Here is a 72089-nt window from a genome sequence, read left to right on the forward strand (position 1 = left end):
ACAACACGGCAACCACGACAACAACCTGCAACACACAACAACAACACCATAAATGACCACCACCGTGGGCCACCACCACCACGGTGGTCGACTCCCTCACCACCCCCAGATCCGACCACCCCCACGGTAGCCAGCAGCAACACCGTCAATAACAACAACAACAACAATAACAAGCAACAACAATGGCGAAAAACAACATCAACAAACCGTCCATACCACCCCTATTTGGCCCTTGATTCCGCCACCTTCAGCCACCCTACCCACCACCCAAGACCACCAATAAACTCTCCTCACTACCCTCGACACAACCAACCCAAAACCAACCCAAGACAACCATGAAAGATGGGTCAAAAATCCGTCTTAAGACGGTTGTACAAAACAGCAATAAGCCTATAAAAGGCTCGGTCAAACCACCATTTGGGCGGTCAACGGTGGTCCCATGGTGGTCGCGGTGGGTCCAAGTTGCGGGTGAGTCAACGGTATAAAAATAATAACATAAAGGCTAGTATAATACGGTTTACCTTACGATCTCAAGGCAAAGGGACAAAATACAATCTCGCTTTTCTTCTCTTTTTCTCTCTTTTTTCCTCTCTCTAATTGATGGTGGATTTTTGGTGGATTACAAATGGATAGGGTAAGGGATAAGGGTGGATAAGGGTAGTATGTATATGTATGGTAGGAGTATATAATACATGTATAATGTATTATTATTATTTTTATTTATTATAATCATTATTATTCCGTCTCAACATAACTCGTATAAATAAAATATTATTATTATATAATTATTAAATGCGGAGTATTACACCTATGACAGCTTTGATGAGGAAAGAGAACAGGTTTTGTTGGGATAAAAGTTGAGAGATGGCGTTCCAAACATTAAAGGAGCGTTTGACCACAACTCCAGTCTTAGCTTTACCTGAAGGGAGTGAGAATTTCAAGGTGTATATAGATGCTTCGATAAACGGGTTAAGTTGTGTGTTGATGAAGAACGGGAAAGTCATTGCCTATGCTTCTAGGTAATTGAAGTCTTATGAGGAGAACTATCTGACACATGATCTAGAGTTGAGTGCAGTTGTGTTTGCTCTCAAGATTTAGAGACACTATCTATATGGGGCGACCTTTAAGGTGTTTTCTGATCACAAGAGTTTAAAGTACATCTTTAATCAGAAGGAGTTGAACATGAGGCAGAGGGGGTGGATGGACCTCATATGAGACTATTACATGGATATTATATACCATGAAGAGAAGGCTAATGTGATGGCCGATGCGTTGAGCAGAAAAAGTGTGCATTCTCTATGCACAGCTATGTCACTGATGAGGTTAAAAGATGAAGTGACCATGATGGGGATACATGTGATCCAGAAGGGGGAAGCTAGGGGATATTTGACAGTGCAACCGGATCTTTATGATAATATTCGCATGAAACAGACTCCTGATTCTAAGATTCAGGAGTGGAGAGCTGGAGTAGAGAAGGGGACAGTGTCTCGATTTTCTATTCATTCTGATGGGAGTGTTCGGTTTGATGGGAGATGGTGTGTACCTAAGTATGAGGAGTTGAAAAAGATAATCATGATAGAGGCTCATTGCACACCATATTCAGTGCATCCAGGTGGTGACAAGCTTTATAGGGAGGATGAAAAGGAAAACAGCTTAGTTTGTAGCTCGATGTTTGACTTGCCAGAGAGTCAAAGGGGAACAGCGAAGACTGCAAGGTAAGATTAAGTCTCTTGAGGTACCGAGTGGAAATGAGAATCTATCTCCATGGATTTCATTATGGGATTACCGAGGGGTCAGCAAGGTAATAACATGATATGGGTGATCGTTGATCGTTTGACCAAGTCAGCTCATTTTATTCCCATGAAAGATACGTGGAGTAAGGTGCAGTTGGCAAATGGCTACAAGAAGAATGTAGTGAGGTTACATGAAGTGTCAAAGGACATTGTGTCAGATCAGGATCCGAGGTTCATTTCTTGGTTTTGGCAAGAGTTGCAAGAATTAATGGGAACTACCTTGAAGATAAGTACTGCATTTTATCCCGCGACGGATGGGCAGACAGTGAGAACAATCAAGACATTTGAAGACATGTTAAGGGCTTGTGTGATGGAGTTTGGTGATATCTAGGAAGATAGGTTAGATTTGATTGAGTTTTCTTACAACAACAGCTACCATACGAGTATTGGGATGGCTCCGTTTGAGGCTTTGAATGGGAGGAGATGCAAGAGTCCAATTTATTAGGATGATAGCGCAGAGGCAGTGGTTTTAGCTCCATAAATGGTACAGGATATGGTTGAACATGTGAAGTTGATTCGCCAAAAGATGAAAGCGGCACTGTAGGATTGACAAAAGAGCTATGCAGATTTACATCGTCGGGACATCGAGTTCCAAGTTGGGGACAAGGTTCTTTTTAAAGTGTCACCTATGTGTGAGGTGATGCGATTTCGTAAGAAAGGGAAGCTAAGCCAAAAGTTCATTGGCCCTTCTGAGATTTTGGATCGTGTGGGAGAGGTTGCTTATCGGTTAGCCTTGCCACCAGTTTTGGATCGTGTACATAATGTGTTTCATGTGTCTCAACTACGGAAGTATGTGAGTGACCCTTCTCATGTGCTAGAGGTTTAGCACATTGAGTTGGATGAATCTTTGTCTTATCTTGAAGTGCCAAAAGAGATCCTAGATCGCAAGGTTCGCAAGCCTAGAACTGGGGAGACAGTGTTGCTAAAGGTTTTATGGTCTAATCACAATATTGAGGAAGCAATTTGGGAGGCGGAGGAAGCTATGAAGGAACGCTATCCGTCCCTTTTTCATCAGGTATGTGTGGTTACGGGGACGTAACCATGTTTCTTTTAGGGAGTAGGAGATGATCGCATAAGGTTTTGGTACAGTTTTTGGTCAGTTTTGGTAAAGTTTAGTGTTGTTTTGAGTTATAGTAAGTTGTGTTTAAGTTTTGTATTTGAGTTTTAGTTGTGTCGTTACGTTATAGTTGAGTTAGTGAGTTTGTTTTTAAGTATGGGTTTGAACTTCGGGGACGAAGTTCGTTTTTAAGGAGGGAAGACTGTAATACCTCAGATTTATGAGCTGTTGAGTACTCTATCGAGTAGGACTTACTCTGTCGAGTAAGTTAGTTTTGCATTCTGGAGTACGTTTTGCCTGATGGTACTCGATCGAGTGAGGGCAACTCGATCGAGTAGGCGGTACTCGATCGACTACCTTAGTTACTCGATCGAGTATGTCGGATTTTACGAGTTTTCGACCGGGTTTGATAGTAACGGGTGAAGAGTTATATAAAGAGTTTTCGTTAGTTCCTTTTTACTTTTACCTTATTTCTAAACCTTTTTACAAAAGAAAAACAAAGAGACGTTCTTCTCTTCACTCATTGCTATCAAATCAAGGGCTAGGGTTGTTGGATTTCGGAGTTCATCATACCTTTGTGATCGTCGTATTGTGGTAAGATCTTTGTACTATTTTTATGTCAATTAGTTAATATTGTTTAAAACCCTAACTGGGTGATTTGGGGGTTATGGGGATTGTTTATGCGATAGATTGTAATTATGTGATTAATTGATATAGGAGGTGATTTCGTAGAAGAAGGTTTTTGATCCGCTGCTTGTGGTTGATTATTGGTGATTTCATCTCAGGTAGGGTTTCCATACTCAGTTGACTGTGTAAATATTATAAGTTGGTTTGATTGATTGATTGGCATATTGGTTGTATCGTTATTTGGTATTGGCATTGTTACATTGGTATTTTGGTTGCTTGTTGTTTGTCTGTGGTTCGCGAAGTGCGTCCTCGGCTAAGTGGAGTCACTTGTGGGAGTGGCTTCATGCCCTTGATTCGCCTCTTGTGGTTCCCGTCACAAGGGGGATGTGCATATTAATGGACATTGGTTATTCGCTCGATGGAGATGAGCGGGGCTTAGGTGGGAAAGGCTGCGGTCCTCCACTCGCGGTGTGGAATATCTGTTGCGATGGATATTCTGGCAGGGCTACATACTTTAGTGTGTAGTCATATATTTGGTGATGTGACAGAGTTGGAGGATTGGATTGTGTAATTGTTTGTTGTATTGGCTTATTTTTTTTATGCAGTTACTGACCCCGTTTAAATGTTTTGAAAATTGTGGTGATCCATTCTGGGATGGTGAGCAATTGTTTAGCAGGTATGTCTTGGATACGAGCGGGATCTAGCTGGGGATGGAGTCACCACGTGTCAGAGTCGTAGTCTTCCATTATTTTGTCATAACACTTTTTACTTTAGTTGGCTTTTGGTTTTGAGACATTGTATTTTACATTTCAGTTGGTTTTGGATGTACGCACATTTAAACTTAATTACTTAAATATATTTCTTGATGGTCACTTTTGATTACTATGCCTCGGGTAACCGAGATGGTAGCATCTCCATGTGCTAGGGTGGTCTTGGTAAAGCACTTTGGTGTATGCGGGTGTTACAATATGAATGAGGTACGATTACACAATCACTATGTTGGTACCGGGACACGCCCAGACTTATTCATAGCCACCGGTGCCAGGGACACGCCCACGACACCACTCCTCACACAAAGATACCGGGACACGCCCAGACGTACCGGATCCGAAAGCCAATCGGATCCCCTGCCAGATGTCGTGTCTCAACCACACGAGTCCCTCCGTACTCAAGTCATTAATGTGCACATCCCTCTTGGAGTGGGAAGCTCCAAGAGGCGACTCAAGCGTAAGACGGTCTCCCAATCGTCTTACGTCTCCTCAACAACAACCATATCCTCAACATATACAACAACAACGATATAATATGCAACACCATACATCAAAGTAGACCAATTATGAATTACACTCTTCAACATGCCATGGACATCTATTACTCAATTATCCCGATTCCTTGAGTCCTCATGAACCAATATCATGTTATAATACATTTCAAACAACATAAGAGACTCACCAAGATCCTCAAACATTACCATGTGATGCAATACAACTCTTAATATGCAAATGATGTAAAAGACACACAAATATATACACACATTATTGAAACTGAGTAGGATTAACCTACCTTTTAACAATCTTCATAAGCTACTCGAATCCGACCCGATTTCGTCTTATGAAACCGTCTCATCCTATACAAAGAAAACAAGACTATCACAAATACATCATAAACTATCATACACTATAAAACCCTTTATTCTTACACATTAATTACCCATAATACATACCCTAATTACTAATTAATTATCCAGAACAAAATTCCCAAAAGTTAGGGTTTAAACTAATTAAAGAAGGGTAAATCTTAACTTACAAAGTAAGAGGAATGAAGGAAGAGGCAAGAGGATGAACAATCCACCAAATCAAGCTTGAATCCCACGAGAGTGTGTTTGTGAGGTTTTTAGAGAGAAGCGAGAGAGTTTAGAGTAAGAAGAAAGAAGGAGGAAATGATTTGGATAAGATAAGGTGATTCCAAAATTGGTGTTTATCGGGTGTTGCACAGTGGCACTCGGTCGAGTGCCGAGTCTACTTGGTCGAGTGCCGAGTCGACTCAGTCAAGTGCTCGCCCACTTGGCCAAGTGTCAGCCACTCGATCAAGTAAACACCCTACTCGGTCTACTGCAGCCAAACTAGGTCTATTCTAGGTCACACTAGGTCTAGTGTACGGTCATCCCTTGCTTCCGAGTAGTTCCCCACCAACTCTGAGGTCTCCTTACGCATCCTAAGGTACTTTTGCGAGTGCCAAAGAATACGGGCATTACTGAAAGTACTAAAAGCCCTAAGCATAGTCATAATAGACATCTTGTGTAACAAGTAACAACCCTGTTTAGATAGGAGCCTTTAACAAGACATTCCCAACTAAATGAGGCTGTTACCATCTCAGTTCTCTGAGGCAATGAATATCAAATGAAACAAACCAAGTACTTTAAATAAAATTTGCTTCTTAAAATATAAACTAACTTAACCATCTTTACAAAATCTACATCAACTTACAACAAAATAAATACGGCCAAGCCACTAAACAGTACTAATGTGAAAATGAATTATAGTGAAGACTAATTATGGTGATTCTAGACTCGAACTTTGTCTCGTCATGCGTACAACTCCCCAGCACAACAATCGTAATAACTACTAACTGGGACCTGTTTTTCAAACTTCTCCCCATTCAATCGGAAAGTATTGAATGGATCAACACAGGCCACCCCGCAAATAGGTGACAATTGACACAAAACATAAAACATTCAACTACATGCTAAATATGAAACTTAAGAAATAGTAGTACATAATAATATAAATATCCCTGTATTAAACACAATACAACATAACACGGATGATTGCACCACTTTCGAGGCTCGCGGCTTTCACCCATACTCACGGCCAACATACGGCCACAGTTTTCGTCACCGTTCACAACTCAACGTCACAAATCTTCAAGTCCACGACCCACTCTATACATTGTCGTGCTTGACCTACTTTCACATACATCAAGTCCACGACGCTTCCACATCCCCGTGCCTAGCCTACCAATTCTTCAGATCCACAACCGCAGCTATGCATGGCCTAATAAAATCTCATCACAATCTTGCCCCGCAGGCAACAACACAATTTCACAATAATTAACAATAGCTCGATTCCAGCAGTATTACTATTAATTCCAATGATAACAATCACAAGATAAATCAATATACACGGCGTTGTATCACAATATATTAATAGGCTCGGCATAAGACCGTCGCAATATGATATGATAATCAAAAGCTCAGTATAAAATCATCCCAATATAACATAAAGCTCAGTATAAGATCGTCATAAACTCAATAACCACCACATGTCTCAGTATAACAACTGTCTCAGCATTCTACACATATTATCACAAGACAAATAAATATTTAACATGATTTGAGTAGGGAAAACGTACCTCATTAGTAGTCCATCGCAACAACTAAATCACAGTATAGCAAGAAGGCTCTTCTACCAATTTCGTGGCTAAGTAACATACAACGTATACAAATAAATATCGCCGCATAAACTAACAATCATGACTAAATACTCCCATGAACTACCCTTACCCGACACTAGGCCGAGCACCGACATCCACGGTCAGACCCGTGGCCACGTTCTCCTTTGGTGCCACTACACGGCCTCGGCCAGCCACGATCATGCCTCACCCACGCGTCCCTCGTGACCTATAATCCCCAATATATCATAATATATTATTATAACGTCAGTATAAACCCGTCTCACAAATACAAGGTAATCTACCCCCCCCCCCCCCAAGTTCTCATCCTAGGGTTCGGTCACTTTGAGTAAAAACGTAAACTCTCATCTAATTAAGTGATAAATAAGACTAAATTAGCATAGGATTATACCTACGAATCAACAAGAAGAAATAGCAAGAAAATCCGTCTCAGAAACACGCATACCTCGTGCACGCTGCCTCTTCTCTTTCTCGGCTCCCTCTCTCGGCCTCTCTCTCTTTTCCGTACTTTAGGTTTTGTGATTATGGTTGTAAAGTGATTAAAGAATTAGGAAGGATAGTATATATATTTCTTGTGGAAAACCGGTTTAGCACATTAATAATTAAACTCGAAGGTCGAGCCTTCTCCTGGTTGTGGACCTACTCGGCCCGTGCTTCCCAATCGTCTAAAACAAATTCCCGACTCACTATAAATCAATCTTATAAAATATTGTGTATAAAATATTACGTATTGTGCACATAAGCTAGCTATATATATAAAATATAAAATAGTAAATATATAAATTATAAAATAGTAAATGTCAAATGTCACATGTAAATATAAATAGAAAATATTCTTTAAACTCAGTGTATAAAATTACGGGATATTACATCTTGTCCCCTTTGCAAAATAAAAGTAAGTCGTCTGTAAACATAAGGTGACATAGCTTGAGCTAAGTGCACTCAGGATAGAACTTGAATGTGTAATTTTCAGCAGCAAACTTGAGAATTCTAGACATATATTCCATGCATATAGTGAATAGGAAGGGAGATAAGGGGTTCCCTTGCCTCAACCTCTTTTTACCTTTAAAAGATCCAAAAGATTCCCCATTCAAATTTAAAGTGAAAGTTGGGGTAGTAATACAACACATAATCCAAGCTCTGAACCTATGAGGGAAATTAAACTTGAGCATCATTTGATCTAAAAACTTCCATTCCACTGTATCATAAGCCTTCCGTAGAGCAATTTTAAACATACATCTGGGGGAAACATTAGGTTTCTTATACAGTCTTATGAGATCTTAACAAGTAAGGATATTCTCCATTATACTTCTACCCTTGATAAAGTCTCCTTGGTTTTGGCAAATAAGCTCTGGTAGTATTCTTGATAATCTATTGCACATGATCTTTGAAATACTTAACACAAATTGTTGAGTAAGGCGATCTTATAGCATAAGACCAGCCCGTTAACCAAAAAAAGCCCAATTATAAGAATAGCTAACTTCAGCATCAGTTAATTCATTTCTTGCCCACAATTGTACTCTACTCTTCCCTTCTCGACCTTACTGGTTTCTTTCTACTATGCCATTCCCGTCAATCAGCCATCGATACCACCTTGAATGGCAACCTCGAAATCTAGCTTCTAAAGCGACTACCTCCTTTGCATCACTTTTCAACACAAGTATTCATGTCAAAGTCATTAGTTTATTCTTTAAAACAATCGGTTTTCAAGCTAAAATTCGTTGTTATCATCTAAAAAGAAGTACAATAAAAACTTATAGTTTTCTTCATAATTATATTATGAAGCTTTCAAGCTAAAATTAGGGGTTCCGAAGATAAAAGTTTTAGATGTTTTATGGGCCATTCAAAATTCTGAATTAACTTAAAAATTGGAAATCCAAATATTCAACTTAAAATTCCAAGTTTTCAATATAAAAATATGGGTATTCAAGTTAAAACAAATTGGGTTTACAATTATTGAATTTTAATTTTAAAATCAGAAACTTTTAAAATCAAATTCAAACAAAATCAAACCTAAGTAGTTGGCGACTTGACCTTGGTTGTGACGGTGACTACCGACGTCCATCATCTCTAGATTTAGTTGTTTGGTGGAACTCATGGACGTAGAGAACGACAACAATCGCGAAGGTGGTGAGGTCGTGGTTTGTATTGGCGGCAGAGCAGATGGCAATGGTGAGTCGGTGGGCCACAGTCGACCGTGGCGGTAGATGAGTTGCCGTTGACGAGAGCATGAATTGGAGTTTTGGTGCTTTAATTTGGTTTTTATACAATCTTCTTTTAATGGGCCAGTCTCTCCTATTGGGCTCGTCCTATGCTATAGGGCGGTCTTATAGAAGAGTTACTAACTACTTTTATACAACACATTACAGCATGCAATGGGCCTGAATTATAGCATAGTAGCAAGCATGTCCACTTTAGGAATTAGGGTGATATTAGTAGTATTTAATTGTTTGAGCATCTTCCTTGTCAGAAAAAATTCCTTAATCGCTGCACAAATATCCTTACCAATGATTAACCAGGAGTCTTTAGCCCAGGTGACTTGTCATTGGGAATGCTGAAAACCGTGTCTTTGATTTCTGAATCTGTGAATGGTTCCATAAGAATATCCCAATGCCCCTCATCACATACTTTTTCTGTGTTGATCACCTTACTCCTCACTCTCATTGTATCTTGTTTCATACCCAACAGAGTATTGTAATATTGCAAAAAAGCATTTTGGATTGAGTTCTTGTCTTTACACATGACCCCTTGCATGTCCTTAATTTGGATGACTGAATTCCTGATTCTTCTAACTTTTATGACCTTATGGAAAAGTGCAGGGTTTGTATCTCCTTCACTAATCCATTCTTCTTTGACCTGTTGCTAGGGGTGAGCAAAACCGGATATCCGATACGGTTTTGAAAACCGTATCGGATATCCGGTTTTTAAATCTCCATTTTTAGTACCCTTATCCGATACCGTTTTTCCGTATATACGGAAACCGCATATCCGGTATCCGGTTTTCAGACTCACTTATGTAATTTAATATATTTTTTTTTCTTTTTATGTGTGATTGTTGATTTTTTTAGTAACTTAAAAGTGTTTTAAAAAGTTATAAGTGTAAATAATTCATAAAGTTTAATACTAATAAGGTTTAATCACCAACATATTATATATTTTGTCATTTATGTATATATTTTAATATTTTATTCTAGAAAAAGGCAACCGTATCGGATACCGTATATCCGGTTTCATATTTTGCCGATCCTTATCCGATACGGTTTTTAAAGAACCGTATCAGATGGCCGTAAATTCGTATTATCGGATATCCAAAAATCTGTATAATTAAATTTGTATAGCGTATCGGATACGTATAATAAAACCATATCGTATAATTTTGCTCGGCCCTACCTATTGCTGCAGGAAACTATATTTGGCCTTTTGGAGAAATTTGAGCTGCTGGTTTACCGAGCTGCATATCTCCTACCTTATTTACCAGCTCCTGTTGCAGGTGTTCAAGTCTCTCTTCTGCTTCATGGCATTGTCTTTTAATATTGGAAAAGGATTTAATATTAAGTTGCTTCAGAATAGGTTTTAACAATTTGAGCTTCCTAAAGACTGCAAACATTTTAATACCATGTATGTCAACCTGCCAACTTGTCTGAATACATTGCAAAAAAATCCTGAGCCTCTCCCCACATGTTCATATATTTAAAGCCCCTTCCCTTACACACCTCCGATTGGAAATCTGTCACTACACAAGAATATAAAAAAATGTTTATATATTCAAGATTATGTTTTATATTAATTAATCATCATCTTTTAAATCCCCCTTAGGTTTTTTTTACAATAAAACAAATTCTAAAACAGCATACGCATGCAATTTTACACGAGTTTAAGACTAGTGGTCAGACTGCACCCTATTTCAGTAAAGACAATAAAAATAGTTACATGAGTGTATTATTAAGACAAAAGTTGATACACATTTCTTTGTATAGGGTGCGGTAAATGAGGTGTCTTGATAATTAATGAATGACAATTATCTTACTTGGTTGTGGTGGTCAATCTGGTTATGCGGATGGAACAACAGGGTATGCGAGGGTTACTGTATACCATTTCTCATGCCTAAGTCAACATGTGTCTGAAAGTTATTGCTCATAAATCATAACTACTTTTGAAATGGAAAGAGTTGGGGGAAAAGGTGTGAGAGAGTAGTGAATACCTTATTAAATGAATTTATGAGGGATATTTCTAGTTTATTGATTATATTTGTGACTTCGTGGTAGTCATGATGTCATTGTGTATATTATGTCATGTGGCTAAGGCTTAATATCGTTGGTTGATAGGCTCGCGTGATTGAGACAATTGGTTGGACGTAAAGGGTAGATGCATATGGTCTCTTTATGCGAGCACGACTTTGAGACACAAAGTGGTTGATGTTCGTATGGTCTAATCCACTTAGAAGGCGTTGACTAAACTTTTAGGCTTTAGACTGGGCATGAGCTTCTCATCTTACTGGATGGCTAACGCGTAATAGGTTAGTGATTGTTGAACATCAGTAACTTGGTCGATCCCCCATGCATGCACAACTCTTCCAACTTACATTTGGATTGGCATTCCGTGCGTGTTATTCGTTTTTGTGTGCTTAGACCAGGAGTTGTTTCATGTGTTACAACAATATATTTCTAAATGACCAAATTCAGACAACCGATATCAAAATTATCTTGACAACAAAATTCTTATAGTATAACTTAAAACACAAATTCTCATTTGTGATGGGTCAAATAAACTCCACATTGGAGGATAAAGACAAGTTATTTGTGATTCCCTACATTCTAATTTTTGTCTTATCTTTCCATGTGAGTGATATTTGACCCATTACAAGCTTATGACGGATATATCTGTCACAAGTAAGACCTATTGAACTTAAAAACGATCCGATTCAAAATAACTCGGATCTAGTACATTATTAAAGTCTTATAGCTCACGCATGTGTGTGTTTCATTTGGCGTGGAGTGGTGGGATGAACCGCGTATAGTCATCATCATTTTGATTAAAACAAATCGCATTGTAAGCAAACTTTACACCATCCTTCCTGAAATAATAATAATAATCCCCAATTATTATTCAATTAACAACTATTTTTCCTCTCAATTTTGACTACTAAATTCAACAATGTCACTCTTTATTTATCACGCTTAATTCCAGGTTTGTTTCTTTAATCCTCAAACATTTTTTCACCTACCAATCGATCGTAATTTTACACTGTTTCCCGCGTTTAATCGGAAACCCTAATTCCTGATCGAAACCCTAATTTCTCGTTAATTTCAACATTTAGGCTTGCTGATTTCCAATTCGTTAATAAATACACCGTTTCTGATTTTGGGGTTTTAGTTAACGTTTACAATTTGATTATATGATGGTGAATTTCTAATTTCAGGGTTTAGTTAATGCTTATAATTTGGTGGTATTATCGTTTTGTTACAGACGATTAAGAGCTGAGTTGATTGAAGAAGTTGGTGAGGACCGAGGAGGGAGTAGATGATGGATATGGAGGTGGATTTGTTCAGTAATGTGGTGTCGGAGGAAGATACAGTTGAAGTCGAACTCGATGTCGATAATGTATGCATTTTGTTTTAAATCATTGCTTTTGGATTGGATTGGTTTCATGTTATTTCTATCAATTCCTGTAGTATGTGTTGTTTGGTTTGATGACAATTAATCGAAAATGTGGTTCGAGTTTTGTGTAGCTCTTAATCTCTTTTTCGTAATTTCAAGCAAGGACTAACCTGTTTCAAAAAGAAAAACTCAATTAAGACTTTTCTATGACGTACAACAGCCTTATCCCGTGTAATATACCTCAGTGCCTGGTGGCAATAATAACTATGTTGTTCTAGTATGATAACTAGTGCAGCCTTTGAGGCTTTGAGCTATAGGCCTATAGCTTTTCCTGTTGGGTGCTTTTGATGTTTCCAACTTAAGATTTGATGATTAGGATTAAATTTTCGTGGAATTGTGATTGAGGCAATGGCTATGAATGCTTTAGCTCACAAAGAAATGGTTAATGCAAAATCTTAGGTTTTGATATCCCATCATACACAGGTGTTGCGCTGTGATAATTGATCGTGCATTGTTTTGCTTTGTAACGTAGTTGAAGGCTTCAATTATGTGCTTACAAGAGTTTGATCAGTGTATATCAGGATTTAGCTAAAACAGCCACAAAGGCGAACGCTATATCTCACTATTTGCGGGAACTCTTGACTCACACTGGAATGTATTGTTGCTCTACTAATTAGTTTATGAGAAAACATTACATTGTTTGATTCTTGTTAGCTGGAATGATTTAGATAAAGCCTGCTCACAGTGAGTGTTGTCATTCTGTATGGTGCATTATAAAATGTTGATAATTTCCATGTAAAATCTTTTGTTCAGGAAAACTTTGGTGACGAGGGTGAAAGATGTGGGATATGTATGGACATCGTAGTTGATCGGGGAGTTTTGGATTGCTGCCAGCATTGGTATGGAGATTCCAATATTTCTGTAGGCCCTGTCTACCCTTATATGAACATCGATAGATTAATTTTAATTTGTTTGGTTATTCAGGTTTTGTTTTGACTGCATCGACAATTGGGCCACTATCACAAATCTCTGCCCTCTGTGTCAAAATGAATTTCAGCTAATCACCTGTATTCCAGTGAGTTTTCTTATGAACTCCCATTGAGTGAGATTGATACCCTCCATCCCCTCCCTCTCCCATAATCACTAACACAGGAACACTTGTTAATGCCATCATTTTCAATGTTGTTCTAATGCCTCCCTATGAATGAAGGTGTTTGACACTATTGGCAGCAGCAAATCTGACGAGGACTTAGACTCCAGGTATCAAAATAATTTTATCATCAGTATTGCTGGTGTTATATTTATAACTTTTTGCCCTCTTCTGTATCAGCACTACAATTCATTATCTAATGCTTAAATAACACTTGTTTTCAGAGATGATGATTGGTGTATTGAAGAGAAGGATAACAAGCTGGCATTCCCATCATACTACATTGATGAAAATGTAATTTTTTCAACTTTTATTATTGGACCGTTTATAATAGCAAAGCTATCATGCTCACTAGTAAGCACGTTGGCTGTAGAATATTGCTGCATGCCAAATGGTGTTCAACTGATTGTCCTGCCGTAAAGTCTTAAATACAGTAGTCTCAAAAGGGGATGGGGATTTCTTTTCTCTTCTTCTCGCTTTTGAATTGTGTATGCACATAAGTTTTCTCCTTGTTATTTTCTGCAAACAGCATACTGAGCTAAAACTCACTGATTACCCTTTGTTTAAAATCTTTGGCAATATGGCCATGGAAGATATTCTCTACCTCTTAAAATGGTGAATTGGCAAAATCACCTAATGCTTTTCTTTATTTAGTCTCTTAGTTTGAGATCGACAAAGTTTTAAGCAATTATCTTGAGATTGTATAAACTAGATTTGAAATTGTGATCCTTTGGAGGCCGAGGGTCGGACTCATGTGGTTCTTATCTTGGTGAGCGCCAGACCGCCAGTGGCAATTTGTGGGCATAGTACTGTATTTGTTGGGTTGTAATGTTGCTAATTTTGGTAGTACTTTTTTTGCAAGTGACTATACTTGGTAGTGAAATTGATTATCCAAATTTATTCTTGTAAGTGAATGGTGTATATGGCTGATTCCCTTAGGTAAATTGTACTTGTTTTTTTAATTCATATAGTTTCCATGGTGCAGCTAGTAACTTGGGGATATAAAAATCTAGGTACCATGACTTCCAATAAGGGTATAAGACCATGTAGCAAATTAGGTGAATAGCCTCAAGCAGGGTGCGAGGTACTGATTGATTACTTGTCTTTGGCTAATTGGTTCTATGAGAGCTGAGGGTGTAGGTCGATGGAACTGCTAGGTTAGACTTCTCACCTCCAGGCTCCAGCTGAAGGTCTTCTACCATTATCTTCATGGAGGCTTTTTTTTTTTTTTTTTAAGATGATTCTAAAGGATGATTCATGTCAGCCGACCCCAAATCATTTTGGGATTAAGGCTCTGATGTTGTTGTTGTTGTTGTTTTTTTAAAGATGAATCTATGTTACTTTGACTTACCTGCATGTGTCAAATACGGTTACTATCGTTTCGGGTTTTCAATTATCTGGCCTAAAATGATGTGTCGAAGTGTCATCTTGGACACTCTTAAGTGTTGGTCATGCGACACACAACTAAAGTGAAGTGTTGAAGAATATCTAGCTTATTTATGAAGGGCAAAGGCTAGACATCACCAAGGAACTAGTTGGTGCTTGAGGTTTATCATGTAGTTAACGTGTTGATGGTGAGTTGGTAACTCCTCTCATATTAGGTGACTGCAAATCTGCCACTTCTTTGTGTTAGCAGTTATTCGGTGTATGAAAATAGTCTTGACACATGATTGCCTTCTTTATTCCCTTTCTTTCCGTGTGTCTTTGTAAGGCTCTAAGAAAGGATTCTTCAACTGCTCTTAACAATTTTTATAAGAATCTATCTCTCCCTTGTGCTTTTCCTGGCCAATTTTATTTTTTTTAAAAAAAAAATATCAAAATATGATATTATCTGGTTACTCTGTTGGTTTGCTTATCACCTTGTATTTTTATTCACTGCCCTCTTGTATAGACAAGTATTAATGCCTCAGTTGAAGTCGAATCCTCCCCCTTGCAATGCTTTGATCTCTCTTTCATGATTAGCATCGTAAATCCAGGTGCTTAACCTTTGTGATTGCATTGCACTACATTTGTAGGCAGTTACCTGCTTGGATGGAGGTGGCTGCAAAATCCGGAGTGGATCACTGACCCCTGAAGAAGTGTCGGCTCTTGATACATCTATTGCTTGTGATGCATGTGATATATGGTTGGTTGTTTCCTGTCTTTTGAGACTTATGTTAAATGTTTATTGTATTCCCTCGGTCCTGATCATTTGTTTACCTTTGATTAAAATAACCCTCTCAAAGAATAAAAAAAGGTAAACAAGTGATTGAGATGGACTCATTGGAGGGAGTAATATTTGTACATTTTTTTCGTTGCTGTGTCCATAATTAATAATACTATATTCGTGTCATCTTCAAGCCTTTTATTTTTAAATACATTTATTAGCTATTTGGGATTATATATCTCATTTGGAGTTCTAATGTGAGAAAAGTAGAGAGATTCTCGTATTTTTTCTATACTTCCCTTTTTGTTCCTCTTTTTTTTCCCTTCTATTCTTTTTGGAAGATTTTATTTATTTATTTATTACATGAGAACATCATGATTGGTCTCCCTTTCTGTAAGACTCTTTTGGCGGGAGTTTAAGCAAACTACAGATGGCATTCAGAACTTAAAATTCCCCTCCTTCTCAAGCTGAGCTTCTTAAAATTCTAAATTCTAACATTTTATTGTTTTCTTTGAGGTTACAATTTGAAATTCCATAGCAGCATGTTGAGACTTCTCCTTTCCGTATTATACTATTATCAGGAAGCAGGAATTTTTTTTAATGGTTATGTCTTGATATTGTGACAGGTATCATGCTTTCTGTGTGGGATTTGACCCGGAAGGCTCAGAGGTCGACACATGGTTGTGTCCTAGGTAACTTTGAAATCACATCCATTCAGACATTCAGTTATTGTGATTTTTCTCTTCAGGGTCGCTTGTGTTTTCTTCTGTCTTGTGCACTTGTAGTTATGTGGTATTGGACACAACCAACGTTGACAACTGGTAGATTCCACTTTTTTTTTTTTGGGGGGGAATAACCCTTGCATTTCCCCTCAACCCCTTCATTCAGTTAGTGTGATATTCTTACAGGATAGATCTTCTTTAGAGGCATTAGGAATTTAGGATACGGTTAATGGTGTTCCCGACTGTTATTTATGTATTTGGTGATCCTCTTTAGAATTGCTTATTTGTCATATTTTTGAATTAATTTGTGTCTGAATGCAGATGCCTTGGTGGTGGAGCAGAGCCGAAGTCCGAGTCTAAAGAAATGTCCAACACAGAAGGTCAATTAAGCTTATCCATTGGAGATCATCATTCTTTGGTCCACACATGTTCTGGAAAAGTGTCCATATCTATTGCTGATGATGGAGAAACAGCTCTTGTTGTCTCTAGGGTTGGTGGCGAAGATGTGGCAAAAGTGTCCATTGCTAATTGTGTATCCACCCATGATGTCACAAATTATCGTGGAATCGAACAATTGACGTGGAATCCTAATTCTTGTTCATCTGAATTAAATAAACCATTGGATCAGGGGAAGCCACAGCCAACCATTGTCTCCGTAAAGCTTGAAAAGCATGATGATGAATGGGGTCCAAATGAAGAGGAGTCAAGTATATCTCCTGACCTGAAATTGTCTTTAGCTTCTACCTCATGCAGTAAGTATTATTGATGCTAAATGACGTTTTACTGTTGCAAAGTGACAGTTGTTGCCCTTATTCTGAATGACATTGCTGTTGACTTGATCATTTTTTTCACAGACAAGTCACTACATTCTTCAGAGACAAACCCTCCAGCAGATGAAAATTTGGCTGATCGAAAAACGAATATTACTTCCAAAGCTGCTAAGAAAAGGAAGCATGCAGAAAGCAGGTATAATTTGTCTGTAAAGTATTTACAGTCTAAAAATCACTCATTTCTTCTACCTGTACCTTGATTAAACTTTTGCATTATCTTGATCCAAAATTATCACACGACTTCACTCTGACAGAGTTCTAGCAATACTGTATAAAAGGGTAATTGACATTGCAGAACTAGGTAACTCCCTATCTTGATCAACTTATCACGTGTGAGGTATATAACAAGATGAGTTGCTAAGATTGTTGGGATATGGGATTGTCCGCATGATTAAGAGGGATCAATGTATAGATGCTAATCTAAATAATCGTGAGGTGTTTTACACAAAATAATCATGAAGTTTGATATCTTCAATGTTACCTATCGGCTGTATTAGCTTCCCTTGTTTTGTGTGATGTTAGCCCAGTTGCCTCCTTTTAAGATTTGATTTGACATCTCTTGGTTTCCTTTTAATCTTGGTTTCATTTATATTTTCCCCTATTTGAGTTTGGCGGCCAAATGATGTCGAGTTCGACTGACTATGTCTCACAATATACCGATGGGAGTAAATTATGAAAAGACAATACTGTATTAGTGTTGAACAATCTTGTACTACATTATATCTCTTAATTTATTAGAGAGTGATGGTCAAAGTTGACACTAGTTGATCACCAAAGTCAAATAGGGACAATAACTTTGGATGGAGGGTAGTATTTTGATTGGCTTAGTGTTTCTAAGTATGAAAATCGTAAGACTGGTTTGCTTTGACCTGCGTATTCTAGCATCTTCATCCTAAGGCAGCGTCGTCACGTGGCGGGGAATTCATCGAGCTGTCTTCTTTGATCTGTTATTTTGCTTAAGTTCTGGTCCGCAGAGTCTGTTCAGTTATATATGGCTAGGCAGTCAGAAACTCAGAATTACTATATGCACATTTGACACTTTGCTGTCTTTTGTTTCTTTTGTGCATGTACTGTTGTTGTATGCTTACCTATATGAACATTTTGGCTCTGTGAAATTACATTTGAGGAGTTTCGGTGAACCTTATCCTTGAAAAGGAGTATAGGACTGACAGATAGAAGGGTAATTGAAGCTGTTGTTTCCTTATTTGGGGGATGCTACTGACCTCACTATTTTTAAAGCTTATTTCCTTTAATGGGTTTGTTCCCTACTCCGTATTTTATTAGGCTGGTTACCTCCTGGGCCCTGGCCCACTCCCCTCCTTGCAATCAACCCTCTTCTCCGTGAAACTAACAGAAGATAATATCTCGTTGGGATAATTTTTGTCTAAAATTATTGTTGTCCGCCGCCCCCCCATCTCTCCCTTCTCCAACTCATGCTCTCCAATCCTTTGTGGTAGAATGTAACATATCGATACCTTCTTATGCTATTGATTTAAGAATTCATCCACTAACAGTGGATAATTCCCAATTATACCTTCTTTCTTTCTCTGTTATGAGTATAGTCTCATAAAAACGGCACTCCCTCATATTCTAAATAACCTTCCCTATTTCCTTTTTCGTCTATTCACAATACCTTCCCTTTTCCTTTTTTGGTAAAGTTTTATGCTTATTTTAATCACCTCACCCCACAACAATACCCCACAATACCCATACTTTATGCTTATTTTAATCACCTCACCCCATAACAATACCCCACAATACCTTCCCTCTCTCTTATCACCTCACCCCACAACAATACTTTATGCTTGTTTTAATCAAACCCTTAAATTTTGTGCCAATGTTGAATAGGGAAGGTTATCCGGAATAGGAGGGAGTATTTAGTCTCAAGGTATTGTCTCTGTCATGCTCCTGCATTACTCTTGTCATTATGTGGATGTATTTTCCGGCTCGAATAGTGTAATGATGATTGATGACATGATGTTTAAAAGGAGACTGATAAGATTAAACATGACTACGCTAGTGAACTATTGAGGTTTTAGTACGCTGGGTAGCTGATTTAAGTCTCTTCTGTGTCCTGGAGTGCAGTATTCAAATGAACAGTGAAAATGGTCATCTTGATGTTCAGCCTGTGGGTGGATCTTCAACAAAGAAATTAAAAGCCCGGAAAGGTATCTGGAGGACTTCAAATGATAAAACAGATATCCGCTGTTCAGAAACAGTACATAAGATCAATAAGGGTTCAGAAGGAGCTGTAGAGGATAAAGAAGGGATTAAGAAGTGTCCATCTGTTGACATTATGGATATAATTAAGGGAGCAAAATCTATAAACCAAAAAGAATCTGGTAAAGATGCCAAGGTACAGAAGAATGCAGCTAGACTGAGAGTGAAAAAGATTATGAGGAGACCTAATGACAACAAGGAGTCGGTTGAAACTGTTCAGAAGCTGAAACAGGAAATTCGAGAAGCTGTACGCAAAAAATCTTCAGATACTGGGAAAACCATTGTGGACCCAAATCTGCTAGCTGCATTTAGAGCAGCAGTGGCTGAACCAACTCAGAAGCCACCTCCTGTAAACGTCAAAGCGAAGAAGTTAATTCTTCAGAAAGGAAAAGCAAGGGAACATTTAACAAAAAAAATATATGCAATGTCTAATGGAAAACGGAGACGTGATTGGGATCGTGATTGTGAAGTTGAATTTTGGAAGCATCGCTGTATGACTACCTCTAAACCAGAAAAGATAGCTACTTTAAAGTCAGTTCTCAACCTCCTCCAAAGGAAACCAGGGAGCAGGATTGTGGATAAAATTTCCAAGGAAGAGGAGCAATCTCCTATCCTCTCTAGGTTGTACCTAGCTGATGCATCGGTTTTCCCTAGAAAAGATGATATCAAGCCACTTTCAGTTCTGAAAGCCAGTACTACTTCACACAAGAACGGAATGCTTCCATCAACTGAGAAGGGTACCAAATCATGCCTCGATAATTGTAGTGTTAAAATTCCAAGTACAAAAGAGTCTCCTGCAGAGAGTAATACTACTGGTGACGACGAAAATAAAAAGGGAAGTACCTGTATTAACAATGGTGTGGTTGCTAGGAAACTAAATACAGGTGGGCAGTCTGAAAAGTCCTCTACCGTACCGAAGAGTACTTGTAAAACTGAAGGTGTACCGATTGATAAAAGAAAATGGGCTCTTGAAATTTTAGCAAGGAAAAAAGCTTCCAGTGGTACCAGTCCTAATCATCAAAAACAGGATGATGCAGTATTAAAAGGAAATTATCCTTTGTTGGTAAGATTTTCTTTTAGGAATTTTATCTCACTGAGGTATTGAAGACTTTTTTTTCCGGGATAATTTGCGACAGTGAAGTTTTTATTTTGTTGAATGTGCGTTCAGGCTGAACTGCCAACTGATATGAGACCAGAGCTAGCACCCATACGCCACAATAAAATTTCGTCTTCTGTAAGACAGGTATGTGCATCACGTTTTAGGAGTCATAATACTTCCATTTTCATGGTCACAACTTTTGCTTGCTAAAGCTGGTAATGATGTAGTATTGGAATTCGCCTTCACCAGTCGCGGAGTATTAAAAAGAATTCGCCTTTATCAGTTGCGGAGAATTATAAGAATTCGCCTCTACCTGGGTGTCACATTTGTTTTACTAACTGGGATTGGCACTCTGCCCCAGTTTACTGGTCGCTGGTTCAATAAATTGACTAGAGATACGTTTCTTTATTCTTGAGGAACATTTGAACACCTTGTTCGATACTGTACTGCCCATCTTTGTTCGCTGGCATTAAGCTGAATCTTTGAAATGTTTCTGATCAAGATGCCTCTCTAAGCATGGTTGATAAATGATTGCCAAGTTGTAGAAAATTGCAAATGGTCTATTTTACATAAAACCATAGAAATCAAGAAATTTGTATACCCTGAAGTGGGGTATCTTAAAAGTAGTTCATAACCAACAGAGTTGGACTAGTGGTACGGATTTGGACTTGTGACTTGAATCTCAATAACATTGTGATGTTTGCCTTAAACTATCCAGTTGCTCTTTGCTTGTCTTTATCTTGTGGTTAGCTTGATCGTCAATTTTTTTGTTTGATTCAGCTTGCAGTTCTCACTGAACGTGTATTGCTGGGTGTAGTTTTAATATGTTGCTCTAGACAAGTAGAACATGCAATGTTTGGGATTTCATATAGTATAGAAATTTGTGCATTTTTTCTTGATCCTTCTGGCTTCTCTCTCAAATAATACTCCGTAGTACTTAAACGCCATAAACCAATGTCTAAAAATTAATTACAGGCATACAGATACAGAATAGCAGCAGGGTTCTCCTCTCGGCATAAGCCCCGTGGATTGAACCGTGTGTTTCTTGCATTTTTACAAAGGATTATATTCATCTTTTGAGATGGCATCTGAATGTTTATGCTGTTTGCTTTTGGTGCACAGGCACAACTTTATCGCTTGACAGAACACTTTCTCAAAATGGCAAATCTGCCGTCTATCTGTCGAACTGCTGCAACTGAACTGGCTGTGGCAGATGCTGTTAATATTGAAAAACAGGCTGCTGACAAGTCCATTAGCAAGGTTGTATACTTGAATCTTTGTTCACAGGAGATACGTCGTCATACAAACTTGTCCACACCACTTGAATGTACGCCCTCAAGCCCATCACCTGTAGCTACTGAAGAGAAACATTCTGTTGCGCCGTCTCTTGGCTCTGAAACTGAGGCAGCTCTTAGAGCTGCTGGTTTATTGTCTGATTCTCCCCCAAGTAGTCCGCTTCAAACGGCTAACGGTCTGAATGGTTGTGATAGTCCGGTGGGTAAAGAGGAAGAAACGGATATATTTGAAATGGATTCTCACCCAGATCTTGATATATATGGTGACTTTGAGTATGATTTAGATGAAGAAGACTACATTGGTGCGACTGCGATCACTAGCTCCAAACCACAGGCAGAAGAGGGAGAATCAAAGGTCAAAGTTGTTTTCTCCACTTTGACTAGAAGTAAACCAGAATTTGAAGCACAGAATTTAGTGAGCTCGACAAGCTTGCTTGGTTGCCCGAATGATGCTGATGGTGAAAGCTCACATATGGAGGGTACGAAGGATTCTCTACCACTTGTTGGAGATACCCCAGTAGATGGTGAAGGAGAGGAACTTTCTGTTGTAGAATGTGAAGAATTATATGGTCCCGAGAAGGAGCCTCTAATCAAAGAACTACCTATCCTTGTTTCAGCTGATAATTCAACTTCGCAAAGTGCCAATGATATTGACATTAAAAACCCCGACAATAATCATCCCAATGTGGTAGTTGAAGGACAATCTCCCAGCACTTGTCAGGCCGTTGAAAACACCCACAAGGAGAAGAGTGGTGACCCCAAGGTTGATAAGAAAAGTCAGAGCGACTCTGTTATCAAGAAGGTATTGTTAGCGTGCAGGGCACTGGCCCACAGTATCTTATTTGGATTTTAGCCATTTCACTTGCTCTGTAGTATGTTCTTTGTTAGCGTGCAGGGCATTGACCTGTCCGGTGACACGTGTTTGATTAATGTCAGGTGGAAGCTTATGTCAAAGAGCACATAAGGCCACTGTGCAAGAGTGGTGTGATCACAGTGGAACAATACAGATGGGCAGTGGGGAAAACAACTGATAAAGTGATGAAATATCACACCAAAGCCAAGAATGCCAATTTTCTGATCAAGGATGGTGACAAGGTTAAGAAGCTTGCAGAACAGTACATTGAGGCAGCAAAACACAAGGAAAACAAATAGCATCCTTTTAATTTGCTCATCGTTCCTAAAATCATATGAGACGATCTTATCTTGTACATAGGAACCGTTAATACAAAAAGCATATTAATTACAGCGCTATCAATTTATTCTAGGTGATGATTAGCACCGTATTATCCAGCCTTTGGTCTCGACTCTTAAAGTGCAAGTAATACTGTTTATTCATGCTACAAGTAGTATTTCTATGCACAATGCCATTCGGGTCTAGACTGATCTCCCATAAAATTACCATATACTCTGTTAGTATCCGACAAAACAACAATAAAATTGATGCAAGAAATAGAAACTAACATGAGAGAATTGGAAACTTGTTATAGACAGAATATTAAGGTGCCGATTTATGATAAAACGGTTGAAAAGCGTAAATTCAAATATCCGATTCTCGGATATGTATGATTGTATTGCGCAAAAGATTGGTTGGTTTATCCTGTACTTGATGCTATCGAAAAAGTGTGGTTAGTGATGATGTGAGGATTGCAATTATTGTTATGATAATTTAATAGAGCTATTGATTAATTAAGATACCCTCCCTAATCATTGGGGAACTGAACGTTTTAATTTTCATGTGCAATGGACCCCACCATTACCAACCCAAATTTGAAATTCATGTTGGTTAAAGCAGTGAAAGGACCATACGTCACAAATAACCTGATTTTACGTCATCAAAAGAGTTTAGTTTACACAGTTGCAGAAGAATGAACATCTTCCTTGAATTGCTCCAAGTACTCCATACATTACTTGACATGTTCATCATACAAATGGAGGACTTTTTGAGTAGATTACAGCTCTTCATCGACGCCACGGGAAGCTCCACTTCTTTTGACTTTCATTAACATTGTGTATGCATCACGTCGGAAATCATTGTGTACTTCAACTCTTCTCATGATTTGCTTGGAAGGCTTCTAGTAGTTGAATACTTGAATATATGACAAAAACCAGCAAAAGCTAGACCATTTCAGAAACTAGTCCCGGAATCAGAGTTGTGGTCCCCCTTGGATATTCTGCCGGTAACGCGGAGCTTAAGCTCCTTCATGTCCCCTCCGGAGAAGAAAAGTGCCAACTTTCGTTGGATGATAAGACCATCGTGGCTGTCTCTCACTTTTCGGTGACTGTCTCGAATGCTCCTTGGAGGTCCATCCCATGTTAATTTTCTCCCATATCCACCCACCTCTAAGCTGTAATTATACTTTCGAGCTTCACTCTCATCACCCATGAACCGAAGAAATGCCATATAAACGGGAGCCATGCCAAGCTGGAATGCTTCAAAGTGCAAGCAAAAATACTGCCCAAAGCAATGGAAGACCTGACATGCGATATAACAGTAAAAGAGCATTCGTCAAATTACAAGCTTAAATAACTAAGTGGTCTCAATCTGGTTCGACACTTCTACGTTTGCATCAGTCACTCAGTAGGCCGTGACAAAAAAATTTGCAATAGGAAGAAAAAGCACAATCGATATAAAGTCAAATGATTAAAATTCCACCACTTGAATGCTCTGTAGTTTGAGCATTTCGAAGTTCAATTCACTCCCTACCACTGCATGGTCCATCTTTTAGTAGCAGATACTAGCAACAATTAAAAAGTCTGCAAGCTTTCCTCCGAAATCAAGCAGATTGTCCACCTTCTATGATACATCCAACTATCCAAGAGTCTAATTCGCACTCGATTCAGATATACTCAGACCCTGTCCTCAAATTGAGGATAGGTGTACAAGGAGCGCGTCTTCAAAATAGATACTCCGTAGTTAATAGAGAGATGTGTGAGAACAAAAGGTTTTCAAAGTTAAATTCATTGGAAAGTCTACTAAATGCTTCAAACAGATTCTTCGTCTACTTTAGTCATGCGAGTTTCCTTTTTGTATTTTCTAGGAGAAGTGTGGGATTGGTAAGGTTAGGTACATATTCCATACACATGTACTTTAGTGTGGCCTTGGGCATGTGTATTACTTTCTTAGGCATTTCATTACAGTTTACGTGAAAGCAGAAACAAGAAGTCAAGAACAAGATACGCCAGAAGCCTAGAAGTAGTGTAACTTACTGTTAACATCCAAGTGGCATTGTCTACTTCCATAGGATTAGCCTTGACATAACGATGATTGAAAGTGCAACCAGAATGCATATCCACTTTATGATCGTCTCTCAAGTGGGAAACCAGGAAAGGTATATCCCCGACGACAGAGCATTCATAACCAGCATATGGGCAGTTGAAAGGTCTAAAGTTACAAAGGGCTTCATGCTTGATTTTGCCATAGTAAGGACAAATCTCTGGGCACCCTAGTGAGCTGTATTTGCATGGAAGCTCAAGAGTTTCCGCCACCTTCTCCAACGCTAGACATCTGATTTCCCCAAGCTCTTGTCTACAGGTCGGGCACCTATTGTGAACCCTTGTTTTACATGCTGTGCAAAGTGTATGTCCATTATGGCACTACAATGACGACATGTCAGTATAAACACACATCCTTCAAGGCATATGAAATTTGTTCACATGGACTATTAACTACGCCTTTTGGAGATTTACAATCTACGTATTACCGAGGGATTTCACAAATATAGGCTAATGCTTGGAAAATCCAACAACCTATCAGAATGCAACAAGTTAAATTGTGAAAAAAGAAATGTGATATAGTGATAAGGGAGCAGGAAAGAGATCGGTGGCCGGGAGAAACAATGATCCTTCAAGTTAAACAACCACAAAAAAAAGAAAAAAAAAATCTAAATTCCTAAAGTGGCCTCTTTCTGCCACCACAATTCATCATGATCATCCAGGCTAATTATGTTAACAGATCATAACCAAAACAACTGTATGCTATCTGTAGATTATCCACTGCTTGACTCGCCCATACTAGACAACTAGAACAAAAATCCACCACGTCCTTCCACCATAAACACCACTAATAAAAAGATACACTCCTCGCCCCACATAGTTACAGTTCGTTTAGAGACCCGGTCATTTCTCGAACGCAAACCCTCCTCTCTTTAAGCTCTATTTTGAATGCATACACAAGAATTTCCCTTGAACCATGAAAAAAATTGCACTCGTTACAGGAGAGAAAGCATGTACTCCATCCTTTCAAGTCATGTAGGTACGTTTGTTCAAATTATGTGTGAGAGATTCTAAACAAATGTATGGAAATGGCTTGAAAGTAGGAAGTACCGATCAGAAGTCGACCAAACGAGCGATCATAACATAAATCAACATTACACTCAGATGGTTCCTTTTGCTTCCCTACTCCTCCAAGCTACAACACAATTAATTTGTCTACCACTTCTTCCATCATTTACAAAGACAATTTTTTCAGCATCAAATCCAATATATCAAAAGAGTCCGCTTATAACTCTCTATGCTCACTCATTTGCTCGCCTTTTTTATTCTTTATGCCAGGTACTTTTAATCACGGGTAAACAAATAATTGGGACAGGAAGCATAAACAAATACTCCCACCTCCTAATCATTTGTTTACTTTTTTTTTTTTATCTTCCGTGACGGGTATTTAATCAAAGGTAAACAAATGTTCAAAACAAAGGGAGTAACTAAACAACTCAATTTTAAAGTTCAACTACATAATCATTTCCTCCATAGCCACCAACATCAAAACAACAAAATAGCAAAACAAATAATCATAATCATAAACATAATCAACTACCAACATATCAAAATAAACACATAAACCCATAATCATTTATTTACAGTTGATTAAAAAAAGTAAACAAATGATTGAGACGGAGTTCGAACAAGAATTAAAGAGCAAAAACGAACCTGATGAATAGGAGGGTACATAGAATTAGCACAAACAGGACATTCAAGAAGTTCAATTACACTATTGACTGAAGATATCACAGTAGATGATACTTTCCTCCTTGACTTTGAAGATTGACTATGTTGATTACTATGATTATGACTACTATGATTATGAAACTGATTAGGAAGATGATTAACATCTGCTTCATATGACCTCTCTGGAATTGTTGTTGTCACACATTCAATTCTATCCTCCATTTTCCCCCCTAAAAATCTCTACTTTTTCTCTCTTTTTTTTTTTCTCTTTTTTGATCTGTTTCTCGAAAAATTAACAACTACCCATTTGCTAAAAACTAAAAAAGATTCAAACTTTATTGTCAGATTTGTTAGGGATTTGACAAATTTTGGTGGGTTTGTTGCAATAATGGAAAAAAGATTTTTAGACTTTCTTTTATTTTATGCTTTTATATTTTTATTTTTTTACCATAAAAGTGTTAAATAAAAGAGAGTTTATTTTATTTATTTGATTAACTTATGAGGAAGAAAGAGGGGGAGATGCTTTGCTTACTTTGCTTGGCTTTTTGTGTGAATTTTAAAGAGAGAAAAAAACTAAAAAGTGTGTTTGATTGATATGTAATTATGGAAGAAGAGGTTTCCAATGATGGTGAAAGTGATGTGAGTATTATAATTTTGTATGTACACCACTATTCAAGTAGATTCATGAGTAAACTTTCAATTTTTATTTTGGATTACTCATTAATTCATTAATGAGTTTACAACATTGATTTTTTGGTTTTATTGTTTTTTTATGTACTTGTGTTATTATAGTTTATGGTCCACATTATTTATTAATTTCACTCAATCAATATAATCTCATGATTATTATTTTCACAAATTTAAGTGGGACTATTCATGTGTGATGTACTGATGTAATAGACCTGGTAGTGTTGTCAAATAAAATGGTAGTTATATCTCATCTTCATAAATACAAAAACATTTAAACCACATCATCAAATTCATTCTTTAAAAAAAAAAAAAAAGTGGGACCCGCCATTACCCATCTACATTTTATTAATGCAAAAATATTTACTACATTATCAGCCACATGACCTCTTATTTAACCGTTCTTAATTAATTGTAAATCCTTAATACAGTACATTAATTAAAAGTTGTAAATACAATTCAATAATTCCTATAACAAATTTAATGATAATAAAATTGGTGAATCAGACAAATTAACAGGATAATTTTTTTCTAAAATTATAATTGTCATGGTAATTAACACTTTTCAACATATTAAATAGCATTAATAATTCAAAAACTCCTTCAAAATATAAATTATAAATTAATAATCAATTATAATGTATCCTTGATTATGCAATAGTGATTAGTAAAAGATATGAAAATTAATATACTATATAATATGGAAAATATGTAAAATCAGTTTGTGAGATTAGGATATTTTTACCAGGTTAATCAAATAATATACAAAACGAAAATAAAAAAAGTCACCCTTTGTTGATTTCAAATTTTTTTAAAGAAAAAAAAACATTTGGACCAAGTATAACAAGTAACCTCATGCAATTACAAAAAAAAATACTTGCATGACTAATTTGACATCTGGTCGAGGAGGATTGCACCAAGCACTGTTGCCGACATAGACAAACCACGAGCTTTAACGCGATGTCCGTGGTACGACTGGTACCCGACTTCAGTGAATCGGAATGACCCGATTGACCGAAATGACTTAATTAAGTCAAAGTCATGATCGAAATGACTTAATTATGCCAAAATCATGACCTAAAATGACTCAATCGACCAAGATTGACCCGACTCAAAAGTGACCCGATAAGTTGTTGGCTCGAAAATAACCCGATCCTAAAGACCCATTTGTCAGGTCCACTATTGAGTATTGACAACTCCTCAAATTTGAGTTGTCTAATAGGGAGTTGTATATTGTCAAGTCTTTTTTGTTTCAATGGAAATTATTTTTTATCCATTTATAAATTTTGCTTTACACAAAATGTAATAGTTAATTTTAATATTATCATTTTTAAATATACAACTCTAAATAAATTCTTGGGTTTTTCTACATGGTGACCCTGAACTTTTACAAATCACACATGGTAACCCTGTAAAATAGAAAAAGTTTTTGGTAACCCTGAACTCCCTTAATTGTAATTACCGTGACCATTAACTTTAATTCCGTCAAAATTAGGCGTTAAGTGGCCAACGTGGACAATGACATGGCAAGTTTGGGCTGAGGTGGATCTTATTTGGCTGACTTTTTGTTGACTTACCATTTCCCTCCAATTTCCTCACATTTTCCCTCCTAATCCCCCTTTATTTAATAACTTTCTCCCTTATTTCTTCACTTACCCTTGATTTCTTCTTCTTCCTGCTTCTTCCTTTTTCCTGCTTCTTCTCTTTTTCTTATACCTCCCTTTTTTCTTCTTTCTTTTAATAAAACCAACCTAATTTATGTCTTCCTCAAATTGGAAAAACGAGCCAATAGAAGGGATGGACTTTGTTAACCAACGTTGCTATCAATGTCGGAAAAATGCGGTCATCAAAATCTCTCGGGATTGCGAAAAACCCTAGAAAAGCATATTTTACCCGTGAACATTGCAATATATTTGTTAGTTGGTTAACTAACAATCATGTGATTTTTAACAAAGGGGGATATTTGAAGAACAATTTCGAGGATGATGATGTTTCAAGTGGTATTGTTCAAGGGAGAAATGAAGATATTCAACACTTGAAGAACGATTTAGTCAAATTAGCAAATGTAATGATGTTTTATGTTAAGTTGATTGCTTTTATGTTTATGGTTCTTGTAATAGCTTTCATCATTAAATTGTAATTGGTTTTCTGGGCTACACTTCTAAACTTGTAATTTTCTGGGTTGCAAATGTAAGGAATGCAAATTTGGGAATGAAAGAAAGATTTGTTGCACTTCTAATTTTCTGATTCATGACAAAAAAGGATTACAACTTATAGTTCAAGTGCAAATTGACATAGTCTTGGGAGTTTAGTCTAAACCTAGCACCAAAAGGGAGAGTAATTGTATTACAAGGTCATAAATGACCATACATAACAACAAAACAAGTCATTTTGATCATTAAATCACAACTTCTTCAAAAAATTAGCCTCCCTTTTTTTCTGCAAATCGTATCCATCATCATTTTGATGTTGATGGCAACTTCCTTTTCCTCCCTCTCTTCTGTGGTCCTTCAGTAGTTGAAGCCTGGCTACCCATTATTAATGCCTCCAAATGGTTCAAAGAAGTGGCATTGATCCTTGATGATGATGTCTGACCTTGATTGTTAGGTGTAGGATTGACAGAAGTAGAAGCTTGGGTACCCATTATTAATGCCTCCAACTGATTCAATGAAGTGGCATTGGGATTGTTTAATGCCTGACCTTGCCTTGAAGTTTTTGATGATGATGCTTGACCTTGCCTTGAAGTCTTTGTGACTGACCTTGCCTTGAAGTTGGCTTTTTTCCTTTGCAGTGTAGCCCCCTTTACAAGTCTTGGAGTTGTGTCCCATGCATCCACATTTTCTACAAGTGATGACTATGGATCTTTTCCCTTTTCTCTGCTCACCTGGCTCCCTTCTCCTGTTTCTTGATGGTCTACCAATGGCCCTTTTAAGTGGTGGGGGTTCTAATGTAGGCACATCAAAGGTTGGCCATTGAGCTGAGTCTGCAATTGGGTGGATATTCATGGCATATGCTTCTCTGTACTTCCTCACACCTTTGAACCGATCACTAACATAATCGCAGGCTCCTTACCAGCTTGTAGTATAGCCCTAATAGCATGCTTACAAGGGATTCCACTGATTTGCCAGGCTCCACAAACACAGGTACGAAGGTTCAGATTGACTGGCAGATAGGAACCACCATCACGCACTTCAAACTCACCATTTCCAGATGAAAATGCAGTACAAAATCTTGAATTCTTCATCAGTACTTTAAGCCTGTTGATAATGTTGGGACATATCCCATCATCTGGCCAAGTATCAGCTGCTGCTGCTCTAGATGCATTCCTAACCATTGACATTCTTCTAATACCTATCAGAATATATAATAACATTCTTCTAATACCTGTCAGAATATATAATAACCATCTCAAATGTTTAAGTTATACATATCTTACCTTCAAGAAGACTCGTGATTTGGATTGCATCTGTGGACTCCAAGAGTTGCATTAAAACTCTCTACAAAGTTGCTTGTGTTATCTTCACAAGAGAGCCTAGGGTCAAACATATATTTAGCCCATGCTTCTTTATCACCTAGATCCAAGAACCACCTTGCAGCACCCAAACCACCATGTTGAACTACACTTTCAAGAGCCTTCTTGAACATAATTTCACTGGTAGCATTTACCACTTTCCAAAACAGACCATGCATCAGTAACCCAGGGTGGTCTTGTTTAAAGTTCTTGCACAAGTGCCTGCAGCAAAACCTCCTGTATGCCTCAGGCCATACAGATTCTAAGGCTGGTTCAACACCCTGTCATCACAAGAACAACCATGAGTAAGCAGACAAGAATTAATATGAATTTAAGAATTCAAAAATAAAGTGAAATTAATACACAAGTACTGACATACCTTTTGCCTATCTGAAATTATGGTCCAGTTATCCCTTCCAGAATCTTTCAGTATATGCTTGAGTTGCAAAAAGAAGTTGGACCAACTTTCTTTATTCTCGAAGTCAACAATGGCAACAAAGAACGGGGGAAAAATCTCATTGTTTCCATCAATGCCAACTGCTGACAACAACACCCCTCCATAATTCCCTTTCAAGTGAGCACCATCTACTCCAATTAGACTCCTACAACCTCTGATTAACCCAGTAACTTGAGCATGAAATGCAATGAAGCATGACTTGAATTGAAGAACACCCTCCTCATTAACAGCTCCAGATGCCAATGCAACACTACCAGGATTGGTAAGCTTGATCATTTCACAATATTGACAAAGTAGTCTATATGAGTCATCATGCCCACCATTAATCTCTTTCAATGCAATATCTTTCATCTTGTATAAGGATGAGTTAGGCATTTGCAGTCCATACCTCTTCATCAACAAGTCATTGCATGAATGGGCAGTGATTGCAGGGTTAGCTCTTATGTCTTCCATCAATTTCTTTGCCACCCATTTACAATTTGCCATTGGATTGCTGTTTCTGACACCATCACAGCCATGCTCAGGATCTTTTATTGTCTTGATTGCCCATGTTTGCCCATCATTCGTAACACTTGCATGTATTCTCCATCCACAGTTTGCGGTAGCACAATTTCTTTGTATACCTATTACATTCAGCTTTCACAACAACCAAATTAAACCCTTCTTGGACACAGTAGTCTCTTAAAACATCCTTGAAATGGTCCTTGTCCATGAATATTTGCCAAGGTTTCAATCTAATTGCCCCAAACACTTTGTTTTCATATAACTCACCATTTTTAAACAGTTTTGCATTGTATCCTCCACCCTCCTCATCTAGCCATCCTTCTTCCTTATATGGGTTATAGTCATCATCAATAAACTCCAAGGTGGATATTACAACATTGTCCTCTTTCTCAAGGTCAGACAAACCCTGCTCATCATCAATCTCATCATCAACCTCATTCTCAGCAGATGGATTATAGGACCCATCACTATCTTCTGCATCAGAATCACAAATCACTACATTCCTCAAACCCCTTGACCTAGAACCCCTTGTCACTCTTGAATTACTCTCTTGAGTCTCAACAGGAGATGCCTTAGCATTAGGGATATATACCCCTTTCCTCACAGCTGTTGTTCTAGGGATTTTAAACTTTGAAATCTTAGATGAAGTAGCTTCAACAGTTGGAGGTGGTTTAAACCTGGGAGATGTCCTCCTATTAGTAGTGGCTAGGGATGTCACAATAGCTGAAGCATGCTCATTCTGTTGAACAGATCCCACAATAGGTGAAATAGGTGAAGTGGGTTGACTGACTTGCCTTGTATTCAACCTAACACTTCTTCTTGGTGAAGTAACAGCAGTAGCATTGGACAATGGAATACACAGCTCAACCTCTTCTATTGTTTGAATAGGTTCAACAAACACAGCATTTTCTAATTTATCAGGTTCAGTAACAGGTTCAGGGACAAGTTTAGGAATAGGCTTCAACACACTTCTCTTACAAGGTATTTTTTCCCTTGATGTCCCCTGTTTTTTCTTCTCTAAAGTTACCTCAACCTCATCAACATTGTCCTTTTTCCTATAAGACCTAACTTGTCTAGCCATAAGAAGAACATGACAAGGTTTTTCCTCACACCCAATCCATATATCAATTATTTTCTTCCCCTCTAACCTACTGAACATTTGCATAAGATCAGTGTCATCCCTTAACCACACTGATCTCATTTTATAGGAATATGCCAATGAAGGGTTTGTAGGCCATTCAAACTTTTCTGCTTCCACCTCATCGAACATGTCGTTATAAACATCAATAAGCAAGACCGTATCAGTATCTTCAACTAACACCTCAACAAAATTAGCCCTAAAATGCATTTTCAAGACTATATTCTCCATACTGCATTCAAAATTCAACATTTACAAAGTTTAAGTTCAAAAAACATCATCAAAAACATAATCTGACCAAAAATAGCAAATAATCTAAGATATGAATTTAAAATATTGGAACTTTGCTAAATTAAAGCATAATTAAACACAAAAAAAACATCAAAACCCAAAATTTAAACCAAAAAAATAGGACAAACAACTTACCTTTAATCGCAGATGATGAAAGATGGAATCTTGGATTGAATGCTTCTTGATAATGACGGATGAATTACAATTTTTTTTATCGCAGAAACCCTAATTTTTTTTTGTCTGATGAATTGGGAATTCAAAATAAACAGAGTGAAAGTGTGGGGGAGGGGGAACTGAAGGGTTTGATCAGTTAAAAGGGGGGTTTTTTTTTTTAAATAATATATTTCTTAGGTGTAATAGTCAAATAGCCAAATAAGATCCACCTCAGCCCAAACTTGCCATGTCATTGTCCACGTTGGCCACTTAACGCCTAATTTTGACGGAATTAAAGTTAATGGTCACGGTAATTACAATTAAGGGAGTTCAGGGTTACCAAAAACTTTTTCTATTTTACAGGGTTACCATGTGTGATTTGTAAAAGTTCAGGGTCACCATGTAGAAAAACCCTAAATTCTTTTACATAAATTAATTATAATTCATTGTTTTTTTTTCAAAATCTTATAGCATAAACACAGTAACATTGTATACGGCAGAATTATGCTTTAATTTTATGTTTACAAAACCAAATTAAATTGATCCTTCAAGGCGTAGGAATACAATGTAACATCTAATTGGTGGGTAAACGAGAAATCGCTAGATGACGAGGCCGGTAAATAAGGTACCTAGAAGAAAGTGGTGGGCACATTTGTTATATCCTAACTACGAGGCAGAGATTGATATTAAATATCTTACTCATTATGAGTTATGTAAAGAGGTGCGACTGTGCATTTTACTTTTGCGGGCGCGGGTACGGGCGCTTTACATTTTAATTTTTACAAAAATATTATTAATTAAATTTCAAAACAAAAGGCATAATTAATTTAAAATTATAGTTTTGTATAGTTCTAATATATAACAAGAACAAAAGTTATGATAAATCTGTATCTTAAGTTAGCACCTATCTTCCAAGCCCAGTTTCACTCATGAGTCATGAACAACTTTTTTTTTCCCCAGTTTCCAGGGTCACGATTAAGCGAGACAATAAAATTTCGATTTGCAATAGTGAAAAGTGTACATCTAATTTAGTTATAAAAAACATCGAATATTTTTTATTTTATTATGAGAAAATTGTTGATTACAGCCTTATAAAACCCACTTTTTGAAAATTACAGCCTTATATAATTTTTTTTGAAAATTACAGCCATAATATTACTTCTGATCATAAATTACAATCAAAACATTAACTCCGGCGGAAAATTGATGCCAATTTGAATTTTGTGACTTAAGTTCATATTTTAAGACCAAAATACCCTTATCTTCAACCTTATAACCATCTTGTTCATCCTCAAAAGTAGATTTCACAACTCATCTTCTCTTTAATTCTCCATTTCTTCAATATTATCACTAATCTAATTCACCCCCTTTATTCAAATTTTACCCTAGTCAATTTAATTTAATTGAATTCTAATTTTATTATTTCATTTTTATCTTAAATTAATTAGTATTCTTCATCATCAATTTTCCCCAAATTGAAAATAATTAGGGTTCATCATCAATTTTCCCCAAACTAATTTTAGACATAAACCCTAAAATTCAATTTAATCAATTGAAAAACAACAAATTGGGTGTACGAATAGTTACTCTTCGAAATAGAACAGTCAGACGATGGCACAACTTTGCCATTCATGATCTGGAGCCGTTATGTGATAAAGGAGATTAATTACACTAGAAATTAGAGAAAGATTTGGGGAAAATTTGGGAGAATATGGGTGAGAAAGATGAGAGGGTTTGGGGTGAAATGAAAGAGGTAAATGATATAGGTAGAGTGAAAAAAATTTGGGTAAGTAAGCAAGGGTATATCGGTCATTTTTTGACAAAATTCACCGGAAACGACATCGTGGTGCAATTTTCAAAGAAAAATGATATGATGGCTGTAATTTTCAAAAAAAATTATATAAGGCTGTAATTTTCAAAAAATGGTTTTATAAGGCTGTAATCAACAATTTATTTAAGTATCCTATTAGTAACTTTTGATAAAAAAAAAAATCTACATATGCAATTAGTTAAATATATGTTCTAAAACAAATTTAAATAATAAACCCGTGCAATTTTGCACGGGGTTAAAACTAGTTTAATTTAATGACGAGACATGTGTTGTTAAACAGTCAAGCTCGGATGTTCGGATACTCCGTCACAAATATTGTAATTTGTAAGGCGGTGTGGCTTGCAAATGTTTGAAGCTAAACAATTAAGCTCGAATGTTTGAAAGGGCATAGTTGAGGCAGTCGACACTTTGAAGAAAGGAATGAATTTCTTTGTTGGTAATGGGAAAAAAACTCAATTTTGGTATGATCTGTAATACCCGTGAATTCAAAGACTGCACTCGGCCGAGTAGACCGAGTATTCGACCGAGTGAGGGACCGAGTAACAGCTGATCTTTTACACCAGCTTTTGGAATGAGTCACTCGGCCGAGTGGCTGGTGCACTCGACCGAGTGGCACCGAACACTCAACCGAGTGACCTGTCCTTGTCCCTATTTTCAAGTGAAAACATGGTAGGTGGACCTTCTCTTTTAAACTCTTTTTTTTTTTCAGGTTTCCCCCTCATTTCCTCACCAAACCTTATCCTCACACTTTCAAAAATCCCACAAAATACTCTCAAATCTTATCCTCAAGATTTCCACCATACTTGTGAAGATTTCCTTCCTAATTCTTATTCTTGTTCATTTGTTTACACTTGTAAGTACACTCTTGCTCTTTTCCTCTATTCTTAATTAGTAAACTCTAGTTTAATTAGTATGTTGTCTTATGGGATTTTAATTAGGATTTTAACTAATTAAGTGGGTTAATTAGTATTATTATTATTGTAGTATGTTGTTGTGATAGTTAGACATAATATGTGTAGGAGAAGACTTCATTGAGGACCCCTTTTAGCTTGCTTACTTGAAGTGCTTGGAGAGCAAGAGATAGGGTTTCCCTACTTAGCTTTGATAATATGGGTGTTTGTTTGTGCATTGAATATCACGAATTACATAATCTTATGTGGTAAGTCTTGTTTGGTTGTGCATACTTGGTTTATTGTGGATGTTGGAGGTGGCGAATGGAGGATGTTGGATTGTGAAATGTTGTTGTTGAGGAGACGTAAGACGGTTGGGTCGCCTCTTGGAGCTTCCCACTCCAAGAGGGACGTGCACGTTAATGATTCGAGTTTTGAGGGACTCGTGTGGTTGAGGCACAACGTCTGGCAGGGATCCGGTTAGCGCCCAGGTCCGGTACCACAGGTGTGCCCCGAGTACCTTGGTTATGGACTACGGTCCGGTGGTTTGGTAGCGGTTTTGCGATGCCGTCACCGGATTTGTTATGGAGGAGTTGTGTAGTTTGATAACTTGCATTGTTGCATCATTATTCCAATGCATAATTATTTTAGTCTTTCACATTCACATGTATTTTAATGAGCATTTGTATTATTGGAGCTAACGAAAGCGTTTTCAAATATCTGTGGTGAACCATATGATGATATCCGCTCATATGGGGAGCAGTGGCTTGACAGGTTAACGTTTGCATATATGCCTTGGAGGCTTGGGAGCGGTCTTTGCCGTAGTTGTCGCCATTTCTTATTGTCTAGTTTTTTTACATTCATTAGACTCCACTTTTATCTTCAATTTGGCTGTACAATTTGGGATTGTCATTTGCATCTCTTAACTTGTAACATAATTATTTTAACTACAACTTATCTATATTAAATCGTTTTGTTTCGCTTGTTCGCACTACGAACTTGGAAAACCAAGTCATGTAACATCTCCATGGGTTAGGATGACCTAAGGGAAGGTTTCCCGACTTATGGGAGTGTTACAGATCGTTGGGCTTTAAATTGTCCACTGAAGGATTTCTCCTTACTGGAAATACCTTCTCATTTGCATGATCTCTCGATTGGTGATATGTGGGATGAGAATACGGGTGATAGGCTTGTCGTATACCTAATTAAAGATAAAATTCTCTAGACACAAATGAAAGTAGTACAAGGGGTCAAACACAAGGAAACGGGAATTGCGTTATGAAATGCTATGAATAGAATTCTATCAAGGTCGATTACGATTGGTTGTTTGGTTGGTTTGATAACTTGTAAATAAAATGATATAAATGATAAGGTTATTTTTAGTCGTTGGCCTATCAAAATAAATCCTATTCTCAACTAACTAGTAGCTAGCAGTAAGAAAGGGTCGAATCCATAGGGAGGCGCGTTAATGATTGTAGTTTGCTATTATTTAGAGTCGTCTTAAAGTAACCGTTTTCTTGAAGGGTTTGGTTGGTTTGCTAAAAACTAATTGCGATGTAAATAAAGACAAGTTCAATAATATTAAAGAGTCTAGGGATCGGGTTCACTAGGTAGTCATCCAAGGATGAGATTTAATTCATTGATTGAGCAATTTATATTGCTGAAAGTCATACGATCGGTCGATTCTAATATGTCTTTTTAGATCTAAACTTAACATGCAATCGCTATTATTAAGTGAGTCTAATTCAATTATCGTGGCCTATACTAGTCTTAACCCGGTCGGTGAAAATCCTAGTTTGCAATACTAATTAACCAAGTATGATCATTAATTAATTAATTGGAAGTAAGACAACAATTGAACAACGATCAAAAGCAATTTAACAATCAATTCAGTAATAAACCCTTTTCTAACAACTTAGATCCCCTTTCACCCTAAATTATGAAATTAGCTATGCATACTAACGGTAATAACAACAATAATAATTGTAGAAGACATAATTAAAAGCATAAAGGATGAACAATAAATGAATGATTAATAATTGAAGAAAGATTAGCAATAATACCGTAATAGAGGAATGCTTAGATCCGAAAGTAAGAATAATAAACTAAACTAAGGTTTTTAAGACATATTTTATTGTAAAGTAGCGTAACTAGGTAAAATAAGACGTAAAAATAACATAAGGTACGCATTGGGTATTTATATTAAAACATAACCGACTTAAGGAAATTGCAGAAAAACCCTAAAACTAAAGTGTACTCGATCGAGCCTAAGTGTACTCGATCAAGAACATCCTCAGTTAATCGAGTCTGCTTGGGCTTGATCGAGGACTCATCCTGTTTCAGCTCTTTTCTTCGTGTTGTCTTCTTAACTTCTCTTCCTCTATTCTTCTAGATTCCTGTGCCATACTCCGTGTATTCCTTCATGCCCACTCCGCGGTGCTCATTTCATTCCTTTGCTCCACAAATGCGTCATTCATGCATTAAACACCGAATAGCGGAAATATCGACATTCTAGCATAAAAAGGCATGTAATTAATATAAACTAGCACGAAAACCGCATCAAAAGTAACTAAGGGGAGGCATAAATATGTATATAATTATGACCCATCAGTAAATATATATGATAAAAGAGTCTAGGGGAGTCGGGTCATACATGCAATTGTATATAGATGTTCATGTTAAACTTGGAATAACTAACATTGTTAATTGTTTAGGTCTTATGACAACCACCTCTCGCCCTTATTGTCAACCATAGGTCGGGTCCTAGAGAACTCTCGTTATGACTAGGTCTGTTAGGTTTATTTACCGCTTATTAGACTCCTCTAATAATGAACTAATTAACTTTTTAATTATTTGTTCTTTAGATCTAGTGCATGCATAACAAAATAAGATTTATAAGAAAACAATGTCTCTTACATTGTTAATTTCGGTTTTGTGGGCACAAGTAAGGTCACCTACCTTCACTTGTTTTTGAGCTATGATGAGTATTAGGATGATCCTCCAAAGGCTCCAAGTATAGAAGTCACTCCTCTTGATTGCACCCAAGATTAGCCCTTATCTCTAATAAATAATATTGGCTAGATATTTGTTTAGTAGTCTACCTTAAAATTGATTACTAATACTCATACATTACATTAATAATATTAGTAATGTGATTGAACAAATTGGATCATCATTTCTCAAGTTTATGAGAAAGATGAAAGAGTAGAGAGGAAAAATACATGTGTAAATGTTGCATGTAAATGAATGATAATAAGAGAATAAAATTCTCTTAAAATGATGGAGGGTGGACGGTTGGAGTAGTCCAAATAGGACATCTTACTTTCTCCTTTTTGTCTTCACAAGAAATAGATGTGTAAGATGTGTAAGAGTAGGTGTAAGGCTAGTTGTAGGTAGGCATCATCATGCCATTTTATCAAATAAAATAAAACAACCATAACCCACTAATACACCCTCCATTTTCGGTCCATATACATAAAATGGACTACCATTTTATTTTGTAAATTTGTCATTTGTCACACAATATGTCACATGTAGTATGTTACATGTTATTAATTAATTTAATGCATATTTATCATATAAATATCATTTTACAAATTAATTAAATTACATACAACAAATTGACTAGTGATACTTGATCACATAAATAAAATGGGTCATTTAATTATAATTCACAACATCTTGTAATTATAATCAACCATTCATTCTTATCTCAATTGTTTCTCAAACAATAAACAATTTTAGTAATAAAGCATTTTTATTACCAAAATAAATCTTTTTTAATCCTATTAAAATAAGATATGAATATTCTCTCTCACAAATGAATTGTTCAATTTTAAGGAATTGATCAACTTGTATCGTCATACAATTAATCAACTTTACTGATTAGGGCATCATCCTTTAGGTGTGACCTTAAGGGATCAACTGACCACCACCGTCCCACGACAGTAACGTCAAACTCTAGCAAACCAATCGTTACCGATTAATGTTGATCATTTGACTATAAAATGAATCATCCCTTACGTATTCTTATTATGAGATTTAATTATGATATTAAATCATGTGATCGCACTATTGTTGAGAACACATTTTCCAACAATCACCCACTTGTCCGAGACAAGTGTGCGTCACCAATTCTCTTGTCCTATTATAATCTCCCACTCAATGCAAGGTGTCTGGCAGGTCGTACTTATACTTGATCATATCTTGAGTGGTTTCCTCGATCTGGAGAGTAACCTTCTGACCGGAATTATCTACCATAGATACCTTCCGAGCGTGGCCACGCATTTCCAGTTAACTACTCCTCGAGTGGCCTTAAGATTTCAAACAACCCTGACAAGGGGTGGACAATTCCTATCGCACTATTCCCTTCGTTCAGCCACAGTTCATCATAACCCAAAATATACCCAGTTTGACTTTATTTACGACAGTCGTAGAGTATAAATCAAAGCTAATCAGAAATTTGTGATAACTTGGGCGAATAGTCTCTAGTCAAAAGAATTGACTCACAAGAATACTATAGTAGCTCTTGCCACGACCAGGCTTTATGAATTACCAGAACTCTATAAGCGGTCACTGCCCGACAGAGTGTCCTATACAGTCTGCCTATGTGATCGACTAGTCATACCATATGACTCTATGACACTTGAACTTGCCATCAATCGCATCACACTCTAGTTACTTCGAGACGTCACCTCATATAAGTAACTAGGGGCAAATACCATGTCAATCCAGTTCACTTTAATGGGGTTCAACTTCTCTTTACAACCCATTCAGATACGACAAGGTAACGGGTGAGTTTAATGAAACTCAAACGATAAATGCGATTATCATATATGAATAGTCAATACACTATTACTACTTCATATCTGATAATCTATAGTATACCATTAACACTAGTAAAAATGCAATAAAAGCTTGGCAAGTGGATATACCCTATATCCATATATTCCAACTTTTTCAATTGTTATTTCCTTCTATTCAATGTTATTTCTAATAACTTGAATTTATCTCTAAGTATTTGTCTAGTGTTCTTGCTAGACTTGGGCTCTTTAACTTGAAAGATGCTCCCACTGTTATCACATAACTTGTGATAAAGTCATTTGTGGAGGGATTCACCCTTAATCCCTACGTTGACCATTTTATCACAATTTACTTAGATTCCTTTTGTAGAATTTGCAATGCGCGAAACTAAAACAATTTTCTAGTCTCTTACTCCTAAGTCAATAAGATATCCTAGGATTTCAACAAATCCTTTTCGGTTTGGAAACTAAAGTTTGTGCAACCCTTCAACACATAACTTAGTTTATCATCCAACCATATGAACGAATCCTTAATTCTTCCCAAGAATCTCAAGGATGTTCTTTAAGGCTCTCACAAGCCATATCATGGGAATTATCTTGTTATTGACTTATTATGCTCTTAGCATATATTACATCATGGCATGTACGTCTGTTGACATACATGATCATTCTAATGGCGGAAATATTAGCAATCGATTTCATGTAATCAACAACTTAATAGGTTCAGTGAATGACTATGACTTCATCATAGTAATTCCACTTCCATCAACATGAATAGCCCATTCAACCTTGTTGATGTACAACAGATACAAAAGATCTTATCCTCATAAGACTCTCAACTCTATGCCAATATTCTCTCTCATAGATTCAAAATCTAGAATATTTTGCACTCTTTTCCAAGTCTCTAATCACTCTTTCATAGAAGAGAGCATTGGTACATTATTCTCAATAAGTAATATGTTTTCAACATATAAGACATGGAAAAATAATTCCTGCTCCCACTTAACTTCATGTATAATCATGATTCTTCAATCATATGAATGATACCATTCACAATTATCACATGAACGAAAAGTATAATCCTTTAATGCTTGCTTAAGATCATTCTAGGATAACTTAAGAAAGCAGCGCATAATATGTTAGGATTCTTAGATATTCATCTACGGTTTTGTGTTCCAAACACTCCCTTCTCTAAATTCCCATTTTAGAAAAGCGAATTTTTAATATCATTTGCCAACCTTCATCAAAATGAAATGTGGCGATTCCTAACATAATTTATCTTGATCAACATCTTCATGTCAATCTTATGCATCTGAGTACTCTAAAGCTCTATTTACCTTTAAGGAGACCCTCGCCTTAAATTAAATCTACTCTTGAGTAATAATTTTTGGATTGTAATGCTATGGCTCGTATGTAACAAGATCGATTTGGGACAAGGTCATAATACCATTACTTTCATAAAGCAACATTTTAACAACAAGACATGTGTGTTAAAATCCCACTGAACTATACTCCCATTCTATCTTTATAGATTATAGTGCCATTACTTTCACAAAGTAACACATTAACTATAAGACATGTTTGTTATGATCCAATCTACTCCCACTATATCTCTTAGAAATACCTCTATCTTCTTAAGAGATAGTTTTGTGAGTAACAAACATATATGGTTAAGTAATTGGAAGTTTGTCTCAATTGACGTGTTAGCACATAAAAGACCAGCTCCATCATGGCAGCTTGATTCATGTTATATGCGAATCTGATCCATGTAATTTGTTGAATAGACTCTCTATTACAGGTATTTCCTAGTTGACCATCCGTTTAGAATTACTTGTCCGTTTTGGATTGCAAATTCCCAAAATTGATTTCAACAACTCAAACTGACTCATATTAGTTTGATCTTATGGGTAGTGACACTAGGTCATAATCCATTTTTAATAAATCAAATTTATTACTTAGATCTTTGCCACTACGATCGGATCGTAATGCTTTAGTATTTTGTTCAATTGGTTCTCTACGTCAATTAGAAATTTCTCAAATGATTCACTTTATATTTGATTAAGTAAATATACCCATATCTACTTAAATCATCGTTAAAAGTTACGAAGTAGTCATAAATTCCCCTTGCGGTGATGCTTATTAGAACACATACATCGGCATGTATTAGTCCCAACAAATCACTTGCTCATGTCTCTTTACCACTAAAGAGAGTACAAATCATTTTGCAAAGGAGTCAACATTCGCATATTCCATATGATTGAAAATCAAATGGTTCATTAAATCTAGTCGACACTAGCCTTTTAATGCGTTTCTCATTTATGTAACCTAATTGAAAAAGCCAAATGTACAAATCATTTGGATTAATAGTTTGAGTCTTTTGAATCGTATTATGAAGATATATTTGCTTGAGTTGGAAGTGTCTAAAACTTATATATCATAAAGATAAGTGACATGGCTCACAGCCATGTCTATTTTCAACAGAATACAAATCCATTCATGTCCAACATAGAAATGAAAATAATGTTTTAGACAAAATGGGTACATAATCACCATTATGTTGATTACAACTCAAAGTTATTAGCTAAAACAAGTACACAAGTCCCTCTTGAAGTGGCGGCTACCCTAGCTCCATTTCCTTGTCGGAGATTCATATCACTCTTATTTCGCTTTTCCACATTTCCAAGTCCCACTTGGAGTAACAAGTCCAACTTTGATATCTCCCAAATACTTGGGGCAATTTCGCTTCCAATGGCCTATGACATTACAATAATGACATTCCTCATAGGATTGGGCACCCTTATTGATCTTGGTTTTGGTAGTCCCACTATCTATTTCCAATTCATTATCAGGTTTGGGTTTCTCACCCATCTTTGCCTTCCCTTTAACAATGTCAATACTCCTTTCATTTGCAAGGACACTCTTGCTAGAACTCCCACTCAATTTAATATTTCTCCTTGTTTCTTCAAACAAGGATGCCCTTGGTTTACTGAGATTTTCTTCACAAGATTTTCTTACCAAAGTGATGGGCATTAATATTGGAGTGGGTGGTGTGGAGGTGGTAAAGAAGCAAAAATTTCCATCTTGACCAATGCCAACGCGTAATTCTCTAATCGTATCATTGTCATACTCGGAGCATTTTTCATCAAATGATTGGAGCCATGAATCAATGGTGATTGGTGTAGAAGTATTAGATGAATTCATTGTATATAATTAACTACAAAAACGGAAATGAAGGAAATAATTAACATTTATCGTTTTAATAATACTCGTAAAGTTCACTACAAGTATTGCATTTATATAATGACCTCTACCCAACTATATAAATGATTCCGAGATCCAAATTCATATTAATACGGGTACGGTGAGCCGAGTCATCCCTTATTAATATAACTCGGTGGATTAACCTCTTAATCGATTCTACTTTCTAATTTTCATCTTTAGCCCAGAACACATGCGACTACGGTCACGAATACTTCCGTTGAGCTCAATCCAAATTTCGATGTAATAACATTTTATTACCCACTTACCCAACGTAACAAGGTTTTTATTACGGTGAAGCCGGATTAACTCCCTTATGAAATTGGGATTCATGGTTTCTACTATTTGGTAAGGCTATTTCTCAATTATTATATGTGAGAGGTCTTGTCAATTTATTATCTATCACGTTTTAGGTGAACTAAAGCGGTGAACTACGATAATTATAATTGACACGGTCGATGACTCGATTTGATATGCATGTTGTTGTTTATGGCGATTTGGCAATGCATGTAACATATTAAAAGAAATGCAAAGTAATAAATAAAATTCCTAGTATGGCCTTCCTAAAATAGAAAATCAAATAATCTATTACATATTCGGAAACCAACTCCTTTGGTCCCTTGAATCTTCAAGTGGCACGCTTCCCAAGAACACCGTCTTCGTCGGATCACCTTTCCGAATGACACCGTCTTTGAAGATACTCCATAATTACAAATAATAATAAAAATACAAAGTTATTCCTATTATACATTTGTAAAATGGAAAAACTAATGAAATAAAAGTGATACGAGATCACATTAAATTACAACCAAATCAATATTCCCTTTCATTGCGGGTAATATCGATTAATACTAAGGCCATACTAAGATAAAATTACATAATTCAAAATTATATAAATAAAAGACATTCAACAATTGAAATATGCAGCATTATAATATGTATCTATCATGCCAAATTATGTGCCAAATCGCCCTATTTAACTTATATCGTATATATAACCCGGTTTTATGGAAATGCGTGATCGTAACCTTTTAAAATCACAAATTAACACTTAAATCACATCTAATCTCAAGTTAATTATCCTAACACTTTTTAGGACTCAAAAATTAGTCATCACTCAATGTTTGACAATAATTCAGCTTGATTTAATTTTTATGCTCATATTTGACCTTTAAAATCATTATTTATATGAAATAAATCAGAAGTAAATTACAATAATTTCAAAATTTGAATTTTAAATTTTTGAACATTCTGGAATATTTCTATGACACTCATAATGTCAAAAATCATGATTAAAATTTTCGAATTAATTTAGAGAAAATATAGTTGCATTTTATCGGTTTTATCTCATAAGACATCTAAAGTATCCAAAAATTAATCCAATAAATTTTATAACCTTATATCTGATTATTGGGTTATTTATGCAACCTAAAATAATTTTCTCATGCCATGCAATTCGTTTTAGCAATTTATGCTAAAATAGTCACTATTTATGCCATTTTTACACTAAAACTTCATAAATCATGGTAAATGAGATAATTTAATCTCAACATTTACATACACTCTTTACATTATGCATGTGACAACATATTAAAGTTTTATGGCCTAATTCAAAATTTAACTATTTTTAACCATTTTACCTCTTTTAATCCATTTTTATCTCATAAAAATCATAAATCATGCAATATTAATCCAATTAATACGAGATTTTACACACAACTTCTAAAATATTCATGTGAGGTCATATAAAATTTTCAAGGTCAGAGACTTAGTTTAACTATTTTTAGCATTTTAATTCCCATTTTAGTCATAAAAATGTAATAAAATGACCAAAAATCACTAAAATGAGCAATAAATTTCCATAAATCATAAAAATGACCTAAAAAAATTTTAGGACTAGAATATATAACATGCAAAAAATTTCGTGGCTTTATCTTCATAAGACTCAAATTTTTAGTTTTATATGTTAACATTTTAACTCGGAAAAACAATAACCGATTATGCATGCAACATCCTTATGCTCTGATACCACTTGTTAGGTTTATTTATCTCTTATTAGACTCCTCTAATAATGAACTAATTAATTTCTTAATTATTTGTTCTTTAGATCTAGTGCATGCATAACAAAATAAGAGATTTATAAGAAAACAATGTCTCTTACATTGTTAATTTCGGTTTTGTGGGCACAGGTAAGGTCTCCTACCTTAACTTGTTCTTGAGCTATGATGTGTATTAGGATGATCCTCCAAAGGCTCCAAGTATATAAGCCACTCCTCTTGATTGCACCCAAGATTAGCCCTTATCTCTACTAAATAATATTTGCTAGATATTTGTTTAGTAGTCTACCTTAAAATTGATTACTAATACTCATATATTACATTAATAATATTAGTAATGTGATTGAACAAATTGGATCATCATTTCTCAAGTTTATGAGAAAGATGAAAGAGTAGAGAGGAAAAATGCATGTGTAAATGTTGCATGTGAATGAATGATAATAAGAGAATAAAATTCTCTTAAAATGATGGAGGGTGTACGGTTGGAGTAGTCCAAACTCCAAATAGGGCATCTTACTTTCTCCTTTTTGTCTTCACAAGAAATAGATGTGTAAGATGTATAAGAGTAGGTGTAAGGCTAGTTGTAGGTAGGCATCATCATGCCATTTTATCAAATAAAATAAAACAACCATAACCCACTAATACACCCTCCATTTTCGGTCCATATACATAAAATGGACTACCATTTTATTTTGTAAATTTGTCATTTGTCACACAATATGTCACATGTAGTATGTTACATGTTATTAATTAATTTAATGCATATTTATCACATAAATATCATTTTACAAATTAATTAAATTACATAAAACAAATTGACTAGTGATACTTGATCACATAAATAAAATGGGTCATTTAATTATAATTCACAACATCTTGTAATTATAATCAACCATTCATTCTTATCTCAATTGTTTCTCAAATAATAAACAATTTTAGTAATAAAGCATTTTTATTACCAAAATAAATCTTTTTTAATCCCATTAAAATAAGATATGAATATTCTCTCTCACAAATGAATTGTTCAATTTTAAGGAATTTTTCAACTTGTATCGTTATACAATTAATCAACTTTACTGATTAGGGCATCATCCTTTAGGTGTGACCTTAAGGGATCAACTGACCACCACCGTCCCACGACAGTAACGTCAAATTATAGCAAGCCAATCGTTACCGATTAATGTTGATCAGTTGACTATAAAATGAATCATACCTTACGTATTCTTATTATGAGATTTAATTATGATATTAAATCATGTGATCGCACTATTGTTGAGGAAAATTTTTCCAACAAGGTCGTCCTACTAACACATATTCTTAGTCTAATTAGATTTCGTGCCTCTCGACTTATAGAATGAATTAACAAACTTAATCAATGATTATGGCCACTAAACAAAGATTCATCAAGACGATGCAAACATGTGATCGAAACAATTAAACAATATTACATCAACCTAATTCAACATTTAAAAATATTAATCATGCATGACTTCCCTATTCCCTAGACAAATGGAACTACTCACTCATGATGGAAATAAAACTAATGATGTATGAAATAATAAACATTATAATAAGAATATAACTAAATGAAATATTATAAATTATGAATAAACTAGTGATGATAACTACTTGATAATAATATGGAATAACAAACTAATATGAAATGCTAATAACTAAAATGTAAATTATAAAACAACGATAATGGAAAAATACAAAGACGAAATAAACTAAAATCGAATTTACTGAAATAAAGAACTTGGAACTTAAGCAATGAGAACACAATATGAAATCCAAGTAAACTTGAAAGGAAAGATTGTATTACTTAGAACCAAATGTTTAACTTGAATTGTTTAACAAAAGAGAATGCTTAACAATATGTAAACTAATGAAAACTAGAGAGAATTTGTGCTTAAGGTTATATGAAAGGTGTAAGAGAGTGTAAAAGATGTAAAAAGATGTAAAATGATATCCTACAATGACGGATTAAGGCCCCTATTTATAGTAAAATAGGGGCATAAAGTAAAATCCGTAGAGCAAGCTAGCCCCGATCGGGGCATGGCCACCCCGATCGGGGTCGTAGGTATCCAGTCATTTCTCTTCAATTCTTGATTAATTGCTCAAGGGAATCCAAAGTCCATGTTTAATGCCCCTTAATACACCCGGTTAATGGCACATTTGGGCATCCTAAGAGCATCTCCAAACTTGACTTTTCCATTTGCTTGACTTGGACTTTTGCTTGGGCCAAATTCATTTTTTCATTTGTTCATCAACCAAAACTCCATGCTTCTTACTCGGACTTAAAAATTACCAAAACACCCTTCTGCGGTCATGCTTAGTCTTGTTAGCCTCGTGAACTTGTCTGCTTGCTACTTGACGGGAAAAAGCTACTAAAAGCTTAATTTCCTACAAAACACAATGAAAACAAGCAAACACAACTAGAACACGGAATTAGCTCACATAATCGCTAATATTAGTGCATATAGCATGTAAAAATAAAGCTAAAATGGGGGTAAAATCATATATAAAATGGACACATCAACGGGTTGGAATTTGGAGGTATTTGCTGAATACTTTTCTAATGAAATTCCAGAAACCATCGCTTCCTATGAGGTGGTGAACTCAATTGACAAAGATGATGTTCTTTATTGGTCGGCTAAACCTTCTGGCTATTTCACAATAAAATAGGCTTTGCGGTTAATTCGTGACGATCCTATTGCCGAACCCGAATCATTTTGGAAACTATCGTGCAAGACGTGGGTGCCCAAAAAAATTCGACTCTTCCTCTGGTTACTTTTGCACGATAGAATAATGTCGAGTGTGAATCGAGCTCATCGAGGTTTCATTGATGATCCGAGTTGCGGGTCTCGTGGGGAGAGGGAAGAAACATCCATTCATTTGTAACGTGATTGCACCGAGGCGAAGAAAATATAGAGCCTGTTTTTCGAATTCAATTCCTGTTCAATTTTTCGAAGGGAATTCGATTCGCAATTGGGTGATCTCAAATCTTTCAGTTAACAAGGCAACATATTTAGACATAGGCCGACTTGCTTTGCTATTGCGGTATGGTGTATATGGAGGTGGCGGAATTGTCGAGCTTTTGGTAGAATTGATGAGGTGCCCAACAATGCTTTCACTTTTCTTATGTAACGAACATGGGAGGTTAGAAATGAAAAGGAATCAAAGGTCATGTTATATGACTCAAATAAACTCCAATATCATGAAATTTTCGTTAGCTGGCACCACCACATGGGGTGGGTCGCTCTCAATATTGATGGGCATCAAATGGCAACCCGGGTTATCAGGGCTCGGGGGGATCTTTCGGGACACTACTAGTCTTATCATAGAAGCGTTTTTGGAGAAAATGGGAATGACATCGATTACAAGGTCATAGCTAATGGCGCTAAAACATGGCTTAATTATCGCTATATAAAAGTTATTCCCTAGGCACATTATTCAGACGGATTCCAAGTTATCGTTAACTTGTTGGAATCGGATGATAATACCCCCTCTACCCATGCTCATCTAGTTTCAATATGCAATTGTTTTATTAATGTCTACCAAGGGAAGGTCGAGGTTCATCATACTAATAGGCGAATTGATGCGTGCATTTTATATAGTCTTCCTAAGCCTTATTTGTACGCATTTCTATGCATATTACGTAGTATTAAGCTACAAATGTCTCCCGAATTGTCTTATTTGGTTTCTCTTGTCCTATTTGTAGGAATAAACCAAAGAGAAGCGGAATCAAGCTTAGAAAATGCCCCTATTCATGCATTTAGGAGATTAGTTGAGTCGGAGCTTGGAAACTACTATTTGGTGATGCGCATAGAAGTAAAGAAGCTAGGCGAGCAAAATAAGAGCTTCAAATTACTAGTGCCTAGTTTGAGGAGCCATATCTCGAGTTATACAACTAATATTCAAGTGATTCCAATTGTATATGAAATCGTATCCTCTTAGCTTTCCAACGCCACGAAAATCGCTTGTTTCCGACAAGTAACGAAGAAATGGCGGCCGTTTGAAGTTCAATGCGCGAAGCAGGAATTACGCGCTGGAAACCACTCGATCGAGTACTATAGTGCTCGATCGAGTACTTTTTCTGTTCGATCCAGAGGTGCCTTTTTGGTGGTCCTCGATCGAGTACTTTTTGTGCTCGTTCGAGAGGTTTTTGCTAGGAGTTACTCGATCGAGGAGTTCTAGTGTCCTCGATCGAGTACTTTTCTATCTGACGCAAGATTTTAATATCTTGTTATCGTTCTTAGGTTTAATAAATATCTCTCCTATAAATAGGAGAGACTTAATTAGGTTTGGGAGTCCCTTTTTACCTTTTTTTTCTGTTGGACGTCACTCTGCTCTTCTAATTTTCTGGATCTCGTTTTGTGTAACTTCTGTACTCTCTTCCTATTTAATTTAATTCTCTTTTGCACATCTCTTTATACCATCTTTAGTATTGTTTTATCTTTCATTATTATTTTATTTACATTTATGCTTAGCTAAATTCTTTAATGCTAGGATTAGGGGAGCCATGATAGTAAAACGATGATGCTTTAATCGGTTTAGGAGGTTTACATACGAAGATTGTTTGATAGCAATATAATTGTAATTATTAGGTTGAATGCATGCAACTGAAGTAATTAAACTGGTTAAATTCAAACCTAGATCGAAATATTGGAATGAATACACCTGTTATAGACAATAGACTACACTAATGAGGGTGAAAGCTAAGTTAGTAGTATTTTCGGGCGGATAGCGGACCGAGAGGACCTTTCCTTTACCCTTCTCACATCAGACCGACTAACCTACCTTTAGCTGATTTGTGTGATATCATAGTGAACCGACATCCTAGCATCTTCCTCTCTATTTGCTCACATCTATTTCAATCCTTGCTGTATTAATTATTTCCTCTTTTATTGCTCTTTAGTTCAGTTAAAACAACTCAAAACCCCCAAGAAACGGTTACTTAGACAGACTTATTTTAGCTTATAGAATTCCTATCTCCTGGTGGATACGATACCCAACTGCCTCTACTACATTTTATAGAGACCGATTGGTTTATTTTTGATAGGTTTGCGACAGCCGTGTCAAATATTGGCGCCGTTGCCGGGAAGACGGTGATATTTTATTCGCTTTATTTTAGTTTTTTTTTTTTTTATCTCAGGGAACTTCAGTTCCTTGGGACCGTTCTCATTCTACTTACCATCAGGTTTCCGCAGAATGAGAATGAGTCTTTTGATGTATATATAGACAGGTTCGAGGAATGGCTCAGTACAATAAATCGTGGAAATTTATCTGCTCTCCAGATTTGTTTGTCTATTATCCAGGGTATAAATGGCCCTACATGAGCATACCTCAACTCAATAGGTAAGGGAGACTCTAGTGGGAAACCTATCAATGAGGTTTTTGAATTCTTTGATTGGTTTGCCATTGAGAGCATTAAACCCACTTTCTCACTTCAGTTAGACATGGATGAGGGCGTGGGTGAGACTATAGAAACCGTTTCAAAGAATGAAAATTATATTGACAGAACCATAGAGGAGGAGACCGTATGCTCAGTTGATAACCCTTTTTTTGACGACGATCTAGAACCCCTCTATGGCAATTTTACAGACAATGAGTCACATAAGGATGACTTGATGGACCCCTTAGAGAACCCCTTTTGTGATGAGTCTTGGGACAGGAAGAGTGAGGATGTGCAATTGAAAGGTCTTGAGGTTAAATGGGACTCATATGACGATATGGTAGACGATCATGTTATGGGCAACCCCATTGACACAATTGATTTTACCACCCCCTGTATTTGGGATGACTACCCACCTTCTCCTATCGCACACTGGACTCCTCAACCTCACATAAAATACCCGTCTAAGCAGGTTGTTTCTACTCGCGTGCTTTCTATGTTAAATGTTTATGTGCTCCCTAATTTTCCACTTTTTTATGATTTGAGCTTTGATGTTCCACCCTCGGATGAAGGGTGGAATCATTCAGTGGATTCTTACGGGAGCTGTCAAATAAAGTTCATGAAGTTGCAACGGTATTTCATAATGCTTCTTTATGCTCCTTTTATATTTAGATGCTACTTATGCTTTTGTGTAGCACATGCGCAGATATATGATCGTTTGCTAAGAGCTTTGAGTTGCTTTGATCGTGGCCAACTGGAGCAATTGAAATGAAGACAAAAAGAGGTTGTGCGGGAGCTATCTGAAACAAGCGCTGACCGGGAGGCAACCCGGATTTTTAATATTCGTTGTAATCGGATTTTTGAGACATTTTAGTCAGTAGTGTGTGTTTTTAGACTTTAGTAGTGAGTTTTTCAAACGATAAATTGGAACGTTTGGACTTGTTTTGTTGGTTCCGTAGGTCGTTTGTATCGTGCTTGCAGGTACCTCACGTGAAGCCCTCAATCGAGTACTTTTTGTACTCGATCGAGCACTTTTTCTAGCCCATTCACTCGATCGAGTACCTTTTCTTCCTCGATCGAGCACCACTAAAAGACGACATCTCGATCGAGAGCCCCCGTTCCTCGATCGAGCACTTTTGCAAGCCCAAATTACTCGATCGAATTGCACCTATTTCGATCGAGTACTGCTGCTTTGACTCGAGTCCTGCGAGGTTATTACGAGGTTGTTTACGACCTCCCTTGTTGCTGGCTGGTTTGGGGAGGTCGTTAATTCGCGTTATCTTGTAAGCTTTTCGACTTTACACTCTTCTTTTCTCTTCAGTTTGCATTTCCTTTCCCTATTTTTGGGTACAATGAGGGCATTGTACGGTTTGATTTGGGGAGGGTATATGCATCCATATCTGTGTCTGCATATTTATTTTATTGCATTTCAGTTAGCACGTTTTATTTTTACATGCATTGCTTATTTTAATTTCAAAATTCAAAAATCTCATAAAACTTAGAAAATTTTCGGAAATTCAAAAATATTTCACATTTACTTTTGCATATAGGTTGAGTCGGAACGGTAGATTTCAATGATGAAATTGCACTACTTTTAGTCCCTTTTACTTAAGCCTTGTAAAAGTTAATATCTTTTAGCTTTGTCTTCTGCATATCTACGAGTTAATGTTGAAATTTAGCTAAACAAATAGACTTGGCCTGAAATTTTGGCAACCTACTCATATATTCTAAGTTTTAGAGCCTTAAAACTGGTGTCATTTATGACCAGTTCATGTAGGATTGTGAGTAGTTACTCCTTGCATAGCATGTATCATTAATTTGCACATATATGAAATTCAATTGCTTTTTGCCTACATACATTTGGGTTAGTGATTGGTGTTATATGCAGGGTGGTGCTTATTTTCCCCTTTTTCCTATTTTTACCCATTTAACTCCACATTTAACCAAATTTGCCTTTTGACCCTTAACTACATCCAAATTTAGGCTGCCTTGTCAAGCTAGTTTAGTGTATGTTTTTGCGGTATATAATTTATCGTGCCGAGTTTGGTTTGTATTGTATTGATTTGGAGTTGGTAATATATGGAGAAGGAGGACGAAATGATGAAAAAAAGAAGTTGAAAAAAAGAATTCGAAAAAAGAAAAAAAATCAGAAAAAAAAAAAACCGTGAAAGAGAAAAGAGAAATGAAAAAAAAGACTTTTTTTGTTAACGGTTTTTGCTCCTATATTCTTATTCTATATCGTATGAGGAGTTGTTTGTTATACGGTTTAGTGAGTTTGTATACCGAAATAATGGGCATCTGTGCTTATTTCTAATGGTTGTGAATCGGATATGGTTCATTTGGTTCTGTTTAGTTAGCTAGCTTGGCTATTAACCTCACATTTTTAGAAATGTTTTGCCTTTTCTTACCCATTGCCTCACTTTTCCATACTTTTGTAAGCCCTCGGCTGTGACGGGACCTTGTTTGGTTGGAATTTATGTGTACGGTAGCTAGAATTGTCTATCATATTAGTTGCATGCATGTTTATGTGGGTCGTAGTTTACACTACTACAGATACAGGCTATAACAACGGTTAAAAACCGTTGTTATATAAAAAAGCGGACGTTGTTAAAGCGTCCGTTGTAAAAGGTTTTAAAAACGGTTGGTTTTCTTAAGGAACCCGTTGTTAAAACTATTAACAACGGTTTTAAGTATCAAAACCCGTTGTGAAAAGTATGACTCAATTTTGGTGGGAAAGTTATAACAACGGTTAATTTACAAGGAACCGTCGTTATAACTAAAGACAACGGGTTGTATCTACATAACCGTTGTTGTTTGTTTTTACAAAATAAAAAAAAAAAAAAAAATATTACTAGATGCATGCATAATTACGGGGCCCGTTATAATTCCGATGCATGCATTATTACTGTCATCCTTGTACTGTGCATATGAATGGACAATATATGGAATGAGAAGGGTTTACATAAGATTTGAAGCAGGGAGATATGATGATTATGGCACAACTTCCTAAACATGCATATATTATATTAATTAAAAAACAACTCAAAGGACACATTACTTAGTATAAATACATACATTATCTCAACCATCATTCCATTATCTCACTATCTTCAAACCCTAACTGCTAAAACAATCTCCAACCCCTAATTAATCTTTCAAACTAACAACTCCAAAGTTCATCAACAAAATGAACGATTACATCCTTAAAACTCTTATTATGACCGAGAACAACAACAGCTTCATCCGCCGGTTGCTCCACATCGAGGACAGTTTTAGGAGCTATCTTGTGGATGCTCAAGCCGCACTCAAGGACGCCAAAAGAAATGGCTTGACAGAAAGCAAATAGCTTGTTGTTGCGGCTATATGACGATATAGCAAAGAATCCAACGAAACCTCCAAATAGCTAAGGAGGAGAGGAGGGATATCATAGAAGAGAATAAGACTCTCTATGAAAATATAAGAATTGCATTTTTAGAAATGTAATTCTTTTTTTAATTTATGTATTTATATATATATATATATATATATATATATATATATATATATATATATATATATATATATATATATATATATATATATATATATATATATATATATATATATTAATGAATTATTAATTAAGTTTATCATGTAGTCCTCTCTATCATCTTGCTTCTTCTTTGTTTTATTTTATTTAATTTGTTTTACGAGCTAATTAAGCGAATAATAACATAATAATGATCGATAAAAACCCATCATATATACATGCAAATGAAATAATTAAAAAAAGAAAACAATGACGATGAAAGACGATGAAACCAACAGTGACGGCGAGATTTACCTGATAATTAGAGAAAGTAAGAGACGATGAAACCAACAGTGACGGCGAGATGATAAAGCGACGATGAGAAAGAGAGAAAGAGACGATGAGAAAGAGAGAAAGAGACGATGAGAAAGTGTGTTTGCTGTGTTTGTGTTTGTGTTTGTGTTTGTCTGTGTTTGTGTTTGTGTTAGGTTATGTATGTGTTTTGTGGATGTAGCTGATCTGTGTTTGTGTGGTTTATAGTATGGAAAGTATTGACAACGGTTGTTAAACAACAACCGTTGTTAAATAAGTTTTAACAACGGTTGTAAATCAACAACCGTTGTCAAATAAGTTTTAAAAACGGGTTTAAAAATACCCATTGTGATTACTTTTCACTAACTTTGCGCCAATTTTGCGCCAAATTATTAACAACGGTTGTGCAAATGTAACCCGTTGTTAAAACGTATAACAACGGTTATATAACCAAACCCGTTGTAATTAAGTTTAGTAAAAATCGCGCCATACATTCTACAACGTCTATTGTGATTTTCGTGCATAAACGTTGTTAAAGGGGCGTTGTAGTTGCCTGGATTTGTAGTAGTGTTAGGTGAGTGAGACATGGGCCACAAGACGGTGTGCGGGCGCGATGCCGCCTACCGGTCCGTAGTCACGGGCCACCTGCACGCCAAGCCAATCTGTGGACGTACAGCGGTTTGAAAGCCACGCTCGGTGACGTAAAAATGCTTTCGACCGGATCGCTTTTGATCGGTCGGTTTTGTCTCGGCAAAGGTCTCGAAACGATACAGAGATGTTCAGAGTCGCCACTAAGCATTTGTGGGATGCTTGGAACCCGTTCGAATCCACTTTATACCTAGGTCAATCAAGGCAAAAAGCGGTGTTTGACATATGTACTAAAGATAAGGACTCGTCCCCCCTTTAGCATTCCATGCCTAAAATGACTCTCATGCACCCTGGATAAGGCCATCCACTATCCAAAGGTTCTGAGTAAGGGGTGAGGGTACGTATTGGGAAGCCCTTTAATCGAACACCCAATCCTACCCGCGTTAGCGGCCTCTACTGATCGATCGTGGTTGTTTAAGTGCAAGAGTTGATAAAACGGTTTAAATGCATGAATGCGCATCCGAAAGTTTAACCTAACATGTGAAAGTTTGCTAAGTCGGTTTGTTTATCCACATAGCATGAAATTGATGTCAAAGTTGGATTTAGATTGATTTGCATGTGAAAATGGAAATTAAACATCCATTTACCAAAATTGGATTATGATGCTTAACGCGATCCATTTATTTGCAAAGGTGTGTCAAATGACAAAGTGTAAAAACGTAAACTTGTCAATCTGATCCGTCATGTATATATTCGGATTAACCGTAATCGGGATCGTCCTAGACAAGTACCAAAATGGGACAGAACAGTGCCAGGCAACCCCATTGGGGCGCGAGCCTATTGGCGAGGGAAAGGGCTCTGCCCAGGTTTAAAAATATGAAAACAGACAGCCTCTTGGGGCGCGAGTCAGACGACGACCCAAGGGGCGTCTCCTGATTGTTAAAAAGGTTGTTTAAAACCGTTTTTTTTTTATTAATGATTTACAAGTATTTGAAATGGTAAAACCGATTGCAAATAAGAAATAAATAAAGAGGAAAGATGAGAACAAACACGGATGAGTCTGACCCGATAACCCACAAGAGGCGCGAGCCTCTTTGCATAGCAAAGGGCTTCTGTCTTGGGCCAAAACTCGGTTTTGGCTCGTCTAACCTATATTTGAATCGTGTTATGCATTGTTCATGCATATAAACTCATAAAAACAGTAAAGGCATGAAATAAATGAGATATTTACACCCTCAAACTTAGGTATTTTGATGTTTGCGACGTAGACGACTTTAGAGACGGTTTTCTCGTAGCGACTACTCACGATCAAAGAATTTTAAAAGAGTGCCTTAAAAAAGGATTTTGTTTTGAAAATATGTTAATTAAAACATGTTGATTGATGAATTGAGTTGGTAAAATGGGTCGGTTGAATGCACGACGACGGTACCAAACAAAATGTGTAAGGCTTGTGTTTACGATCGGTAGGTCGTAAACAAGTGTCGATTTTGTGACTTAGGAAGTCGGGTCTAGAAGTTTAAGAGAGAGGTGAGGGGGAGGACGCTCGCGTGAGTTTTGTGGTGTGTAAAGGTTAGTATTTATTAGGGTTGAGCAAAACCGGTTACCCGGCCCGGTTTTGCAAACCGGTTCGGTTCCCGGTTTTAAAAACCTTAAATTTCTTAAACCTCACCCGCACCTCTTTTAATCCGGGTAACCGGTTTTTGTGAAATTTTCAAACCGGATTTGAAAACCGGTTACCCGAACTGGTTTTCGAACCCGGTTTTTGGTTGAATGCTCTTGAATGGCACAATAAACATGCTGCCAATTTGACTTTTGAAGACATTGGTTGTCAAATGTTAAAATTACTTCATAAAAAAGTCATACATATTAAAGTTCAAAGAGTCATAGACATGTAAATGATGTTCAAAACTACAATTAAAGAGTCACACATCTAAAATTACTTCATAAAGAAATAGCGTTTTGATGTTTTGGGCTTAAGTCTTGGCTTGGGTGTGTTTAATTCATAGATGAAATTATATTTTTGAGAAAAAAGTCAATCCGGTTTTAAAAGCGGTCTCCGGTTTGATTTTATTTAGACCCGCACCCGCACCTCATTTATGCTTAAAAATTCGGTTCGGGCCCCGCACCGGAAAAAACCCGAATTTTTCGGTCTCCATTATTCGGGTTTCGGTCCGGTTTCGGTTTAAAAATGCGGTTCGGTTTTTTGTGCTCAGCCCTAGTATTTATAGAGTAATTGGGGTGGTAGCTAGTCAGTTAAGTTTGCTTCCTGGCCAAGGGCATGCCTAAAGAGGCGCGAGCTACCTAGTGACTGAAAGGGGTGTACTGTCCCTTTCAGAAATTTAGATTTTGCATTTGTTCTAACCAATGTTTTGTTGGTTGCGATTTGTGGTCTTTGATGGTTGCTTAGCCGTGTAAGCTTGATCTTGGGTGATATTTGGGGTAGGTATTTTGTGTCCTTGACTCGGGTTTGACCCGTGTGGGTCAGGATTTGAATTTCGAGTCGGTTTTTGGCCCGGTGTCGGTTTAGACTCTAATTAGGGTCATTTTAATGTAAATGACATGATAAAGACATTCATGGCATTATTTTTGACATTCGAGATTTGGGTTGACTCGGGTTGACTCGAGTTGCGGGTTTCTGAGTCGGTTTTGGGTCCGAAGACGGTTTTAACTCTAAATAGTGTTATTTTAATGCAAATGAAGTTAGAAAACTTTTGAAATCATTTTTCATACCCGAGTAGTGCATTAAACCGTCTCATGTATAGCCAATCCACACACGCATATCAAAAATACGTTATAGTCCGATCATCATCGGGTGGTTTTTGGAAGATGCAGATACTGGGTATCTACAGAGCCCCCACTTTGACTGAGGCTTGGACGGGGCGAAAGTCAAATTATAGCCTCCAGGTCAATCGAAAATTACAACCTGAAGACCATTGCGACGTCGAGGCGACTCAAAAGGGTTTGAGCCAAGGACCTGCCGTCGGGAAGGGCGACGTCGAGGCGACTCGGGGATTCGAGTCAAGGACCTGCCGTCGGGAACATTTTAGAGTTTATCAAATTCTGATTCGGGTCGTTTAAATTCCATTAGACTATGTATAAAGGCTCGCCAGCCATAAGAAGGAGTCATACCTGAGGCATCTTCCGGATATGTCCTTGAATTATTTCTTGTTTGCGCGCAAAGGCTCGCCAGCCGTGTTGAAGGTGCGTTTTGAGGCTCGCTAGCTATGTTGGAGGTGCATTACGAGGCTCGCCAGCCATGTTGAAGGTACGTTCTGAGGCTCGCCAGCCATGTTGATGGTGGGATGATCGACTGGGGGAAATAGCCTGTGTGACTTTCACTTGAAAGCGGCACTCGTTGGGGAGTTAGAAACTTCTCAGGACTTGCTGGGATATGAGTCGCTGCTTTTTGGGAGGTAGCTTGTGCCATGTAATCAACGGTGTTAAAGCCCTTGGACTTGATGGGTCGGCATTTATCGGGAAGAACCCAGTACTCTGTTGGAGTGCGTTTTTTCTTCTCAAGATTATCTGCATGATTAGTGACCACCCAAATCCGCAGACGCATAGACAAGCACGTTGAATACAAGCATATAAGCACGTAAGCACATAAGCATGTGAGCAGTTAGCATATAAGCAACTAGCATGTAAGCATATAAGCACGTAAGCACATAAGTATGTGAGCAGTTAACATATAAGCAACTAGCATGTAATGTCTCACGCGAAGGGAGATAGAAGTTTTGAATGTTGTGAAGCTTAAAGGTGAGTCTTGTTACTCGTAGATCTGTAATTTGATTGATTGGAGATACATGACCATTGCGACATTTACTCATACGGACGCATACTGACAGACTGACAAACAGACGGTCGTTAACGTGATACAAACTTGGTGTCGACACGACACGGGGGTGACTCTGACAGACTTTACACATATAAGTGCAACTCCTAGCCAAGAAAGCGTGACAGTGCGTATCAAATCCCTGAGGTAGAAGGTCCGCTTGGCTGGGGAACATGAATTGATTATCTTCTCCAGACATCTTTGCCTCCGTTTGCTTGTTGGAGATCTCTTCTCGAGGTATGATACGCACTGTCGTCATCCGAACCAAGACCTTGTCGTCGTTCGAACCGAGCACTAGGCTATGGGCGGTTTTATTTTGGACTGTAGTTGAGACTCAAAGGATGTTTGAGGATAAAGGACGGGTGGCGTCTTGAAATAGAAGCCCCCGGAGTAAGAAAACTGAAAATTTGACAAAACAAGGAATGGGCGACGTCTTAAGGAAGAAGCCCCCAGTAAAGATGTATAAGATTAGTTTTTGCAGCTGGGTGGGCTGCTTTTGAGGATTGATGTTGATGGTTGAGATTGAAAGGGGTATGCGGTTGTGTCCTTGTTGGGGGGCTGCCTACGTATTCGCGTGTTTGCGAAATCAAACCAGATCGTACTTCTGAGCTAGTTTTTGAGGATAGAAAATTGGAATTGTTTTGAAAAGGGTATGCGGTTGTGTCCTAGTAATAGGACTGCCTACGTATTCGCGTGTTTGCGAAATCAAACCAGATCGTAGTTCTGAGTGTGTGTTGATAATTGATTTTCAGGTGTATGGTTGCGTCCTTGAAGGACTGCCTACGTATTCACGTGATATGAAATCAAACCAGATCGTAGTTCTGAATGTATTTTTGTAATTGAAATTGAGGTGTATGGTTGTGTCCTTGAAGGACTGCCTACGTATTCACGTGATGTGAAATCAAACCAGATCGTAGTTCTGAATGTGTGTGCCTAAGCGAGTTGTTAGGACCTTAAAGTGTGAGGGTCACAACGGTAAATTCCGTTTGGTGACTCGAAAAATTGATTTGAGAGAATCCCTCCTTGATCATGAATCGAAGAGGTGTAATTTGTGAAAATGTTCCTTATCATGTGAGCACACTAAAAAGTGGACCCTAAGGGTAGACTAGGTATGTCCCGTTCTCGGTAGCAAAGCATTCGAGGACTCCGTATCTGGGTCAGGGTAAAAATGGCTTCGACATTATGGAATGTGGAGCTCGGTAATAAAAGGTTCGGTCAACAGACAAAAATCTGGAGCTGAGGGTCACGACGGTAAATCCCGTTTGGTGACTCGAAGGTTGATTGGAAAAAATTCCCTCTTGATTATGAATCAAAGAGGCATAGTTTGTGAAAATATTTCTTGTTATGTGAGTACATTAAAAGTGGATTCTAAGAATAAAATGGGCATGTCCCGTTCCAGGGAGCAATGTTTTTGAAGACTCCGTATTTGGGTCAGGGTGAAAATGGATTCGACATTATGGAATGTGGAGCCTGGTAATAATAGGTTTGTTTGACAGATAAAAATCTGGAGTTGAGGGTCACGACGGTAAATTCCGTTTGGTGACTCGAAGGTTGATTGGAGAGAAATCCCTCTGGATCATGAATCGAAGAGGCATAGTTTGTGGAAATGTTTCTTGTTAAGTGAGCACACTAAAAGCGGACTCTAAGAAAGCAATGTTTTTTTAAGACTCCGTATCTGGGTCAGGGTGAAAGTGACTTCGGCATTATGGAATGTGAAGCCTAGTAATAAGAGCTTTGTTTTACAGATAAAAATCTGGAGCTTGTATTTGTGGTGTTTAAGCCGATGGGTTACGACTTGTAATGTGGTGCGGAATGGGGTCTCAAGCTTGATGTGGCCTGAGCACGAAATGGTTGGTAAATAATTTGGGATAAGAATCCCATGTCTGGACCTTAAAGGTTAAGGTGTGATATTACGAGCTTGAGGGGAATCCTCAGAAGCCTAGATAGGTCTCCCTGTAACAGTCACTAGAAGGACTTAAGGGTGAAGCAGTTTTGGTTGAGGTTTTAGTGTTTGGTGTTTTGGACTTGTCGGTCCGGGATTTGGTGTGTTGGACTTGTTGGTCCTGGGCTTTGGACTTGTTGGTTTTGGACTTTGTATTTTGGACTTATTGGCCTTGGGCTTTGGACTTGTTGGTCCTGGACTTGGTGTTTTGGACTCATGGGTCATGCGCTTTGGACTTGTTGGTCCTAGATTTGGTGTTTTGGACTCATGGGTCCCGGGCTTTGGACTTGTTGGTCCTGGACTTGGTGTTTAGGACTCATGGGTCTTGGGCTTTGGACTTATTGGTCCTGGACTTGGTGTTTTAGACTCATGGGTTCTGGGCTTTGGACTTGTTGGTCCTGGACTTGGTGTTTTGGACTCATGGGTCCCGGGCTTTGGACTTGTTGGTCCTGGACTTGGTGTTTTGGACTCATGGGTCCTGGGCTTTGTACTTGTTAGTCCTGGACTTTGTATTTTGGTGTTGGACTTGTTGGTCTGAAGTTTGAAAAGTGACGGTTTAATTCCGTTATTTGAAATTGTGGGAAAATAACGAATTTGAATTTCGCTATTTCATTTTTGTTTGAAAAAGGACGGTTTTAAATTCCGTCGTTTGGAATTGCGAGAAAATAACGAATTTGAATTTAGCTATTTCGTTATTTGTTTGAAAAGGACGGTTTTTAAATCCGTCGTTTGGAATTGTGGGAAAATAACGAATTTGAATTTCGCTATTTCATTTTTGTTTGAAAAGGACGGTTCTAAATTCCGTCGTTTGGAATTGTGAGAAAATAACGAATTTGAATTTCGCTATTTCGTTTTTGTTTGAGAAGGACGGTTTTTAAATTCGTCATTTGAAATTGTGGGAAAATAACGAATTTTGAATTCCGTTATTTCATTTTTGAAAAGTGACGGTTTTGCATATCGTTGTTTGGAATTTGTGGAAATAGCGAATTTGAATTTCGCTATTTCATTTTTTGTTTTGGCTTTAGCCCAACATTTTCTTAGACGTTTGTTTGTGCTTTTGGGGATTTTGGCCTTTCGAGAAGGGTTTCAATCTGGTTTTGTTTTGATTTTGGATTGGGCCTTGGCTTTCGCTTTGGCTCTGGCTCGGGCTTTTGTTTTGGCTTGGATATATTGGTCCTTTGTCGTCCTTCGTTCGAGGAAGGTAAAGGTGCAGACGGGGATGTACCCTTTGGTGAGAGGTTGATACTTGGTGATGGGATGTTTTTGTGGGGAATGGGCTTGCCTTCCATCATTGATCATGAACAAGGAGATGTTCATTCTGGTTTATTATCTGGGTTCGTCGTAGAATCCCTTTGATAAAAGCTCGTTCTAAATTGAGTGCTATTGAAAGGTTTCTATTGCCAGACATGGAATAGGTAAGGAAAATGGACACGGAGTTTCGGGTCCTTAGCTTACTCGGTACGGAATGTCACTCGAGTGTACTCACATCGAATTGGAACATATTGTTTGTTTTAAATCAATTCTCAAATCAATTCTCGTTGTCAACGGGAAATGGTAAAGGGGAGAATATATGATAGTTGAAAACTATGCTTTTATTTAGATAAATAAGATGTTAGCACAGACTCGATGAATACGTGTGACTCATGGGGACAGCCCCCAGTTTGTCACTTAGGAATAAAAGGACAGACACTAGGATATATATGAGAAAGCCTAAGACTCGGACTCGGACTCAGACTCAATCGTAGATACGAACTCCTAGTCATCACTTTCCTCCTCGAAGGTCTCTTTCGCAGCATCCAGCGGCTTGAATGTCTGGTCTTGAGCATTGACCCACTTGAGCACTTCACTCTCGTTGTTGGGAATGATATGAGGACAACAATCCATGAGGCTTTCATCTCCTTGCAGAAAGAGATGTTCATTAGGGTTGTTCTCATCACTTGGTTGGCTTAGGGATGAAGCTATCAGTTCATGGTTGTCGATCATATTTTGAATAACATGTTTCAGTTTGAAGCATATTTCAGTATCATGACCTTTTCCTTGATGATATTGGCAATAGGCACTGCCGTCCCAGAAACGGGTTTTCCTCTGTTCAGACGGGTCCACAGTGGGCCTGATTGGTCGTAGCTTTCCTTCAGTCACAAGCTTTTGAAGAGCAGCGGTATAGGTTGTGTTGAGTTTGGTGAATGTCCTTTGAGAACGCTCAACCTTGCAGTTTAACTTGAGACATTCAGGAGGATTGTATTGACTGAGAGGTGCAACTATGATTTTGCCAGCTTCAATCATATCTTGAATGGCATTTTTGAGTTTGAAGAGGCTTCGGTGTCATGGCCCTTGCCTTGATGGTATTGGCAAAAAAGCATTACCATCCCAGAATCGGTTTCTCCTGCGTTCTGGTGGGTCCGGAGTCGGACCAATGGGTTTCAACATTCTTTCTGAAGCAAGTATCCCCAGAGCGGTGCCATATGTTATTCCCAGATATGTGAATACCCTTTGATATTTTCCCATGATTCCAACATTGGTGTTTTTTGGGATGTTTTTGTGAGTTTTGTTTTTGTCAACCCTGAGCGGAAATACGATTTGGTTGTTGTCAATGGGAAGTTTTGAGGAAATTGCTTGGTATTTTGAAAGGGGAGTTTTGGTGAGGTGATTTCATGTTCTTTTTTGGTGGGTTCATGGATGTGGGAACTGAAGAGTCTATTGATCCAAAATACTCAGGAGGGAGGGGGGGGATTGAGGATTTAAAAACTGTTTAAAACTTTTTCGATTGTATGAATATAATTAATTATTTAAAGTTTATTGATTAAACTTTAACTAATTAACTAATGATCAAGTATGAACAAAGTAAACAAACAAACGAAAGAGAAGGAGACACACGGTTTTTGAAGTGGTTCAGTTTCACAAATCGAATCCTACGTCCACTATTCTCGATTAATAAATTTAGTACCTTTCTACGGATTACAAATTTACTAACCCAACTCGTACAACTAACTCTAGCTGTAACTCAATGAGTACCGTTAAATACTCGAGTGACTAACTTACGCTAATAAGAAAGCACTAATGATTCTTGGAAAGGTTCACGTTAATGAACAAGTAAGAAATCTATTGAGCACTATTATCTTATAATGATAACTTAACAAATGAACATACGAGTTTAAACACACGACCTTTTGAAAATAGCAAATCTGTTTTCTTGCTTGAAACACACGGTTTTGCTTTGAAAGTTTAAATCAATTTTATGCTTAAGGTCTCTAATTTTAAATGTTGCAAAAGCAAAGTATTTATAGGAAAGGAAGGAGCAAGGCTAATCTGTTTTCACGAAACCCTAATAGCCGAAATAGAGATATGTAAACAAATCATATCTTCTATTATTTCTTTCCTTAAAGCCGTAAAGATAATAAAGAATATTCCAAAAGATAGAATATAAATTATCCTACTATTATCTTTTCCATAAATTCTAAGATATGATAAGATTTTCCCCAATAAGAATATCTTTATCATAAATAACCATATCAAGTAAGATATAAAAGATATGTAAAGATTTTCCTAGAGAATAAAATCTTTACAATAAGATCTTGTTATATCTTAGGTCACACGAAATATCACGGCTCATATGCCTCGTGATTCGTGCAAACCCTAACTCAATATTAGGTTTAGAATTTAGGTTTTAAGAGTAGCTATATTAAAACCATAATTAGTAATATGGTCCAACTCATAAGTTGACCCAAAACAATCACTAATTAACGTTCAACATAAAACCGAATTCCGCACTAAACCGGGCTTTACTTTAAATAAATACTTTTACTAAAACATTTTATAATAAACAAAAACGTTTTTCAAAAATAATTTTGAAACAATTTAAGTCGTGTAATAAAAACTCAGCATCTCATTGTTATAGTAGAAGAGCTATAACATTGAGCTCTTTTACTAGTAATGTTATAGCTGTAGAGCTATAACTTTACCAATACAAGAAATTCACTCTTAGTTATCATTACGAGATAATCACCTATACTATTCTAATCTTCATAGAAGATCTTCGAGCATAGGCTACTTCATCATCCAAGCTTGATTAATCTTTAGACGGACTTCGTCTTCTCATAATACTTGAATGAATCTCAGATAACTTTGATCTTCAATTGAGGCTTGATCACGATATACTTCCATCACAATTCTTCTTTTATTGCTTGTAATAAATAATTTTAATCTAAAAGACTTAAACAAACGATTACGCGCAAAGAGTATATAAAATATAAAGCACCTTGACATCATCAAAACATAAACATATATACTATATGGTTCAACAAATTCCCTCTTTTTGATGATGGCAAGTCTCCTAAAATTGTGACTAAGTATAAAGTTTCCCCTCAATAAAATACCGTCATCTTAATAATAAAGATCAACGCAAGAGCAAGATGATTAACATAAAATCGAAACTTAAAGTAACTTTAAGAGACAATTGGTCTTGATAAGGAGCAAGCTTAGGTAGATACTTACCATAGATATTCTTTCCCCCTCTTGACATCATCGAAAAGATTAGAACAAACATGAAATGACTAGAATAATATAAGACGAGACAAGAGATAAGAACAATATAAAAAGCAAATAAACCACATATAAACATAAGCATCTAGGAATTTAAGTAACATACAAACTTAAAAGAAAACATGTTTAATGCCAAGGGGCCGAATAAACAACATGTTTAGAGAAGTACTTGGGCCATAACCACAAGTAAATGCCAAAATGGGCCGAAAGAGTTTAGCAAAATACACCACTAGGATAAGGAAAGTAAGAAAATAATCAGTAGGTGCTAAATTAGGCAAGGGGCAAGGCAAGGTCATATGTTACGGGTCTTATACGGGTTCACATAGTCGGGACGAGTGCGATATTCCAAAGCATCAAGGCGGTCAAACGAACTCCTCACAAGAGTAGCGAGACTTTGAAGGCTTCGCTCAAAATTAAGAACCTTCAATGACAATGCCTTCGTGGCCTCCAACGTGAGTGACTGATCGGCCGCCATAGCCTTCCCGTGCATCAACAACGCACCTTCTTGACTAGTAAGGAAGGAGAGACGATCTCCATGTGGGAACACTTCCCCACGGATGACCTTCAACTCCCTCTCAAAACCCGCTAACCTTTGTTCAACCCCGTCCATCCAAGCATATACCCGAGCACAATCCAAACCCGAATCCGAGGACCGAGATGGCCCAACTTGTGACAAAACCGTGGCCAAGGTAGTAGATTGTTCCTAGAATTTTTCAAGTAAAGTGCCCAAGAAACTCTCCATATTTGCACCCATAGCTCCCAAACCCGTGTCATTAACCACTTTCTCAACATCTTTCAAGAGAACTAATTCTGGTCCATCAAACCCGAGACCCATGAGCTTAATTAAACGGTCACACATGCAATCTTTAGAACTAACTCCATAACTATCCCGTCCCACAACTTATTTGATTTCTAACAACCGAGACACCCACATCCCATATGGAATATCGATAGTTGTACAAAACTTTTCTTTAGTAACCGTGAGACTCGTTTGGACAATTCGGTTCAGCACTAGACTCGCCAAGTTGACCTTTTGACCTTCCAACCACGAGTAGACAATGATCGCCTCATAGCTCGTCACTTTGTCCCTTCCTCCCCTTCTCGGCACAATTGTATTCCAAAGGAAATTTAGAAGAAATTTAATTTTTGCCGAAAGAGGACGGGCAATTATGTTTCCACCCTCCGACCCAACCTCCTCAAAATATTGCTTAATAGCCAATTCTTTTTCACCAACAACATTAGACCACTCAAGACTCGGATTTATATCAATTCCGTCATTAGGAACCGAAAAAGCAGAGCAAAAATCCGAAACAGAGACCGTCACATCTACACCATCTACAGTCGCATGTAACACTCCCTTCTTAATTTTCACAGTAGCGAAAAATTGGACAACCTCCACAGGATAAATTGGACCCAAAAATTGACTAACATGACTCCATTCTTGAAAATAAATAAAAAATTTAAGAGCTGGAATAGTAGTCAACCAAGACTTAGGATAGTACCTTCCACCATGGATTGAGTAAGGCAAGACCCGAGACACAAGAGTAATCTCATCTTTTGTTAATCGGACTTGGTTCAACCCTTCCCTTGTTGCGTTTTTCGAGACTTCTCAAAGTAGGGTTCTCGAAACACCATTCCTAATAACAACTTCAGGTTCATTAATATCATTCCCCTCATCGACAACAACCTTGTTCTTTCCCTTAAAGAGATGGCGCCTTTTTCCCTCGGACATCGCATCATCTCGACCGTGAAACAGAGGAGGAGACGGTTGTGGGTGTGGTGAAGGAAAAGTAGATAAATTAGGATTATTGGATGGTTGTGATGATGGAGGATTGTTGAAGTTTCGGTGGTGTTGATTCCGGGTAGAAGAACGAGTTTTTGCATGGTTAGTATTCATGGTGATGGTGATGGTGATTGTTGAGTGTGATGATGATGGAGATGGTAAAAGATTTTACATGATTTTTAGAAAAGAGAAAAAAGTGATCAAGTGGATGTGAGGGTGAGGGTTACATGGCAAAGGGGTAATTATAGCATAGAGTTTAGGTTAGTCAAAGTCTAGGTTTAGGCAAGTGGTAATTAAATTTTGGTAAGTGGCATTGAATATGGTAAGTGATATATATTGAAGTAAGAATAGGAGATGTTAGACGTGATTTTGTATAGCAATTCAGGAGAAATTTTATACAATATGGAAAATAAAATAAATATGGTGTATCTTAATTTATTTTGAAAAAAGATAAAGTTTGTATGCCAATATAATTCTAAGATACAAATAGAATACATATGATAAATATACTTCTATAAACGAAATTATTCATGCAACGTAATATACGAACACAGTCATACAATCTTAATCTTTACTAGTCAGTCATTAGGAAATTAAACACATATGGAAGCTTAGGTACCACTGATTAAACCAATTTCCAACCGTAAAGTCTCAAATCGTTCTCTAGCTAAAGATTTTGTCAAAATGTCTGCCCATTGTTTTTCAGTACTACAAAACATAAGTTTTATATTCCCTTTCTCAACATGGTCTCGAATAAAATGGTGTCTTATTTCAATATGTTTGGTACGTGAATGTTGTGCGGGGTTTTTAGAAATAATTATCGCACTCGTATTATCACATAAAATAGGAATGTATCCTACGTCAACACCATAATCATGTAATTGTTGCTTAAGCCATAATAATTGAGTACATACCAGTCCTGTAGCAATATACTCGGCTTCAGCAGTTGAAAGGGCAACTGAATTCTGCTTCTTTGAACCCCACGTAATAATGCAAGGTCCAACGAACGTGACAACACCTGACATACTTTTTCTGTCTAGAGAACATCCAGCGTAGTCGGCATCAGAATAACCAACTAGGTCGAAATTACACTCCAAAGGATACCATAAATATAGTTTAGCCGTTCCAATTAAGTATCGTAAAATCCTTTTCACGGCTGTCATATGTGACTCTTTAGGAGATGACTGATATCTCGCACAAACACATACGCTAAACATGATATTTGGTCGACTTGCAGTTAAATACAGTAACGGCCCTATCATCCCACGGTAAGTTATTTTAACAACAGGTTTACCGTCTTCATCTAAAGTTAACTTCTTATCTGCAACCATCGGAGTAGGCATAGCATGAGAATTTTCTATACCAAACTTGCGAATCAATTCCTTGATGTATTTTTGTTGATGAATTTTAATGCCTTCATCTTTTTGTTGAATTTGCAGACCTAAGAAGAATTTCAATTCTCCCATCATACTCATCTCGAACTCGGAAGTCATCAACTCAGAAAAATACTTGCACAAGCCTCGGTTGGTCGATCCAAAGATAATATCATCAACATAGATTTGGACAACCAAAAGATCAGAACCTTCGGACTTTAGAAATAAGGTTTTATCAACTGATCCTCTACTGAATCCACTGTCAAGTAGAAACTTTGATAATCTATCATACCATGCCCTTGGTGCTTGCTTTAATCCATATAGGGCTTTATCTAACTTAAAGACATGTTCTTCAAATTTGTTATTCTTAAATCCAGGGGGTTGTTCTACGAAGACTTCTTCCTATAGATACCCATTTAGAAATGCTGTCTTGACATCCATCTGAAAGAGCTTCATTCCTTTATGAGCTGTGAATGCTATTAGAAGTCTAATAGCTTCAAGACAAGTGACAGGTGCGAAAGTCTCGTCATAATCTATCCCTTCTTGTTGATTATAACCTTGGACCACCAATCTTGCTTTGTTTCTAATAATGACTCCGACATCATCTAGTTTGTTTTTAAAAACCCATCTTGTTCCAATGACAGATCGATCCTTAGGTCTAGGAACTAAGTGCCAAACCTTATTTTGTTCGAACTGTTGAAGTTCTTCTTGCATGGCTATAATCCAATCTGATTCTGCAAGAGCTTCATTGATATTTGTTGGTTCGATCATGGATAGGAATGAGTAGAATAAGCAGAAGTTATTCAGGGATCGTCTTGTTTGAACACCCTTCTTAATACTTCCAAGAATATTGTCCATTGGGTGTGAGCTCTTGTATTTCCATTTGGTAGAAGTGCTTGGTTCTTCATCATTATTTGAGCTTGACCCAACTTCAATTGGCTCAGAATTGGAAGAAGTTCCCCCTGAATCCAATCCAGGTGTTATAGTAGAGTCGTTTATAACTTCGGACTCTGTACCTTGATTTGGATTCAATGTTATAGTAACATCACCTATAACATTAGGTTGGGAGTTCTTATTTTGAGTCAATGTTATAGTATCATCAACTATAACTTTGGTTTTCTCCTTTTTATCTTTTGAGGAATGATCAAGTTCATCACTTGTTCCTTCAATCTCATTGTCCTCCCATTCTAATTCCAGGGGATCGTCTCTAGAAAGACGAAAGTCAGGTTCGTCCAAGTCTTCTTCCTCATCCTGTAAGTGCTTATCAAACACGTTATCTTCATAAAAAATAACGTGAACACTTTCTTCAATACAGAGAGTTCTCTTGTTGAAGACTTTGTAAGCCTTGCTATGATCTGAGTATCCTATGAAAATCGCCTCATCACTCCTAGGATCGAATTTGCTTAACCTATTTTTACCATTATTGTGAACAAAACATTTACTCCCAAAGCAGCGAAGATGGGAAATATTAGGTTTGCGACCTCTAAGGAGTTCATAGGGGGTTTTCTTGAGAATAGGTCTAATCTAGCACGATTATGGATATAACAAGAAGTACTAATGGCTTCAGCCAAAAAGTTACGAGATAGACCACTACACAAAAGCATTGTCCGAGCCATATCTTCCAGAGTTCTATTCATACGTTCAACGACACCGTTTTGTTGAGGAGTTCTTGGTGCAGAAAAGTTATGTCCTACACCATTAACTCTACAATATTCTATAAAGGCTTGATTATCAAATTTAGTGCCATGATCCGTACGAATAGATACAAGATTAGTCTTATACTTATTTTGAACACGCTTCATAAGACAATCAAATTCATCAAACGTTTCATCTTTTGAATGAAGAAAGATAGGCCATACATACCTTGAGTAATCATCTACAAGAACAAAGACGTACATGGATCCTCCCCTACTCCTTACACTCATAGGACCACATAGATCCATGTGTACTAGTTCCAAGGCTTGATTTGTGCTTACTACTCTTTTAGGTTTGAACGATGATCTAACTTGTTTGCACCTAGCATACGTGTCACACATCTTTTCTTAGTTGAACTTGATCTTAGGTAAGCCCTCAACCAAGTCCCACTTCTTGAGTTTGTTCAAGGTTAGTGAGCTAATATGACCGAACCGTTTATGCCACAAACACGGATCATCAAGTGTAACCTTCATACATGAGAAAGAGTTAGTAGGCACATCATTTAAATCTACCATGTATACATTCCTTTTCCTGTGGCCCTCAAGAATAACATTGTTAGTTCCTTCAATGATAATGCGACAACTATCAGTA

General features: G+C 37.1%; 2 protein-coding genes across 3 annotated transcripts; one reads left to right on the forward strand and one right to left on the reverse strand.

Moving 5' to 3' along the window:
* The first annotated feature begins 11912 nt into the window (after positions 1-11912).
* Positions 11913-23298, forward strand: LOC141653665 (uncharacterized protein At4g10930). Of its 2 annotated transcripts, none has more exons than XM_074461496.1 (14): positions 11913-11997; positions 12415-12549; positions 13360-13445; positions 13531-13621; positions 13757-13806; positions 13921-13990; positions 15712-15821; positions 16469-16534; positions 16886-17316; positions 17419-17530; positions 19480-20677; positions 20783-20857; positions 21836-22810; positions 22945-23298. In XM_074461496.1, exons 2-14 carry the CDS (start codon positions 12469-12471, stop codon positions 23158-23160), a joined length of 3561 nt encoding a protein of 1186 aa, XP_074317597.1. In that variant the 5' UTR covers positions 11913-11997; positions 12415-12468; the 3' UTR covers positions 23161-23298. The 2 variants fall into 2 exon arrangements, with proteins under 2 accessions (XP_074317597.1, XP_074317598.1); XM_074461497.1 differs by having other exon boundaries at positions 11922-12135.
* A 517-nt stretch (positions 23299-23815) lies between these two features.
* On the reverse strand, positions 23816-27527 carry LOC141653666 (E3 ubiquitin-protein ligase SINAT5-like). Its single transcript, XM_074461498.1, has 3 exons — positions 26935-27527; positions 25216-25602; positions 23816-24481 (listed from the first exon to the last, which is right to left on the reverse strand). Exons 1-3 carry the CDS (start codon positions 27172-27174, stop codon positions 24134-24136), a joined length of 975 nt encoding a protein of 324 aa, XP_074317599.1. The 5' UTR covers positions 27175-27527; the 3' UTR covers positions 23816-24133.
* Positions 27528-72089: the final 44562 nt, after the last annotated feature.

The sequence above is a fragment of the Silene latifolia genome, chromosome 4 (genome assembly GCF_048544455.1).
Source record: "Silene latifolia isolate original U9 population chromosome 4, ASM4854445v1, whole genome shotgun sequence".
Classification (NCBI taxonomy): domain Eukaryota; kingdom Viridiplantae; phylum Streptophyta; class Magnoliopsida; order Caryophyllales; family Caryophyllaceae; genus Silene; species Silene latifolia.

Coding starts and splice junctions, on each gene's coding strand:
- LOC141653665 (XM_074461496.1), top strand. CDS start 12,469: ATGATGGATATGGAGGTGGATTTGTTCAGTAATGTGGTGTCGGAGGAA. Junction 17,317..17,418: donor TTTAGCTTCTACCTCATGCA/GTAAGTATTATT, acceptor TTTTTTTCACAG/ACAAGTCACTACATTCTTCA. Junction 22,811..22,944: donor GCGACTCTGTTATCAAGAAG/GTATTGTTAGCG, acceptor GATTAATGTCAG/GTGGAAGCTTATGTCAAAGA.
- LOC141653666 (XM_074461498.1), bottom strand. CDS start 27,174: ATGGAGGATAGAATTGAATGTGTGACAACAACAATTCCAGAGAGGTCA. Junction 25,603..26,934: donor TGTACCCTCCTATTCATCAG/GTTCGTTTTTGC, acceptor TCGTCATTGTAG/TGCCATAATGGACATACACT. Junction 24,482..25,215: donor ATGCCACTTGGATGTTAACA/GTAAGTTACACT, acceptor ATCGCATGTCAG/GTCTTCCATTGCTTTGGGCA.